At 48.3% G+C, this 71410-nt stretch overlaps 1 protein-coding gene and 1 long non-coding RNA gene across 3 annotated transcripts; both read left to right on the forward strand.

The window, feature by feature from the left end:
* Positions 1 to 8177: 8177 nt before the first annotated feature.
* Positions 8178 to 30453, forward strand: PTPDC1 (protein tyrosine phosphatase domain containing 1). Its single transcript, XM_057305684.1, is given in 10 exon segments — positions 8178 to 12716; positions 12718 to 12926; positions 13379 to 13550; positions 15815 to 15895; positions 16110 to 16228; positions 17228 to 17365; positions 20471 to 21711; positions 24818 to 25003; positions 26383 to 26493; positions 28616 to 30453. Coding segments are annotated over 10 exon segments (2484 nt in total). The 5' UTR covers positions 8178 to 12606; the 3' UTR covers positions 28733 to 30453.
* A 5919-nt stretch (positions 30454 to 36372) lies between these two features.
* LOC123002132 (uncharacterized) lies at positions 36373 to 57449 on the forward strand. Of its 2 annotated transcripts, XR_006411689.3 has the most exons (4): positions 36373 to 37907; positions 38272 to 38359; positions 41149 to 41687; positions 53313 to 57449. It is a non-coding gene; the product is annotated as an uncharacterized LOC123002132 (long non-coding RNA). The 2 variants fall into 2 exon arrangements; XR_006411688.3 differs by having other exon boundaries at positions 36373 to 38359.
* Positions 57450 to 71410: the final 13961 nt, after the last annotated feature.

Here is a 71410-nt window from a genome sequence, read left to right on the forward strand (position 1 = left end):
AAGAGGAACCTGCCTGATGCTTTTGATTTTCTGTTTTAATGCGCAGACTTTGAAAGGTCTGGAAATAACTGTTTCCCAAACTGATGTTTATTAGATGTCTCAGATCTTTGAAAATTTGTAGTTTAACTCTAAGCATATACTAACTCTCAGGTAATTAGACCATTAAAGAAAACTTTCCATTTTTCCAAGGTTAAAAGAATTACTTTTTCATAAAAAGCATGTATTCATGTTGTTTGGCAAAAATACAATATTTAAGCCGTACAAATGTAGATGATTTACAAATAAAGAGAGCTTTTACTATTTTTAAAATGACTTTTATAGTCACATTTGGATATATATGATATTCTTTGAAGATGGGCCATCTTTAATTTTGTGGATTAACTATTATGTTGTAGCAGTACTGTCAGCCTGCAACAAAGGGTTGGCTTTTATCCGTCTATTATCTATTATTAAATTGAGATTTATGTGTTGCATTGGAGAAGCTTTTCTTAATGTGGCAGAAAAGTTACAGGAAAAATCTTACAGGTTGGTCTACATGAGACAGTAGTGCTGCTAGGCAGAATATACCATAAACACATACGAGACGTGATAGACTGTTTTTAGAAAGTGTGATTTTTTTATTAAGTTAAAAAAATTTTTTTAATCTATTTGAGAGAGAGAGCATGAGCTGTGTGAGGGGGGTGAAGAGGGAGAGGGAGAAGCAGGCTCCCCACTGAGCAAGGAGCCCAATGTGGGACTCGATCCCAGAACCCCAGGATCGTGACCTGAGCTGAAGGCAGATGCTTCACCGACTGAGCCATCCAGGCACCCTATTAAGTTTTAAATTTTAATTCCAGTGTAGTTAACACACAGTTTTATATGAGTTTCAAGTGTGCAGCACTTCTGTACACACCGGTGCTCATCACGACAGGTGCACTCCATACTCCCCATTACTTGTTTCCCCATCCCTCCCCATCTCTCCTCTGGTACCATCAGTGTGTTCTTTGTAGTTAAGAGTCTATTTCTTGGTTTCTCTCTCTTTCTTTTCCTTTCCTTTTTGCTTCTTAATTTCCACACAGATTTCATTCTTTAAAGGCCGAATAATATTCCATTGTGTGTGTGTGTGTGTGTGTGTGTGTGTTCATAAATGAACATCCCATAGGCAAACTCTCAAAAACTAATTTTTTCCCCCAACAGACTACCATGCCTGCGGGAATCTTGCCTGAAAATGAAGAACCGTATTCCGCTTTGGTGAATAACAGTACGTATGCTGCAAACATGAAAGGTAAGAGTGCTTTGATATGCTTGCTGCCTCTTTGTACAAAGTGGCATCTAATAAAATGGTGTGAGTAGACATGACAGAAGGCTCGAGGCCTCATACTGGGATCCCGAGTGCAGCTGCTATTTATGGCTTTGTTTATTTCTGCCTCCGTTTTGACCTGTTAAAATTCCTTTTCAAAATCCTGAATAACAGGTCTTTTGAGAAGGAATGTTGAAAACAATGTCTCCTGCATTATCCTCTCAGACTGAAATTATCTGTTCCTCTCATCAAACGCCTCCTTGTGAGTCACGCTTTCCTTTCTTTCCTCTCTCCTTCCTCGCAAGTGTCACTTAGACGCATGTTCAGAAGCATGGTACCCCTGCGTCTCCCAGTCTGTCTCTCTCCTCTGTTCCATCCCACGGTTTTGATCTTTTCCACAGCAGCCCCAGGAAGGAAGGGTGCTGTGACTGGGGCTTTTGCTGCCACACTTGCCCCTACTCCTTTGTGCTGCCACAGGTGCTAAGCTGGGGGCAAACCCTGACTCCCTGCCACGTTGGCACCACTGGTCCTACTGCTCCCGCCAGCGGTGAGCCAGATGTTGAGTCATTTTTCTTGGCAATGTCCTTTGTGTGATTTTCCTATTGCCTCCTTTAGGTTTGCCCTGTTCACTTTAGTGTTCCTGTACAGGGGACTTTGAAGGACTGTCCCCCGAAGTGGGATCAGATGACGTAAGGAAGAGTAAAAGAGTAAGGGTGTGAAGGGAATAACTGGCTCTCGGTGGATTGTGCTCTTTTAGGAGTCCAACCACGCCACCAGGGGGAGCTGTCTTTCACCGGGAAAAGGAGTATCTCCCTCCTGAGACCTGGCCCGAATTCCAGGTCCTTGCAGATCCTCCTTCATCGGTCTGTGCTGTGCCCACTCTGGAGGCTCCAGGACTGCTACTGACCACCATCTGTGGGCGGCGTCTGTGTGCCAGTCTTACTGTGCGTTAGTTTCCCTGGTTTGGGAAGGAAGTGCTGTCTAAAACCAATGCAGTAACGGTGCCTACTTGCTGCTTCCTTTGTACGGTGATGTGTTTTCTCCTCAGGGACTCTCCAGCTAGCAAGCATGAAAGTCACAGAACCTTTTCCCCTCTCCCTTCTTCCGTTGAAGTGTCACCTCTTAGCTGGGGTTTCCCACCAGGGACTCTCTAGGCTTCTGAGGCAGGCAAGTCTTCGGTGTACAGGAGAGCGCCGGATGCGGAAGACAGCATCCTGCACCCCCCACCGCATCCAGTCACGTCCCCAGACTGCAGTGACGCCCAGAAAGCCTGACACGGTTCCAGTGGGAGGGCTGTACTGCCTCTGTGTGATCTTCTAGCTGAGCTGTTGCACCTTTCCGAAGGCCGTCTTTGTCATGGACATTTTCCCCATTGTATAAATGTAGCAAATTTTTAATTAGGAAAAATCTGGAAAAATAAGAAACTTTACGTCAAACTTTCTTAGTGAGTCTCATGTATAAACGTAGTCAGCTATACTTTATTGGGTTAACGCTGGGATGGGAAGCATTTTTTTTTATTATTGGCTAATGAATCGTGAGAAAACTTAATTAGGGAGTACATAAATAAAGTATTTAAATTATTTGTAAAGGAAAGTAGAAAACTCAGCAAGAGCTATCTTTGGAGTGAGACAAACCTAGATTTAAATCTTGGTTCTACTTTTTGAAAAAAAAATTGGGGGAAGGTGGAATTTCAAACATTCATAAAAGTGTGTAGAATACTATATATGTGGAGGTACGGATCTCTGTGGAGGTACCACCCCAACGTATAGGTGCCATCCCTGTGGAGGTGCCACCCCCCACAGAGGTCCCCTTCCCCATCAGGTGCCGTCTCCCAGCTTTAACAGTTTCAGCTCACTCACTTCCTCCCCTCCTTTCCCCTGCTTCCTTGTTACTTCATTTCATTCCTTAACCATATCACCATTACCATAACTAAAAAAACTTAACAATTGCTGAACATCATCGGTATCTAAACATTGCTCAAATTTCTGTCTCACAGACGTACATGTTTTCGTTTGCAATCGGGCCCCACAGAAGGCAGTTTTTTAGAACTGGTTGTTATGTATCTTACATCTCTTTGGCATGTAGATTTCTCCCTCTTTTTCCTCCAATATATTTGTTAAAGAAACCAGGTTTTTTGCCCTATAGAGTTTGCCACAGTCTGTATTTTGCTGATTATATTCACATGTTGTTTTCTATAAATTGAACTGACAGAGGGTCATAGGGTCTGATCAAGTTGTTTTTTGTTTTTTTTTTTACTTACAGTCATATTTGATGGATGGTGCTGTATTCTTCCATCAGAATGCCCGTGATGTCTGGTTGTCTCTCTTGTAACATTAGCTCTTCTGTTTTGAAATAATTTCAAACTCACAGGAAAGCATAAAAAAAAGTTCCCATATCCTATTCACCCAGGGACCCCCATTCAAGTTTTGTCAGCTGTCCCAATAATATCCTTTAGTAGCAAGAGGGCACTTGTCATGTTTTCTCAGTTCCTTTCAGTGACCAGGAACTGCTGATTCTCTTCACCTTTACGAAAGTTCCAGGCCAGTTATGTTGCAGCACGTGCTCACTTGGGGTTTGTCTGCTGTGACATCGTAGTCACATTAAGGCCATGCATTTTTGGCAGAAACATCCCAGAAGTGATTTTATTCTTTCCTCACTGCATCCCATCAGGAGACCTAGAAGGCCCCTGGAAGTGTTAAGTTTGATCACATCAGGACAGTGGCGTCTGCCGAGATGTGTGCATTATAAATCGTGCTTTCTCCCTCACAGCTCCTGTTTTGTGGAGACGTCTTTGGAGAGTCTTCGTCCAGCTCTTGGTCAGCACCTTGCGGCTCCACCTGAATTAACCATCCTGATGGTAGATAGTGAAGTGGAGGGCTCCTAATCCCATCATTGCTTCTGTGTTTCTCAGCCGGCACTTTCCTGTAAAGAGGAACTTTCTCCTCCCATTTATGTGTCCGGTTGTTTCTCCATTGCACTGTGGATTCCTGTTCTGTTCAGGGGATGTATCAGTCACTGTCATTTGTTTTCATGCTCAGCCATCCCACACTTGGCCAGCAAGAGCCCCTCCCGGCGGGGCCATCCCTGCATGCCTGCTTCCTCACACCCAGCGAGGTCTTCTTCCTCTTTTTTTTTTTTTTTTTAAGATTTTACTTATTTAGTTGACAGAGATAGAGACAGCCAGTGAGAGAGGGAACACAAGCAGGGGGAGTGGGAGAGGAAGAAGCAGGCTCATAGCAGAGGAGCCTGATGTGGGGCTCGATCCCACCAGCAAGGTCTTCTATCTCCCCTGTCCTTTCCCTGTCCCAGCCCTGAAGTCACCCAGGTCTGCAAGGAGCTCTGATCCTTTCAGTGGGGAGCAGTGTCCAGAAACCAAAATGTGCTCTCTACTGCGAGGACATTGCAGTTGCCATGCTCCCTGGGAGACAGAGCTAGGAAGTATATGTTACTAAGTGTGCACAGATACCTACCTGCTTTTACGTGTTTCTATATGGTGAAAACTCTGAGTTTATGTTGGTATTTCCCATTCTCATCCATCACTGCACCATCATTCTAGCTTTTCCCAGTATTACGTTTATAATTCCCCTTCTTCAAGAATGAGAACCCTCGCTCTCATTATCTCCAATATGTTTCCTTATTTCCTCAGGCCTCCTTTTCATGACCAGTCTCCCAGCCCTGCCGTCGCTCACCCCAAGCTCGTCCACACGGAGTCTATACCCTGCCAGGCTGAGTGCCATACTCTGCTGCAATTGACCCTTGAGCACATGGGGGTGGGGGCACAGATGAAAATCCACAAATAACTTCTGACTCCCCAAGAACTGAACTACTAACAGTTGCCTGCTGACTGGGAACCTTACTGATAACCATTGATTAACACAGATTTTCTGTGTTACATACTGTATTTTTGCAATAAAGTAAGGTAGAGAAGAAATGTTAAGGAAATCACAGGGAAGAGAAAATACATCTACAATATTGTACTGTATTTACCCAAAGACATCTGCGTACAGGTGGACACGTGCAGTTCACACCCGTATTGTTCAAGGGTCACCTGCTACATGACCCTCACTTAGGCCTGCCTCATGGCTGTTTTTAGTTTGATTATGTATATATTTTTAATTAAGATATTGAGATAATTGTACAGTCACATGCAATTGTCAGTCATGATACAGAAAGACCCTTCACTCAGTTTCCACTGCCAGTAACATCTTGCAGCTCTGGAGTGCAGTATCACAGCCAGGGTGTCAGCATTGTTACACTCAAGATACAGGACAACATTAGGGACGCCTGGGGGGCACAGTCAGTTAAGTGTCTGATTCTTGGTTTCGGCTCAAGTCATGATCTCAGGGTTGTGGGATTGAGCCCTGCATTGGACTTTGTGCTGGCCCTGGAGCCTGCTTAAGATTCTTTCTCCCTCTTCCCCTGCCCCTCCCCCTGCTCATGCGTGCACTCTCCCTCTCGCTTTCTCTCTTAAAAAAAAAAAAAAAAAAAAAGATACAGGACAGCACTGTCACTACCAGGATCCCTCCTGGTGCCCACTTGTACCCGTGAGTCTGGCCCCTGACAAGTACTGTGACATCAAAAGTGCAAGCGACGAAGGAAAGAGATAAATCAGACTTCATCAAACTTTGAAACCTCTGTGCGCCACAAGATGCCGTCAGCAGAAAGAAAAGTCAGTCTGCAGAATGGGGGGGACTATTTGCAAATCACATATCCATCTAATTAGGGACTAGTCTCCAGAAATGAAGAGAATCCAAAATTCAATGAGCAAACACAAACAGTCTGATCCAGAAATGACTTGAGTAGACGTTTCTCTGAAAGGATACAGAGATGTCCAATACACACGGTTATTTTAACCGTTAGAGAGATGCAGACCAAAACCATAGTGAGATACCACTGCGTATGCATTCAGATGGCTGTTACCAAACAAACAAACCAGAAATAACAAGTGTCCGTGATTAGATGGAGAGACGAGAGCCCTGGTATGTTGCTGCTGCTGGAAATGGTGCAGCCACTGTGGAAAACAGTACGGCAGTTTCTCAAAAAATTTTAAAAAGACTTACCCGGGGAACACCTGGGTGGCTCAGTCCGTTAAGTGTCTGCCTTCAGCTCAGGTCATGATCTCAGGGCCCTGGGATTGAGTCCGGCATTGGACTCCTTGCTCAGCAGGGAGCCTGCTTCTCCCTCTCCTTCTGCTGTTCCGCCTACTTGTGCTCTCTCTCTCCCTCCACCCTCACTGACAAATAAATAAATAAAATCTTATAAAATAAAGTAAATGGAATAGACTAGAAAAGAATTACTACATGATCCAGTGGTTCCACTTCTGGGTGTGCATCGTAGGACAGAAAGCAGGGACTCACGCTGGTGTTTGTGCACCCACATTCATAGCGGCATTCACAATAGCCCAAAGTGGGAACCAACCTACAAAGGTGGCACACAGGTGCAGTGGGATATGAATCAGGCTGAGAAAGCCTGACACCTGCTACGGCGTAGATGGACCTCGAAGACACCACGCTGAGTGAAATCAGCCAGACACAAAAGGACAAATGCTACACGAGTCGCATCTATGAGGGATCCAGAATGGTCAAATTCATAGGGACAGAAAGTAGAGGGGTGGGTGCCAGGCACTGGGTGGGGGGAGACATGGGGAGTTAGTGTTAAATGGGAGCAGAGTTTGGGTTTGAGAAGATGAAGAAGTTCTGGAGATGGACGGTGGGGATGGTTGAACAATGCAAATGTACTTAATGCCAGTGTAAGTACCGTACACTTAAAAATGGCTAAAATGGCCTATTTTATGTCATATATATTTTAGCACAATTAACAAGGAAAAAGGAAGGTGCTTTCTCTTCCTCTTCTTTTCCTTTCCCTTCCTGAACAAGTCATTCCCAAGCCACTGGCAGGGCCACGAAAAGTAGGCACGCATACCAGAGGGTGAGCGAGGCTGCAGTGCTGAAGACCAGGCAGGGTGAGGGGCGGCAGCAGTCATGATGCCTGTGTGGGATGACGTGTGTGAGGTGTTCGAGTGTGCGGGTGTTAGAGCACTCGGGGCCAGAGCCTCGGATGTGGTTAGGAGGGTTCTTGCATGGCCAGTGGCCCGACGTGGAGTAGCCGAACACAGGCAGGGCATCCACACAGGTCGTGGCAACAGCAGCCCGGCTGGGGTATTAGAGCCCACATTGGGGGGAATCCACATAGAGAGGGGCAACAGCAGTGAAGGGAGATCGGTCACATAGAGGGGCCCAGTTAAAGATGGTGGTAGCAGGGTTCTCACTGCTGCAGAAAGGTGGAGGGACCATGTGTGTTGGATTGGAATTGGTATATAGGGTGAACTCTTGGTTTTCAGTTTATATATATACGCGTGCATATAGAGAGACGTGGACGTGTGGAATGTGTGTATGTGTGTCTGCGGCACGCGTGTTCTTCAGCTCTGTCTGCTGAGAGGGCCTGCTGGCGGCAGCATGCTGATAGCCACGAGCACACCCAGCACCTAGACTTCCTTCCTCAGTGCCATTCTTCAGCCACAAACACGCGGGCTCTTGGGTCTCATCATGAGGAAACAGATACATTCTGCAAAATAACGGGCCTGTACTCTTCAGAAGTCAAGGGAAGACTGAGGAGCTTGCTCTGGACACACGGGGCAGCCACTACAACGTGCGGTTCTGACGTGGTGTGGCGTGATTTGCCATAAGGAGCAAACCTCCCTGAGGTCATCAGGGAAGCTTGAGCAAGTTCTGAGGGACAGAAGCAACTAGTCATGTATCAGTTGTAATCTTCTGATTTGGGGGAATCTAGAGGATGTCTTTGTTTATGGAAAATATACACTAAATTATTTGAAGTAATAGGGCAGCAAGTCTGCAGCTTATTCTGACAGTTCAAGAAAAAATACTCTTTTTCTGTAGGTTTCAGATTGCTTCAAAATAAAAGAGAAAGTCTTCTCCAAAAAATTTTTAAAATTAAACCAAATATTTCAACTATGTTGCATGCTACTGAGCAGTCCACCAAGACAAAAACTATCCAGAGGCCATTGGACACTTTAGAGCAGTTTTCAGTGGGTAATGGGGGCAGAGACCAGAGCGGCATGGGTTGGCGCTGAGATAGGTGAGATGCAAATGGCCACTGCCATCAACTGTTTAGAGGTTTTGCTGTGAAGGAGCAGGGGACTGTGGTGTGAGGGGTGTGGAAACAATGGTGTATGCAGGAATGCTTGGACAGTTTAGAAGCTATAGCCCGAAAAGGGGAAGTTTTGGAGAAGTTCTGTCTTCAGATATTTGAAGATCTTGCAAAGTCAAAGAGATGCTTTGTTTTAGTTTTTGGAGGAAAGTAGAGCCAGCGTTTACGGAGCAGGGGGTTCTGACTAACGCATTGAGCCGTCCAGCAGCTGAGTGGTTGGTGGCCTTGCATGAAGTGAACTCCTATCACAAACAGTGGCAAGCAGAAACTGCTCCTGGAAGTGACTCCTCTGGTGACTTAGGGCTGAGGCCAGGTGGACCTCCAGGTCCCACTGCGCTCTTCGGCCCATTGTCACTTGAGTTTGTTTAAATAGCAAGTTCTCAGCCCTTTCTGAAATCTTGAGTCTAAGCGGAAAGGACCAGTTCTTGGGGTTCCATGTCTGCTCTAACCACTGCGTGTGGGGATTAAAGAGGAAAAGACCGTGCTGTCGCGTGCCTCTCAGCGGGTTTCTTTGTTGCTTACTGCGCTTACCACAAGGGTAGACAGTCTTGCATTTGCAGTGACCAGGGAATCCCTTGGTTCCTTAAACATTATTTTGAATTGGGGAAGGTCTGATTGCCCACCTGCAATCAGGCCAGTGGCCACGAAGGTGTTACGGCATGGAGACCGGAGCACAGCGCCCTGGTTCTCTGTGCTTCGAGGGGCCCTTTGTGTGTCGGTGATGACAGCAGCTTGGGGCGTATTAGATTGGTCACAGGGATTATCCTTTGTATTGTTTTCCTGCTTTTTCTTGGATCCTGGTTTCTTGTTAGAGATGGTATATTTGGAAGTGAGAAGGGTACGAACAGTAGCAAGATACCGCACCCATGAGTTTATGTTCATGGGATGTAGAAAACTGACATTTGTCTTCTTATGTATTTAGAAGAATATGTTGTCAGAGTAGTGAAAAACAGATGAATTATTAGCAGGTAAGTTGGAAAACAGCAGTAGTGTGGATTCTTGTGGCCTGCAAATAAATTATAGCTGTGGAGGGACAAGGAACTTATGATAATGACGTTCTTTCCGTGGCCGCCAGAAAAAACACTCTTTACCTTTTAAGTGTCCTTGAAAGCGTGGCGCTTCACAAAATTACTGTGACTCTGAAACACTCCATTTTGTATATCACAATATTACATGAAATAGGAATTAAACTAGTATTATGGCTCCTGTTTATCTAAAGAGAAGGCCTCTATTTTTTTCCTGCTGGTAATTTATATATTAAGATTTTACTTCTAAGACTCTGAATAACTATCATTAGCAATCTGTAACTCATCCCAACTAAAATTTTTTAAAAGATTTTTAGGTTGTTATAAAAATATACTTTCTTAATGAATACAGAAAGAGAGATCAGTTTGGTATAACTATAACATCTTCTATTCCAAGAATTTGAAAATAATCTCTCTACAGTTGTTTCATGATTGTTTTCCTGCAACATTCTGTGAACAAAAACATGGTTTTCGAAGACCACAAATTAAGGAGATGTGAGATTTCTGAGGTCAGAGAGGTTGAAACAAAGCTTCTCAGGGATGGCTTTTCTCAATCTTTATTTTAATGCTGTATTTCTGTCTGGCCTCAGAAAAAACCTGTGTTGAGTTTTTAAAAATATTACCTCTTTCAGTATCTTTGTACGTAGTTGTTGAAACATGTAAAGACTCACCTATATGAAAATATGAGCTTTGAAAATTCTGCTTACCAGCCACCTCATCCCTAGGAGTTTGCCGAAGGAGAAATGTGGATATAAAAATGTTTAATGTCTTGTTTTTAAATAAGATCATGGATCGTGCCCTAACTGTCCAACAGCGAGGGAATGAGGACATAAGTTATGGTGCACCCACTTATGCGTGAGGACCCTCATGCGTCCATTAAAGGAGAACTGTGAGACCCGGAGCAAACGGGAAGGTGTGGCCGTCTGCTTAGAAAAGCAGGAAGGTGTGTTCACAGAAAGTCCACATGTCTATGGACAGGGGCAGGAAGAGAGGCCAGTGTAGACTTAGGGGTGGGATTGAAGGTATATTTCCCTATTGGAAAGCGACTTGGCATAAATAAAAACTGGCTTTCAAAGATGGATTTGGCCACGATTTGGGCATTTTGCCAATGAGTAGTCTGGAGCCCAAGACCGTGGGTGACAGTCCTGCCATGTCTGGAGGAAGGAGACGTCCAGCCCACCTGTCATGCCCACACCCACAGGTGGACAGAGCTCCTCTTGAGCAGCAGGTGTGCCTCCCGCACCCTCGGGAGTCAAGGGTGAGCACTCAAGGGAGGGTGCAGCTGCCTTTCAGACTCCTGTTTGCCTTCGGCTCCACTTCCCTGAAGACCACCCTCAGGGTCCCTGAGCGTCCAGTGACAAGAGTCCATACAGTGGTTACATGTTTATTGGAGGTCCACCCAGTTCTTAAGATTTCACAGCAGAAATTGTTCTTGAGATGACACATAGCCAGCCCTTCTTCAGCATCGTCCAGACAAGGCTGACCGTCATCAAATTCGTTTTCATTCTTGGAGCCATTGAAAGCAATGCCACTTGGGCCCTGGTCCATGGATGTCCTTAGAGCTGCAGGCGTGGGGCATCTCCCACTCGCTGGTAGAGACTTTCCAGCCGCTCCTCATGTGCTTCTCATCTCCAGGGGAGCTCGCCTGCTGGGTTTCTCCACGGGCTGCGTGAACTGGCTTCAGCATCTCACTAGCACCGTGGCTGCCATCTGTCCACTCCTGCACTGTCTCGCACCTCGATTAAGTCCATTCACGCCATCACTGTCCCAGCAGGCCTCTGGTCCCTGGCTCCCAGCCCATGAGCCCCCCGTACAGAGACTTGCTCAGAACCCCTGCCCCACATAGCAGATGCAGACCCCCGAGTTTGAGTACTCAGGGCTGTCGGCTGCCAGGCTCCAGCTCGCCCTCGGTGTGGCATCTTCTCCTCCTCCTCCTGTAAAGCTCTGTGGAAGCTGTGCTTTCTGGATTGGTTACATTAAAAAAATTATTTTCTGTCACTGTATGCAAACAAGGACATGGCACGGCTCTCACGTAGGACTTTGGGCATCAAATTGAGCTTCTCTGTCTCTGTCTTATTTGACAGAGTCTGTTCAGTTGGGGCGTTGGGGTTGCATTTTAGAAGGCAAGTGCTTACAGCATTACTGATAATTAAAATAAAACAGAACAAACAAAAAAGAGCCGTATCTGTGGCAGGAAGTTGTTTCTGTCTGCACATGGCTGAAGCACCATTTGGAGAGACAGAGAGAGACACCGAGACACAGAGAGACGGGGTGGGGTAAGCCTGACATTCACAAGGGAGGAGGCGGACATTAGTGTTAGATTTTCTGTGTTCTTTGTGTCCTTTATCCTCAAGTTGCAGCCACCTCCTCATCCAGCTCCTGAGAAGAATGTGATACTTAGTGAATTTTTTCCACATGCCTCCACTAAGACATTCCTGAAGCTTTGTTCCCCCCACAGTCAGTGACAAAAGGCGCAGACTTGCATCTTTGAGCATTTGAGAGGCATAGCCACTTAACTACCTGATAAAGGCATGGCCGGGATCTGTGTTTTCACATTCCGAAAGTAAAAGTATGGAGGTCTGTGTCTTCTGATCACATCAACCCTACAGACGTCTTTATGTGTTCTGTCCAAGTATTTTTTAAAAATAGTTCTATCAGGAAAATTATAGGGGACTTTCTGGTTTTGAAGAACTGAATGGCGTTTTAATAATGTTACGAGGCATGCTATACATTCTACTTCATTAGAGGTAACTTCTTGTCCGCCCTGTTCCAGAGAGGAGTAGAAAGAGAAGTTTTTTCAGACTGTTCAGAGAATAGATATGAAAGGAATAACAGAATTTAAACCTTTCAACATGTGTATAAAAGGCAGTGTCTGTGTCATAAACACATTTTTCTAAATTCATTACAATGTGTTAGATGTAGTTCTTTGAGCTGGCAGATCTTTCAACTGTGTATGAGAAACAAAATAGAGTAGTTGCAATTTAGTATAATCTATTTAAAATACATGTTCTTCCCTCTATTTGAACAATCTGTCCAAAATGCAATCCATTCATGTGGGATTTCGCCTGTACAGCTCTGAGTGGGAATCAGTAGTTTCTTTGTTCGTCACTATGGAAACAAGTCAGCCTATCCCGAATGGCTGTCAGATCTCGCAGAGTGATGCTGGTGGCTCAGTGTAACTTCACCGCGGAGCAGGCTGGCGCTGCCATCCCCTCACCCGCAGCTCTTTCCTGCTGGGAGCCCAGCCATGCAGGACTTGCCCCGGCGGTGCTCGGCCCTGCCCTTCCTCAGCTCCTTCTTCCAGGGCCGCCGGCACTCATCCTCGGACCCCATCCTGCAGCAAGGCCGGCGCGGCTCGGCCACCCAGACCCTCTCCTCATCCTCTCTCCAGGTGATGGTGGCAGTGGCCTCCGTCAGCTCTGCTGAAAGAAACCCAACTTGCCTCCAGAGAAAAAGTAAAGCTCTTTTCCTTCTTAAAGATTGCCAAAGCTTTGAGTTTAAGTTCAGACTGTTGACAATTAATTCTACATTGTACTTTTTACTGTCTGTTATGCTAAGAGCTTCAGTGGACATGTAATAGGAGATAAAGTGATTGAAGGTTTTGTGCTTTTGCATTAAAAATGTAATTTTTGGAAAAAATTCATTACCTTGTAAAAGATCTGCTTTTATAGTTTCTTCCTCTTCATTACCAATATGACATGTGGATATTATTGTGTGTGAAAGCCTTTTCTATATTAAGAGATCAAGCACTCAGATGAAAAGGAAACAGTTTTATTTCTGACAAAATGAAGGGAATGTAGCACCAGCTTGTCATCTACAACCCTGAGATAACACGGAAGCTGTTTCTCATGTTACTATTCCATTTGGAGAGTGGAACTTTGAATCCCCCCTTCCTTGTATGTTCTAGGAAATTCAGGACGTCCAACACCAAAGTATACAAAAGTCGGAGAGCGCTTACGGCACGTGATTCCTGGACACATGGCCTGCTCCATGGCGTGTGGTGGCAAAGCTTGCAAGTATGAAAACCCAGCCCGCTGGAGCGAGCAGGAGCAAGCCATTAAGGGGGTCTACTCATCGTGGTGAGTGAGTCTGCAGCAGTCAGTGGCTGTGGAGGAGGGATCGTGGGGGTGTGAAGTCAGAGGACCCCACCCCCACCCTGGCCTGGCAGCTCGTTGAGCTGTGTGACCTGGCTGGCTCACGCAGGTACTCTGAACCTCATCTATAAGGAAATAATAAAACCAACCCACAGGGGTTTTTTAATTAAGTGAAACGATGTATGTAAAGTATCTTAAAGAAATGGTAACGAGATAGATCTTAAATATCAGAAGTTGCTAGAAATAATGTGTTCAGGTATAAATTTGAGAAGGCAGGAGGTACATACATGGTTTGTCCGTTACACGGGTACATGTTAGCCTCATTTTTTCTGTTCCCCTCTTCTGTATGAAAGGGCACACTTCCACACAGATACACCACCCGTGTGCCTCAGTAGAGAGCGGTGCACATTATTGGCTCAGCAGACAGTGTAAGACGCGTGCGTGGTTTATGGTATGCAGATGTGACTCATTCTGCAGTGAATCCTTCTGCTTCTTGTTATTAACGGTAAACTGTCAAGTGTACCTCTTTTGACGTAGTAATATCTCTGACGAATTCTGATAATCAAGCCAAATCACGTTTCTTTGTTTTGTTTTTTAAAGATTTTTAATTTTTTTTATTAGAGAGCACAAGCTAGGGGGGAGTAGCAGAGAGAGAAGGAGAAGCAGACTCCCCGCTGAGCAGGGAGCCCAATGTGGGGCTCAATGTAGGGCTGGATCCCAGGACCCCGAGATCATGACCTGAGCTGAAGGCAGATACTTAACCGACTGAGCCACCCAGGCACCCTGCCAAATCACCTTTGAAACCCACTAAGAGGAATTCACAGTTTAAAGAACTCTAGTGGTGAATCATTTCCTGCAGCAAGAATCCATTTCCAAATTAGACTTTTGTCGACCAGCCTACCTAACTTGCAGCCTGGGCTTTTTCATACTTGCTGGCACATGTGTAGTGATAGAGTCGGGGTCCATTGTTACTGCCGTTCCCCACAGATCATATTCTAGTCTAAAGAGTGTTGTGTGAAAGCAAACAGTAGGCCTGAGGTGTGGTCGGACCATTAAGTTCCAATAATGCAGCCTGAGATCACATTAATATTTTTGGTTTATTGTTGACCAAACATCTGAGTCTTTTTTACCTGTCATGCTTTTTCATGGTACTTCTCTCTTCGTCTTTTTTTTTTTTTTTAAAGATTTTATTTATTTATTCGACAGAGATAGAGACAGGCAGCGAGAGAGGGAACACAAGCAGGGAGAGTGGGAGAGGAAGAAGCAGGCCTCCAGCGGAGGAGCCTGACGTGGGGCTCGATCCCAGATCGCCGGGATCACGCCCTGAGCCAAAGGCAGACGCTTAACCGCTGTGCCACCCAGGCGCCCCTCTCTCTTCGTCTTATACTAAGTATTACTGAATTTGGGGGCAGGGGTCCCATCAAATTTTAGGGCTTGCCCCAGCCGGGAGGCATGGTATCTTTCTGGATTGTGCTCTGCTCAGCTGATGTCTCTGTTACTCATCAGGCTCATGTGACCCATAGCTCCCGACAGACTGCCTGACGTATCTTCCACCAGACCCCTGAGGAGGGGCAGCTGTCTGTTGGGCCTCTGTCCATTTGTCCTCAGGCCAGGCACTGCGCTAGACGCTGTCAAATTATTATGTCATCTTCATAAAGCTCCTGAAAAGTAGGCGTGGTTAATGTCATTCTATTGATGAGGGAATTGAGGTCCAGAGAGACTAAGTGATCTACTACCCAGCTAGAAGTAGAAAAGCCAGCATTTGAAACCAGGCCCAACTGATTCCAAAGCCCATATGTTTTGCTGAATTACAATAACTCAGCATTTATTCATAACCACATGCCAGGATTTGTGCTAAACACTTTACACCCACATTGTGTTGAATTCTTGTGACAATCCTGCGAGGCAGGCATTATCTCTACTTAACATGATAGGTAACTGAGGGACAGAATTACCTTTGCTGTCCCGTGAGGTTCCTCCACCATGCCCACTAGAATCTCATGAGAGTCCTTGAAACCACACTGCCAGAGTCCACGAATACTTTACACCCTGGAATTTTTTCCAGGGATTCAGGGTTTCTTAGAGCCCTCATCATGATGCAAAATTGAAGCCAGAATCTGTATAAGAAAATTGTTCTAGAATTGTTAAAATCATAGAAAAAGTCGGGACTTGGTATCTTGTTCTCTTAGTTCTTAGAGCTGGAATGTTCCAAGTTTTGTGCATCTCACTAGCCCCTCCTCCCATCCTAGGGTCACTGAGAATATCCTGGCCATGGCTCGCCCGTCCACTGAGCTCCTCGAGAAGTACCATCTCATCGAACAGTTCCAAAGGTAAATGCCGTGTCCTTGACACACTTGCTAAGCCAATCACATTTTCTCGTCCGTTGCTTTTGACTTCAAATAGTCAAACAATAGGCAGTGGAGAGTATTTCAACTAGGAAATCAAGGTTTTGAGAGTGATTAATAATGTTTATTAAAGCCAAAAATGCTTGATTTTTTAACCACTTGCTCTCAATATGATAACTTTTTTCTTTTCTCCTGTAAGCCATGGCATAAAAACAGTCATCAACCTGCAGCGGCCTGGTGAGCATGCCAGCTGTGGGAACCCTCTGGAACAAGAAAGCGGCTTCACATACCTTCCTGAAGCTTTCATGGAGGCTGGCGGTAAGTCAGAGTTACCAGGAAAAGCACCCAGACTTTTGTCTGCTCAGCTCTTCCGTCACAGGGTGATAGAATGACTGCTTTCTGCCGGGGGGGGGGGGGGGGGGGCTCCCTACAGGGAAGATGAGCTGACTGATTCTAGATAATGCAACCATTCTTCTCTGGTGGTGCTACTGAAAGTACAGGATTTCTTTTGTCCTGTGAGAGGGATCTTGGGAGGATCCCTGTAAAAACAATGCCCGCATTAGTTACCATAACAGTCCACTGGCCCTGTCAGCTCTGCCCATCCTATAGTCCCTGTTTCTGCCTCACACTCATATAGGCCATGCAGGCTTAGTGAGCTCCCACTCGCCCGGATCACACAGTGTCCACATGGCAGCAGGACTGGAACACAGGACTCACTCATGCTTTTACTGCTGCCCAGCTCTGCCTCTGGGTAGGACGCAGGGATTCTTTATGTGACAGTCCCAGAAGCCCCAGTCTTGGGAGCCAAGGGGTTGGAGTCCACTGAACACATGCCATTCAGAACCAGGCTGGAAAGGACCAACCCTGGCCACTCTGGGGACTTGTTTTTAAGAAGCATATGTCTAGCTTTTTTTGTTTCCACTAGGTGGAAAATCTCTATGTACCCACCTTTTATCCGTCCTTTAGGGGTATTTCCATGCTTAAACAAGATGCCATGCTTTCCCTCTGTAGCTGAGTAATTTGGGCACAGGTCATGGACTTTATTGATTTGCAATCCTGTTTCACCTTAATTCTTTCGGGCTGAGTTTTAGCAGAAAATATCATATGTTATATAGAATGTGCTTTGTAAGAAATGTTAACAATGAACTTACGGGAAATATAAAAAGCCTATCATATTAGGCCTCCGCATCCAGTTTAATCTGTGTGCCTTACAGCTTTATGCTTTTCGTGAACTCACGCACTTTCTTCAGGTGGCTATGCAAGTACTTTTCCTGTATGTCAATTGTTTTTTTCTGTTTCCTTTTTTTCATTGTCCAGTTTATTTCTACAATTTTGGTTGGAAGGATTATGGTGTAGCATCGCTCACTGCCATCTTAGATATGGTGAAGGTGATGACGTTTGCCTTACAAGAAGGAAAAGTAGCTGTCCATTGTCATGCAGGGCTTGGTCGAACAGGTAAATTCTAGGAAATGGATTTATTGTCTTGTAGCATTTTTAAACATGTAAAGAATAGTATTTCGTGATTCTAGAGAATAAATAATCCTATCCTATCAAAGTTTTGGAATTAAGTGGCAGAAGCCACTGATAGAAATTTGAAATATCTTAAACAAATAGTTTCAGTGATCATTTATTTGTGAGAGTGTTTTTGAGACTTAAGCCTGAAAACTCATCATATTTAGTAAACAGATGGGTTTCCACGGCTCTCTAAATGACCACTCTGCTTTTTCTTCTTCAAAGGAATAAACCCCAACACTTTATAATAGGTAATGTCTTTTTAAAATGTCATTTTTCTTAACCAAAATAATGAAAATAGAAAGCATTGTTTTATTTGGTGTTTTCTTTTCTTTTTCTTTTTCTTTTTTTTTTAAGATTTTATTTATTTATCTGTCAGAGAAAGAGGCAGTGAGAGAGGGAACACAAGCAGGGGGAGTGGGAGAGGGAGAAGCAGGCTTCCTGCTGATGCAGGGCTCGATCCCAGAACGCTGGGATCACGCCCTGAGCCCTGAGCTGAAGGCAGACGTTTGACGACTGAGCCACCCAAGCGCCCCTATTTGATGTTTTCTAAGCACTTTACACTCACTGTTTTTTTTTAAGTCTTTAGCAACAATGTGAGTTTTGAAGAAGGTTAAGTAATTTGCTACATTGAGTAAGTGGCAGAACCAAGATTTAAATTGATGGCTGGAAGGATTTTATTTGTGAAGGGGTCTATCTGTGCCTAAAATTCTATATAAAAATCAATGATTTTACTTAAAAATGCAGCAGATTTCAGTGCAGTGCTGATACTGCAGCAAAAATAAATACCATAAGGTTAGAATATTAATTGTCTTCTGGTCCAACCAGACGCCTGAACTCTGTCCATCGTGTACGTGTGTACCTGCCTCCACATGCTTGGGAGTGTGTTCAGGGCAGGGACTCAACTCTACCTGAGAATATCCACTCTTAGGGTCAAGCTAAAATCTCACTGTTCCTGGGGATTCCACACGACAGCACTGCAGATACTTCCTACTTATACTAAAGGGCCACGTCCTGCTGAGGAAGATTCGTGGGACGCTGCGCCTACCGGGAACCACGCAGTTTGCAGAGGTCCTGATTTCCATATGTAACGTGATGAACAAACTTGGCGAATCACACAGATGTCTTCTGATTTGCCTTTTATCTTGATATTAGCTGTCAAAGTTGGATTAATGGATTAATTATCACCATTATGTTATTCATTTTAATTTAATGTTAATTAGCAAGAATAATAATGGTTATACCATTCAGGCTGTTTCCTTTAATAATAAGTATTTATAGAATAAAGTTATATCTTGGTCTGGAGAAAAGCACTGTTAGTGTAGACAAAAGTCCAGAAGTAAACTGTCAGTGTGAATAATCCCCAAAGAAAAAGTGCCCGAAAAGGAAGAATGCCAAGCTGGGAATGTGGCAACAATTGATGGCAAAGATGGCAGGATTGGGAAGTAAGTGTGCAGTCAGGGCAAGTAATGGAGTGAACTGTTCTCAGGCTCCTTCTCCTCCTTGGACCAACTTCAAGCAAATCCTGCTCTACTTCCTGCTCTGAACTTCCCTTAAAATATTCCATCCAGTCAATCCATATACTCTGTTTGGAGCTTTCTCCAACGCCCCCTCACTCCCTCACCACACCTTCTCCCTCATCCCTTCACCATACTCTCTCCCTCATCCCCTCATCCTCCTCACCCCCACTCACTCCCTCATCCCCCTCACCATTCTCTCCCTCATCCCCTCACCACACTCTCCCTCATCCCCTCACCACTCTCTCCCTCATCCCCTCACCACACTCTCTCCCTCATCCCCTCACCACACTCACTCCCTCGTCCACCTCACCACACTCTCTCCCTCATCCCCTCACCACATTCTCTCCCTCATCCCTTCATCCCCTCTTACTCCCTCATCCCCCTCACCACTCTCTCCCTCATCCCCTCACCACACTCTTTCCCTCATCCCCTCACCACACTCACTCCCTCGTCCACCTCACCACTCTCTCCCTCATCCCCTCACCACACTCTCTCCCTCATCCCCTCACCACACTCTCTCCCTCATCCCCTCACCACACTCTCCCTCATCCCCTCACCACTCTCTCCCTCATCCCCTCACCACACTCTCTCCCTCATCCCCTCACCACACTCACTCCTTCATCCCCCTCACCACTCTCTCCCTCATCCCCTCACCACACTCTCTCCCTCATCCCCTCACCACACTCACTCCCTCGTCCACCTCACCACACTCTCTCCCTCATCCCCTCACCACACTCACTCCCTCGTCCACCTCACCACTCTCTCCCTCATTCCCTCACCACACTCTCTCCCTCATCCCCTCACCACATTCTCTCCCTCATCCCTTCATCCCCTCTTACTCCCTCATCCCCCTCACCACTCTCTCCCTCATCCCCTCACCACACTCTCTCCCTCATCCCCTCACCACACTCACTCCCTCGTCCACCTCACCACTCTCTCCCTCATCCCCTCACCACACTCACTCCCTCATCCCCTCACCACACTCACTCCCTCATCCCCCTCACCACTCTCTCCCTCATCCCCTCACCACACTCTCTCCCTCATCCCCTCACCACACTCACTCCCTCGTCCACCTCACCACACTCTCTCCCTCATCCCCTCACCACACTCACTCCCTTGTCCACCTCACCACTCTCTCCCTCATTCCCTCACCACACTCTCTCCCTCATCCCCTCACCACATTCTCTCCCTCATCCCTTCATCCCCTCTTACTCCCTCATCCCCCTCACCACTCTCTCCCTCATCCCCTCACCACACTCTCTCCCTCATCCCCTCGGCCCCTCTTACTCCCTCATCCCCCTCACCCACCTTTACTCCCTTTCAGGGTACAGAGATGACTGTGGATTCTCAGTTAGGGGGAGAAGTGACATATAGACAAGTGAATAAACACTTGTACAAGAAGTCAGTCAGTTATAATTGTCTTTAAAATGATCTTTTATAGGTTTCCTAACACATAGTCAAAATTTAAATCTTAAAGAGTAATAATAAGTTATAAACTTTTTCATACCCATCTTCTCTTCACCTCTAGGCGTTTTAATAGCATGTTACTTAGTTTTTGCAACAAGAATGACTGCTGACCAAGCAATTATATTTGTTCGGGCAAAGCGACCCAATTCCATACAAACTCGAGGACAATTACTCTGTGTAAGGGAATTTACTCAGTTTCTGATTCCTCTTCGCAATATATTCTCTTGCTGTGACCCTAAAGCACACGCGGTTACTTTAGCACAGTATCTCATTCGCCAGCGGCATCTGCTTCATGGTTATGAGGCCCGACTTCTGAAACACGTACCCAAAATTATCCATCTCGTTTGCAAATTGCTACTGGACTTAGCCGAGAACAGGCCAGTGGTGACAGAAGAGGTGGCAGAAGGGCCCAGCCTGTCTGCCGAAATTGAGAAGACGGTTTCTGAGATGATCACCCTGCAGCTGGATAAAGAGTTACTGAGGCAGGGCAGCGATGCATCCGATTCCTTCCCCCCCACTGCAGTGGCCGCAGATTTTGAGAATCAGGACGTGATTCTTTCCAGCGAGCAAGGGATTGACCCTCTTTGGAAGAGGCGGAATGTTGAGTGCCTTCAGCCCCTGACTCATCTGAAAAGGCGATTGAGCTACAGCGACTCAGATTTAAAGAGGGCTGAGTCGCTTCTGGAGCAGGGGGGATCTCCATGGACAGGGCCTGCCCAGGCCTTGTGTGGCCATAACCCTGGGCAGCAGAAGCCCATAAGCCACTGCTACAGCCCCCAGTCTCCACAGCTTGATCCAAGTAAGGAAACGCTCGTCCGAAATACATTCTCTTTCTGGAATCAGGCTAAATTTGGAGGCCTGGAAGGACTCAAAGATGAGGGGTCGCAGGTTTTCCATAGGGAGACTATTACAAAGGAAGTACAGCGGAGCAGAACCTTCTCTTCGGGTGTTTCGGGTTCATACAACCTTAAGGAACCAGTTACACTGAATCTTGCAGATATCCCGACGGAACCAGAGTGTTCTCCCCAGCAAGCGCCCCGCTGTCAGTACAAAACCCCTGCTGGTTGCTGCTCCGACACCCTCCGTGGCCCCGTGGACTGTGGCTTCAGCCCCAAAGCACCCTTCTCGGTTGGACGCAACCACGCCCAGGACAGCAAAGATCTGTCTGCAGTTGCTCCACACACTGCTTTGCAGTCTGAATTGAGTGTTGAAGCCAGGAGAATACTGGCAGCCAGAGCCCTGGCAAGTTTAAATGAGTTTGCCGAAAAGGAGGAGGTGAAAAGGAAGGTAGAAATGTGGCAGGTACTTGTATTTCATTTAATTAAGTGTGGGGAGGAAATACTTATGTCAGAGCAAAAACATAATACATTTTCCCAAATTTAAGGGTTACGGGAATTTGACGACCTGTTTGTGTAATAATTAACTTTTGAACTTGAGGTTTCTCAATCTCTGTGTGAAAGAAAGCGCTCAGTGCTCAGCACTTAGCAGGGTCCCTGGAGCAGGGCACTGATGCTAATACATGTGGCGGCTTCCTGCCGTCCCTCTGCATTTGTGGGACAGACCGCAGCAGACAGTTTTAGGAACTGACTCGAGCATCTCTAACCTGAGTCTGGTGGGGAGCCACACTTGGAGAATCACTGACCAGAGACGTAAGAGAAATCAGAGAAAATTCTTTTCCAAAGTCATCAATGCAAGTGTTGAGTGAGGTCAGGAGGACACATGATGGATGCTGTCTGCTCAGCATCCCTCCTGCAGACTTCCCAGTGCACCCCCATGAGGCCACAGTTAGATTCCACAAAGCAAATGAGAGCAAGCCACAGAGTACCTTTGTGTCGTTAGGTCTTTTTTTTTTTCCTTGAAGATTTTATTTATGTAGAGAGAGTGAGAGGGGTGTGGGGGTAGGGGCAGAGGGACAGAGAGGGTCCCAAGCTCAGCATCAAGCCTGACGTGGGCTCCATCTCATGATCCTGAGATCATAACCTGAGCCCAAATTGAGTGAGATGCTTAACTGACTGAGCCACCCAGGTGCCCATGTACCATTAGTTTTATCCGAAGTTGTGCCTTTGGGGTCCATTTCTTGGCTTTTACTTAAATTAGAATGTGTAGTTTTAAATTTTAACCCCTTTTTGTGGTGTATTTTCATTAGAAACACAGTCTTAAATCAGTTGTGCCCAGTGCCCTGAATGAGCAGCTGGTGTAGACAAAAGGCAGGCCTTACCACCTAGTTACCAGAAACTAGTAAACTGGCCATATGTGGGGCTGACCTGGGGAGGCCTGGCTCAGTGAAATCTAGACTTGTTAGCCTATAATCTCCCACGAATTATTTGTGTAGCCGCTCCTCTGTATTCTACATTAATTAAGCAAGGCATGTACACTTTCCAGGAGGGTCAGAACCTTCCAGATGCAGACGTGGGAAAATGAGGCACAGAGCCTTGCACCCACTTACAGCTGTGGGACTGCAGAGCACGTGCACATTGTTTGTCAGAACTGCAGGTGTTTGCTGAGCAAATAGTTACATATATTGATTTCTTACAACATGGAGTATTTTTTCTTACTCCAGACTGAACAAGCCTTTGGCTCGGTGTGGCTCAGTCTGCAGGCCCTTCCCTTGCAACACCGTAGCCGCGGGAGCTAGTGGTTGGACCCCTCATAGGTCAGCCCGGCATGGGCCGGACTGTTGGAGCACTTTGCATACAAAAGCATCTTCCAGAGGTGAACAGGACCCTTTTGTGGGGATAGTCTTGCCCTTTGTTTCAGTTTCTGGATTTTAATATGGGCCTTTCAGCAATAAAACAACTTAGTCCAGTGAACTGTGATTTGGACAGCACAGTGCTGCCTGTGCCTGTGCTGGGCCCTCTCTGCTGTGTCACCTGCTCTCACAGGGACCTGTAGGGCAGAGGATACCCTAAGATTCTTCCTTATTCTTCACGGTCCTTATGAATTAAGTATCACGGTTAGGGAAGCCGAGGGTCACAGGGGTCAAGACACATGCTCAAGGTCCTGTGGCCCGAATGTGGCAGGGCCGGGATGCAGCTCATGAGGTTAATACTTTGCTAAGCCCCCTGAGGGATCTCAGAAAACACGACAGTGTAACGGCATTTTACTGGTAGGGCCTTTGAGTTGTGCCGTTCTGTCCAGCTTCTGGTTACTGCAGAGCAGATCTGTGTGTGTGAACTGTGGGGAACGGGGCCTCCACACAACTCAACACAGTGGCTTCTTTATGAGGTAATCAAGCGGAACCAGAGGAACCCAGAGCCAGAGGACCCTGGCAGCGGGGCAGGAGCATCACGTCTGGGGTCGAACAAAACCCAGAGAACGCCGTCTGCCCTGCTCTGCTTTGGGCTCCTGGGCAAGTACCCTCTTCCCTGGGCCTGCACATCTGCCATCGGGGCCTCGCTGCGGGGTGCTATAGGAATCGTGCTACAGGCTGCCCTATTCTGTCTTGTGAAAATACCAGATGTGTGAATGAATGAATGAATGAATGTGCAATTATTATGCTTAGTCCTGTAGCACACATATACTTTATTTACTAATGCATAATTCTGAGCCCTGGCAGAAATTAAAATTCTTCCTGTTTTTCCCTTGCTCTCTGCGAGGTAAACTTATCTCCAGCATAAACTTAACTTGCCCTCCAGCAAGGGCAAGACTTGCTCGTCCCCTGCCCTGCCCAGTCTCAGGATGTGGGGCTGGCTCTGTGTCCAGGCCTGCACGGGACTCTGAAAAGGAGCGTGAGACAGGTGTGTCTGCCACAGTTGCGGCCTCTTCACTTTTCTGGGGCCACTTTGAAGTTTCAGGCAGCTTTTCCTCGTCCCAGGGTAATTTGCAAATGTTGTATGTATGCTTTTTCATCTACCATTCTACTTCATCACAGTAAGTATTTCTGTTTTGTTCCAAGGAACCTAAAAAGGAAGGCTCCCTCTTCCTGAACAGTGCGTGTGGTTTCAGAGCGGGGTGGAGAGCTTAGCGTTTGGGCCAGCCGAGCGCCTCTCTGAGGGAGCTTTAGCATGCACGTGGGGCAGGGTCCACTTCACAGAGGTAAACTGAGGCTTGGAGAGACTCAGCATCTCAGACCAGTGTGCCACCTGGAGGTGGGGGCACTGGGAGGGGTCCCCATCCACCCAGAGCCCAAGACTGTCACTCATGGACAGCCTGAGGGCCATCAAACCTCAAAATGTGCTGCCTCCCTGTCCCTCCTCCTCTCCCTCCTCCTCACCCCTTGCCCTCCCCTTTCTCCCTCCCCCTCCCTCTCTCCCCCTCTCTTCTTTTCTCTCTCCCACTCCATTCCCCCATCCTTCCTGCCCTTCCCCCTTCCTCCCCTCCTCTCCCTCCTCCTCCCACTCCCCCCTCCCCTTTTCCTCTACTCCCCTCTCCTTCCTCTCCATTTTCCTCTTTCTTCCCTTCTTTTTAGAAAGAACTAAATTCCCGAGATGGAGCTTGGGAAAGAATATGTGGCGAAAGAGACCCTTTCGTCTTGTGCAGTCTAATGTGGTCTTGGGTGGAGCAACTGAAGGAGCCTGTGATCACCAGAGAGGACGTGGACACATTGGTTGGCAGCCGCACAGATGCCGCGGAAGCACTATTTTTATTAGAGAAGGTAAAGAGGCTGTTGGGCGGTTGATGCAGTTAACCAAGGCCCTTAGCACAGGCTTCATGCACAAAAATCCATTATGAAGAAGGGGACTTGTGCAGAACCCCGTATCTGGGTCTAATTTAGGTTTTCCTGAGGTAAGAAGACATGCACGCCCAGCATCACATTAGAAGATCCAAAGCCAGACGAGGAGAACAGCCACAGTCCCAGCAACACCACTCGGAACGTTCGTGAGTCCTTTCTGTCAAGCTTAGTGCATTCAGCGTGGTCACGGACAACCGTATAATTCATTTTTTAGACACACACAGACACGGACACACACACTCGCACACATGTGCACATGCCTTTAAAGATGAGGACGCCCTGGATCTGGAGTCTGGATCCAGAGTCCGTTTCAGAGTCTGCCTTCTCAGCCCCTGTGTGAGGGGATGAGAGAGGAGGTCACCCCTGGGGCAGCGGCCAGGCCCTTGCCAGGTCATAATTTCCGTTTTCCCCTTCATCCATCTCCATGGCCCAGACAGGATGAGGCCCCGTCTCTCAGGAAAGGCAGGCAGCGTGTGTCAGAGCAGGACTTGAACTCCAGTGGCACTGGCACAGAGCTCACGCCTGTCTGTCACGTGGCGCCCGCGGCGCCTTCATCATCCTTCGCTCCAACTCCCACATGTAGGGTGTTTACGTTATTTCAAGTTTTCACTTTGGTAGCCATCCCTGTAATGATCTCTTGTGCATGCAGGTTTCTCTGCATTTCCGATTAGGCCCTCAGAGTAGATTTCTGGAAGCGCAGTCAGTGGCTCTCAGGGATAAGTGTACTGGATGCGCGTCCGCTCCAGAGGTGAAGTGTCTCCTTTGCTTCTCTGAAGTGAACAGCCTCTGGGAGTCAAGTCAGACGCGTTCCTCCGGAACCTTCCCCTTTAAGTTCCAGTGGGCGCACTGTTGGAGGGCTGTGGTTGTCTCTCCCCCCCCCCCCCCGCAGTTCCCACCACAGGCAGGGCGTGCAGTACTGACACTGGGTGCCCGCCACTAGTCCATGTACCACCGCAGCATGTCAGCATCCGCTAGCTGAACTGAAACAGTTGTGTCTAGAAACGAGTGGATCCTCTCATTAGTTCACTGCAAGAAAGACATTTGATTTGAAATTACACTTACATTCATATTCAGTTACACTTTATGTAATAACTAAGCAGCTTTGATTTTATTTCCTGAAAGCTTTTCAAATTGTCTTAACACCTAACAGGAAACATTGGTAGAGCCCTTGGTAGAGAGTTTGGTATTTGAGGTTACGAGTACTTGGTTGCACACCAGCTCCTGGCTCTGCAGTTGCTCTGAGTTTATGTCTTGAGGCATTTTTCAAACCACTCGTTTGCTTTTGATTTCTGCAAAAACAGGGCCAGCACCAGACCATTCTCTGTGTGTTGGACTGCATAGTGAGCCTGCAGGGGATCCCGGCGGACGTGGAGGAAGCCATCCTCTCCCGCGCCATTAAAGCCTTCACCAAGGTGGGTCACATGCTGCCCTCAGCATAATTGCAAATCAGAATTCAGAGGTCCCACACCTGCTCTAAAATAAAACTTTCAGTATATTTTTCCTTAATGGAAACATGTTTGACCTTTCTCAAATGTGGTTATAGACTTTGGCCAAAAAATACTAGTTTCTCAAAAGTGATATTAGAAAAAGCTGAAATGTGGTATTTTTGTAGGAGAACATTGGAACAAAGAGCTTTTATACAGAAACAATTAGATGTTGAGAAAATTCTTTTATATCATGTGCCAAGTAGGAGTCAGAGAATCTTTTCTGGTTGAGCCCATTCTACTTTGGGCCTAAGCAAGTAACTGACCACTGAGAACCCAGCATCCAGCATCGATGACCCAGTACCCTGCCCTAGTTGGCAAATCGAAGCAGAAAGTAGTAAAAAAGCTTCCTTTCTATGCACATCCTTTTGGCTTGCAGCAAGAACCAGGGCCGTGCCAGGAGAAAAGGCTCCCCTCACCCCTTCAGTTTGGTTCTTCTCACAGGGGATGCGACACTGTCCTGAAGCGCAAGAGCCCAGCTTCTCAGCGACGGCATCTGCAGTAGATGTTAGCGATGATGCCAGTTACTGTTTGTGCGGTTCGCCGCGGCTTCCCTGTGCTCTCCAAAGTGCGCCCTTGCAGGTGTCTGGGTTACTCTCAGGAGCTTTGCAGCCTCTGGGTCTCTTCTCAGCAGTTTCCAGAACCAGTGGCTCAGACCCATGTCGCATCGTCCTTTGCACCTTACATTTATGTCTTAGACCGCGAGGCCACTGCCCTTGGGGAGGGTTGCAGTTGGGTGCTTAGCAAAGTGAACAATTCAAACCGTTATTAATGTCAATGAGAAGTTTTTGCAGATAGGATAAACAATATAATGAAATTTCTGAATGAAAAAATCCTTAGTGTTGGTTTCTCTGAATGTGGTAGGAATTCTTTATAATTTTTGGCCTTTTAGGGGGATCCTGATGAAAAGTTAAACATAGCAGTTGTTCCAAACCCAGCTTTGAAAAGGTTGGGAGACATTTGTGGCTGTCTCCCCTGGTGCACAGTCTCGTGAGCAGAGGCCCCGACTGCTCTCGCTCTGGGCCAGCTCTTCAAGGAAGCTGGGCAGCGGCTGCTTTCAGGGTCACGAAGGTCCTGTTTGCCTTTGGCCAGAGCTTTCCCGGCTTGCTGCAGCCCCTCAGCAAACACTGGGAAACCTGCGCTCGCTCGGAGAGGTCAGCTAGGATGCAAAGCCCCTGCTTGTGCAGCCCCCACCTGGGCCGCTCCACATTGCCCCCACCTCATCAGGGGATTGGGGGCTTAGAGTGCGAGGGCGACCGTGTGATTGTGACGCATGTGCTGCCTGGAGTCGTGGAGTTGTTTGTCTCTGACCACAAACATGTTAGCCAGGCGGGGACCCTCCACAGCCCTGCCCATGGAGTCACATGTTTCTGTGGGAGGGGGAGTGGGCGGAGGTGTGGGAATTGGTTTGGCTCTCTGTCCTATCATCACTCGACCCTGCAGCCCTCTGAACTTGGGCAAACAGCCCAAATACATGGACACAGTACGTCCCCACCGTGGGGCAAGGAAACTAACTTCCATGAAAGTTTTCTCTGTGCAAACAAACACGTGAGCTTCTCAAGTTCACTGCTCCCAGAAATGCTAAGGCGGTGGGTATTGTGGTGCACACGTTACAGAGGTTACGTGTGAGCTGAGGCCAAGTAGCGGGCTGGCGGAAAGCTGGGCTCCCGGGCGGGTTGCCACAGGGCAGCCCTTACAGCTGGCGAGCACTGTTTTGATAGACACCTTCCCTGTGCCAGGGCGGTTAGTCTCCAGATTCAGAATCCCGTCCTCATGGCTGCCCTGCGTCATGACACCCTTCAAGTACACACGTCCAGGCAGGGGGTTTCAGTTTTTGAGTTTTTATTCATAAGTTTGGTATTGATATGATTGGCGGTTCTAATATAGTCTTTCAATTTAAATTAATGTGTGAACTGTGTTGTGTATGGTGTTCATTGTATATAATTGTGTTTGTAAGTCAGGGTTTTTCTCCTCCTTTCTTTTCTCCCCAAATCGGCTGATTAAAATTCTGCTGCTATGTCCTGAGTCTATATCTATTCTTTGTCAGCAGGTTAATTTTGACTCTGAAAATGGACCAGTAGTTTACGACACCCTGAAGAAAATATTTAAGCACACGCTGGAAGAAAACAGGAAAATGACAAAAGACGGCCCTCAGCCTGGCGTTTAGTGACACTTCCTGGTGGCGGACACCTCAGACCTGAGACCCAGATGGCGTTTCTGCTCACAGATGAACAGGTTGGAGCGTGGAGCCACTTCGTCCCATAGCACTTTATCTCAGATGCTCTTGGTTTGTGCTAAGAAAACTCATTTCTCTTGGGAGCAATTATTTATTTTAAAATATTCTCAAGCTACATTTTTGCGTTGAAAAATTGCCATAATGTTGGTGCCACTTTCTTGTATTTATTTAACTGAATTAACATTGTTGTATTAATATGTTAAGTATGTGGTGTTTACATCTTTATTCTTTTTGACATTTTGGAAAAGTTGCAACTCTTCTTTCCAAAAGAATTATTTTGTCAGTGGAGCCCTTGCTGGAGTTTTTACCAAATATGAAATTTTAGTAGTAAAACTTCATTGTGGATCCATCCCCCTGATCCATGACCTAAGGAAGTCACAAAGTGTCTTAAGCTGTTTTGTATTTGTTAATAAGAAGGCTATTGATACATTTTTTAAGGATTTTTTTTAATTTGCAAATTTTTTGTTTTTTTCTTTTTATAAACACGTGAAAGGATTTCAAAGTATGTTATTTCTCAGAGCGATTTAGTTTTGTGTTGAAGGTTGACTATGAGGTGGTTGGGATTTTTTACCACAGGAAGTAGACTTGCTCTTGGTCAGGCTTCCAGACTCCCGGGCTGACCTCTGCTGTCACAGGAGGCAGGAGCGCTTCTCAGCACATCCAGCCTGATGCCCACGAAACAGCATCTTCACAGAGAAAGCAGGGGCCGTGGTGGGCAGTGTGGGCAGCTGCTCAGAAGCAGGACTCCACAGGGAGGACCATCAGGTGGGGCCAGGCTCCGTGCAACAGTGTGACCACCAGCCCGCACCTCCCACATCTGCCCTTCCGTGGACCCTGTCGTCTCAAGGCCCTGTCTTCAGCCACTTGTCACTCTGAGAACTGAGATTCTTAAACTGAATGTGACGCACATAGACCACAGTCACCCTACGGGCTCGAGATAAGAAATAAGTGAACTAGTTACTGCCTAACTAGTTCTCTGTGGACCAAACTGTCATTCAGCAGTTGAAGCCGTGAGGAATGTGTGCAGTACCAGAGGCCAGGCCACACAGAGGGTAATCATTTTTCCCAATAAATGTGATATTCATCTAACCAATTTCACACTATGGCTATGACCTAATTATGGAGACGGAATTTCGGGGGAAGTGAGACTAAGCACGGATGAGACTCCCCGATTGCTGCATTTCTGAATCAGACGCTGGCGCATCAGAAACATCGTCATCCTTGTCGGTTCTACGAACTCCGGCGGCAAACGCTGAACACCATTACCTCCCACACTGTTTAAATTTTCTTAGGAAACCAGAACAAATGAATTTTAACAAACTGGGTTGCCCGTTCCTGAAATTTCTCATTTTTAAGTGCCTGACCTGGGAAAGAAGGGGAGAAAAGATTACATTTTATCCAAAGGTACATTATAAAAATATGTTTTTTACCCAAAAAGATGTTTACCATCATTTCTGTCAGTCTCACATGGGCAGGTGCCAGCAATGGTCACTGGACAAGTGACCATTGGCCTGTGTGTCTGAGATGGTTCTGCACAGCCCTGATGTGACCATGGCAGTGTGCCAGACTGAGGAAGAGAGCTGGTGGGAGAGATAAATTGGGCTGTCTGCAGGCTTTGTATGTATTTGAATAAAAGTTACAAGAACAACCCATAATCCTCATACATCTTTAGCTTGGAGCTCCTGATGATACGGGTGTGGTTGGTGACGGGACAGTCCTGATGGGAAACTGGGTCATGGGCTGGGCATCAGCCAGGCTCTGGTCGGTCCCGACTCTGTTGGTCCAGGAGGAGCAGGTGGGGGTGGGAAGGGAGAGGAGAGCTCTAGGAGGAGTGGGTGAAGGGAGTCTTAAGGCCGGGGGGGTTCCTGCCTTCCTACATTTGAGTGGATGAAGAGTTCTCTGCAGCCCAAAGGATAGTTCTCCTGACTGGAAGAACTTACAGGGTTGCGGGATTCAACTCAATGGAAGTGTGAAGAGCACACACGCTCGGAACTGACAGCAGTGACCATGCCCGTGCATTGTCTGGGTTCTTACCAGACCCGGGGAGAAGTATTGTTCGTACTTGCCTGTTGAAGGAGTCCCTGTCTGACCAACTCCAGACCATGCCCTCCTCCCTCCCCAAGCCGCCTGCCTGTGGCGCTCCCGACAGAGTGCCCGGCAGGGACCGCGGGCCCTGTCAGCATCAGGCTCCACGGCAGCACCACAGAGCATCGCGTTGTTTGTCACTCCATGAAAGTACCCGTCATCTCTGTCCTCTGGAGCCGGTTGGGCTGCTGTGTTCCTGTCGTCTGATCTCAGCATATCTCCCTTAGGAAGTGCAGGATTTCCGGCCACTTACCAGTTTTCTTTCTATCGGACAGCTCGCTGATGCCCTCTGCACTGAAGCGCTGCTGGTTTTGAGATGGCTTTATCTTTGCAGAACTCAGAAACACTCTGTGATATGCTTAGTCGTGTCTTCAGCCAGCTCCCTGGTCTTATCTCAGGAAGAGCATGTGCTTTCATAATGCCGGGGTCCGTGAGAAACCACGTATCATACCTCAGTAAAGTTTCTCTGTTTTCTGTTAAATGGAGGATACCTGCTCGTGTGCTTGCATGCTGTGTCAGCCAGTTCTCCAGAGCTCTGAAGAAATCTCCGGAGACAGTGTGCCGCAGACAAAGCGCATACCCCGAGCTCCCAATATCTGAAGGCCCACAAGTAATTTGGGGGATTGGTTAAATCTGATAGTTTACTCAAGACATCTTTGTTGTTGTTCCAAATGCACAAGGATCGATAGATTTTCAGTGCAAGTAAATCAAGAGTGATATTCCCTTTGGTGATTTTATGAATATGGCTCAAGAGTATCACCTTATCTAAAGGAGCCTATATGGGGCGCCGGGGTGGCTCAGTCGGTGAAGCGTCTGCCTCCGGCTCAAGTCATGACCCCAGAGTCCCAGGATCGAGGCCCATGTCAGGCTCCCTGCTCAGCGGGGAGTCCGCTTTTCCCTCTCCTCTGCCCCCTGGCTCCATTTCTCTCTCTTTCTCTCCCTCACTCTCCCTCTCTCTCAAATAAATAAATTTAAAGAAATATAAAGGAGCCGACTTAATGCTAGATGGTTGAAATTGTTTACAGATAACGTAGCAGGAGAAAAATTCAACAAATCCTGTGATGCCGTTGTGCATTACGGCCTAGTTATGCTTTGGGCATGAGCTGGCCTGTGACTAGCCCAGCACTGACAGTAAAACTGACTTGTGAGTGATCACGACGGAGGCCTTGAGCAGCGTGGCTTGGGGAAACCTTTGCTGTCAGCCATCGTTTAAGACATCCAGTCATGGAAGACAATGTCCAAACCAGACTTAACGATCATAAGGCCTCGTGACTGGAAATAAAAGTTTCGTGCGCCCATGTAAGTTTATATCGCAACAGAAGGCTGTTCTGTCCTTGCCTCCTGGCTTTCTTTTTTTTTTTTTTTTAAAGATTTTATTTATTTATTCGACAGAGATAGAGACAGCCAGCGAGAGAGGGAACACAAGCAGGGGGAGTGGGAGAGGAAGAAGCAGTCTCCCAGCAGAGGAGCCTGATGTGGGGCTCGATCCCAGAACGCCGGGATCACGCCCTGAGCCGAAGGCAGACGCTTAACCGCTGTGCCACCCAGGCGCCCCAGTGGCTTTCTTGATTAAAATGAAAAGATGTTTTACTCCTAAGATTGCCTGTTTTGGGGAGAAGTTATATTTTTGGAGTAATTTTCTACTTACATGGCCATTTGATTACAGCCTGAAAATACTCCTTGGCTTTGAGTTAGTAAGTTGCTTTCTCATTTTCTTTCTTCTCTTAAAAATAAAATTAAATTAAAAATACTCAGACATTGAATTAGACTGAACCATGTGGAATAACCTGCAGGTCAAAAATGATCAAATGTGGCCATTTCCTGTGGTTCAACCTAATATTAAATTTAATGCTCCTGAGACCAATAGGTGATTTTTTCCTGAATTATTTTAACAAAGTTATATTAGATGATCAATTATTTTCTTTTTTTTAAATGTTTTTTTATTATATTATGTTAGTCACCATACAGTACATCCCTGGTTTCTCATGTAAAGTTCGATGATTCATTAGTTGTGTATAACACCCAGTGCACCATGCAATACGTGCCCTCCTTACTACCCATCACCAGCCTATCCCATTCCCCCACCCCCCTCCCCTCTGAAGTCCTCAGTTTGTTTCTCAGAGTCCATAGTCTCTCATGTTTCATTCCCCCTTTTGATTACCCCCCCTTTCTTTATCCCTTTCTTCCCCTACCGATCATCCTAGTTCTTATGTTCCATAGATGAGAGAAACCATATGATAATTGTCTTTCTCTGCTTGACTTATTTCACTTAGCATTATCTCCTCCAGTGCCGTCCATGTTGCAGCAAATGTTGAGAACTCGTTCTTTCTGATTGCTGAGTAATATTCCATTGTATATATGGACCACAACTTCTTAATCCAGTCATCTGTTGAAGGGCATCTCGGCTCCTTCCACGATTTAGCTATTGTGGACAATGCTGCTATGAACATTGGGGTGCATATGGCCCTTCTCTTCACTACGTCTGTATCTTTGGGGTAAACACCCAGTAGTGCAATGGCTGGATCATAGGGTAGCTCAATTTTTAACTTTTTAAGAGACCTCCACACTGTTTTCCAGAGTGGCTGTACCAACTTGCATTCCCACCAACAATGTAGGAGGGATCCCGTTTCTCCACATCCTCTCCAACAGTTGTTGTTTCTTGCCTTGTGAATTTTTGCCATTCTAACTGGCATAAGGTGGTATCTCAGTGTGGTTTTGATTTGAATTTCCCTGATGGCTAATGACTTTGAACATGTTATCATGTGTCTGTTAGCCATTTGTATGTAGATGATCAATCATTTTCTAAGAATATTTTCTATGCTCCTAGTGGACTTCAAAACAAGTGGAAGAGATCGGTGTGAAACTCCTTCTCTTTCATCAAGCAAGGCCGTGCCTCCTCTGTGCATGGTGCTCTGCTGCTGCCGGGGCACATGGGGTCATTTTTTGAGTTGTTCTTCCTCCATCAGGTGCCAAGTTTAGCACATGCTTGGAACTAATGCTGGAAGCCTAATTCTCAACGTTGTCACTCACTTAATTGTGAACATCCTTCAAAATTCAGCTCTAATTCCTTGGAACAGAGTGTGTTAAATGTAGTCAAATTCACCTTTCTGACTATACAGCCCAAGCAGATGGAAGGGTATTACAGGCTGGATTACGTCCTGAAATTCATGTTGAAGTTCTAACCCCTTGTCCCCTAGAATGTGACTGTATTTGGAGATGTTGTCATTACAGATGTAATTAGTGAAGACGGGGTCACTAGGGTAGCCCTAATCCAGCATGACCAGTGTCCCTGTGAAGATGAGTAGATGAGGACGCGGACACGCACAGAGCCACGACCATGTGAGGACATGGGGAAGACAGTGTCTACCCACTAGCAGAGAGGCCTTGGGGGAAACTGGCCTGCCCATGCCTGGACCTTGGACTTCCCACCTCCAGGACTATGAGAACGTAAATTTCTATCGTGTCAGCCCGGGCCGTGGTGTTTGTTATGGCAGCCCAGGCTGACCGCTGCACTCCTCAGTGCTTCCACTGTACCTTGTGTTTCTCTACCGCATTTCCTCCAATAGCACATGGCTTGGATTTGCTTGTTTCTCAACTTTGTAGAAATTGAAGAGTGCAGGGTGTATTGTCCTGTGACTTGCTCACATTGCCCAACGTTTTCCTCACATTTATCCATGTTGGTGTGTGGTGCTGCGGTTCCCGTGTGTTCACTGCACTGTGGCAGCCCATTGAGTGGATGCCCCACAATTTATCCCTTTGACTCGTGATGGACACTTGGATGGTTATATTTGTAGATAAATGTAAACATGTGGGTACACACATAGTTTTTCTAGGCTGTGGAGCTGCAAGTAGAATTTACGGGCTTTAGGGCATGCACATGTCCAGTTTCTTCTCAAATGACAAGGTATTTCTAAAATGATTGCCTCCATTTATCCTCCCAGCAGTGGTGAATGAGCATTCCCATTGCTCAGTGGCCTTGCCAACACCTAGTGCTGGCTGCCTTCTTGGTTTCTGCCAGATTCAGCTGGTGTGAGAGTGTCCCAGTGAGTTATCTGTACGTGTTCTGGGCCATTTGTGTTTCCTCTCCTGTCACATGCTTGTGCACACGTGTGTCTGTCTCTCACAACACTTAACGTGTGATGCTCCGTTTGTTGGTTTTCTTTCTTCTCCTCCGTGATCCTGCCACTCAGTGTAACACCTGGCACACAGAAGGGATCAACGAATGTGGATAAAAGAAGGAAGAGGGTAGAGGACAACAGGAGAGCGCTGTCCCCCTAAGATCAGGAACAACTCAGGGAGGGCCGCCCCCATCCCTGTTCACATTGTGCTGGAGCTTCTGGCTGGTGTAATCAGACAGGAAAAAGAAATACGAGGCATTCAGAGGAGAAAGTAAAACTTTTTATTTTCAGACATGACCATCCATGTTAAAATCTGATGGAATCTACAGAAGAAATTATGACAGCTATTATGTGACTTTAGTGAAGTGGGAGGACATGAGGTCAGTTCATGGAAACCAACTGAATTTCTGTACACTGGCAGCAAAGAGCCTGAAGTTGAACAATGGCAGTTACCAGAGCGTCAAACCGTAAGGGATAAATCTGACAGAAAACGTGAGCCACCTGTTCCATCTATCTCCAAGGGCCACCACAACAAATTATCACAAACTGGGGGGCTTACAGCCACAGAAACTTGTTCTGCCTCTCCCAGTTCTAGAGGCCAGAAGTCTGAAATTAAGGTATCAGCAGGCCCACGCTGCTTCCCGAGGCTCCAGGGGAAGATCCTTCCTGCCTTTTCCAGCTTCTGCCGGCCACAGGCATCCCATGGGGTTTCTTGGCTTCTGGCCATATTTGGCCCATCTCTGCCTCCATCTTCACACTGCCTTCTCCTCTCTCTCTCTCTCTGTCCTCTATGGAACTCTCATAAGGACACTTGTCATTGGTTTTAGGCCCATCTGGATAATCTAGGATGATCTCATCTTGAGACTTTCAAGTACAACTGCGAAGACCTTTTTTCCAAATAAACTCATGTTCTCAGGCTCTGGGGACTAGGACACAGACAACGGGGCAGGGGGAGGGTGAGTGGCACGATCCAACTGACTACATCTCCACACTGAAAACTACAAATTATTTCCAAGAGAAACTTAGACAGACCTAAAAAGATGGAGAGAGACCCCTGCTCATGAGTCTGAGGAGTCAAGATTGTTAATATGTCCATTCCTTTTAGATTGATCCAGATCCCACACAATCCTAATCAAAGTCCAAGCAAGCTTTTCTTGCAGAAATTGACAAACTGATTTAAAAAAACAAAACAAATGGACAAAGGAAAAAAAGACAAACCAAGAAACAGACTCTTCACTACAGAGAGCACACTGTTGGTCCCCAGAGCAGAGGTGAGTGGGAGGGTGGGTGAGACAGGTGATGGGGACTCAGGAGGGCACTTGTCGTGATGACCACCAGTTAACGTAAGGAAGTGTTGAATCACTATATTGTACACCTGCAACTAATATAACACTGTACCACAAGGAGACATCACTGCACACCTTGTAAAATGCTGAAAATGCGGAAGCCGGGGTGCACTAGGTGTTGGTAGAATATGGAGCAATGGGAGCTCACACTGCAAGTGGGGATCTGACCTGGCACACACTTTGGAAAGCAGTGTGGCAGTAGCTTCAGAAGTGTGTGATCCAGCCATCCCATTCTTAGTCATTTAGCACAGGGAAAAAATGTATAATCCCAACAAAGGCTTGTACGGGAGTGTCTGCAGCAGCTCTGTGTGGAATAGCCAAAAACTGGAAACAGCACAAATGTCTGTGAACAGGAAAATGGAAAACCACATCGTGGTGGAGCCACACGTGGGATGCCACGCAGCAATAAAGAGGAGTGAACTCTCAGTGATTCATATGACAGCAGGAGTGACTCAGCCTCACGGTGCCGAGTGGAAGAAGCCAGACAAAGGAGTACGCGCCTTGTGACCCCCTGTACATAAAACTAGGGAATGCAGAGCAATGTGTCGTGACCAAACACAGGTCTGGCCCTCCAGGGCCAGGGGTGGCCCGGGGTATGTGCCCGTTCACGGCAGTGACTGTGGTGTTGGATTCGTGGCTGAAGTTCATGGTTTCATGTCAGAAGGTATCAAGTTGCACACGTTAAATACCATGTGCCAATTTTTCTGTTCTAGAAAATAGACTATGTTTGTGAAAGAGGAAACAGTGTCTTGGAAGGAGGAACGTTGGAGTGGTCACGTGGGTTTTCTCTGGGAGGGGACACATGGGCCATCGTGTTCAAGGGGCGCTGGGGCTCTAACTGTACTTGAATTTCTGTAATAGGAGTTTGCCCACAGCGTAACCGTGCTGTGTTTTTAAAGTGAAAAACAAGTGGCTTGCTCACCGCTGCTCTTTGCTGCTTGTTGGGCTGAGTCTCCAGAGAGCCTCTGCATTGCAGTATTTGTGCAGTGGGAGCTCTGTTTCTACAATCTAAACTATCTTTACATGAAGTGAAATGCATTTCTGATTTCAAATGTTTGTTTCCTGAGGATTTCTGAAGGACCGATTTGGGAAAATCTGCTTTTTAACAGATGTCCCACATTCCCTGCTCCGTTGGTAAAAGCGAAAGACTGCTTTCCTAGACTCTGACTCATGCGTGGACGCCCTGGTCGCCGCCCATTCGGAGCACAGGCTCTCCTGCCAGATGTTTGTCTTCCTGCTCTCTCTGTTTAAAGGGTTCAGAGGACATTTAGCTGCTTTAGCCACATGATTACTTTTTTCAGCAATTAAGAACTTTGACAACTGGCATTCACAAACTAATGTGAAGGCACAGAAACCTCAATTTAATTACTGAGCTTTAGAAGCTCCTGTGGAGAGTGTTCAGCCTGCCACCTCCCCGCAAGGGCGCTGCTGGTGCCCGGAAGTCGTCCCCCGGGAATTCTGACAGAGCCTCCTGGCCGCCACCCAGGGACTGTGAGTCATGAAGAAACCCCGTGTGCAAAAGAAACCCTTGGCAAACAAGAAATGGCTCTTGAGAAGGTCTGTGTCTGCGCGGGAGGAGGAAGTTGAATTAAACACGGGACCATGTTCGTTCTCCAACCCTCCCCCCATCTCCAGTGTCCCTCACGCGGGCCTTCCTGCAGCCCCTTCCAGCCCCGGCCCCGGCAACACAGACGGACGTGAGGCCGGTCCCCCTAAGAATGCAGGTGGCCCTGGGAGGCAGGACCGGCTGTATCTGGGGAGCTGCGGGCCCTCAGAGCCAAATTGCTCTGGGAAGAGGGAGGACACGGGCTCGGCCTACGGAAAGTCGGAAAATGGAGGGATGGGAATTCTGGACAAAGCAGCAGTGTGTGGAGGTGCTTCCGGCCCGTTGTTCTGAGACCAAATCCTTCTTTGTCCCTAGACTGTAGGAGAGGGCTAGGGTCACTCTGCTGCCAAATTGCGAAGAGGTCCCCCCTACCCCATCCAGTGCTTTAAATCCACAAATACAGGTAAGCACAAACAGCCCATTTCTTGACTTTCTTTCCTCAGTGCGGACTCCAGGCCCCCCTCCCCCCGTTTCCCCCAGGCTGGGCCCCCGACTGTGCCTAAGGTGCTGGAGAGGCCTGGGCCCTCTGCGCCCCCTCCCTGCTGCCGCAGGGGGCTCCGCAAGCCTGGAAGAGGCACATGTCTCTCCTTAAAGTACAGGAAAGTGTCCTGGAGGCCCACCCCTCCCCAGCAGGCAAGGTGCTGCCATCCAGTCAGGCCAGGCCATGTCCCCTCCCCACGGAACCCAGACGGAGGGGGGGTGTGCTGTGGAGCAGGGCTCCTGGTAGGCGGGGCCTCTCTTCTCCTCTGGGATCCTCCCTTGACCCTGAGCTGAGGCTGGCTGAGGAGGTGGCTCTTGGCACTCCCGGGAGAGGGACGAGGAGCGGCAGGAACTAGGGCCTGCCTTGCTGAGGCTGTTCTGGGCTTGGAGCGCTGACCGGGTGACCGGAGGACATGGAGCACCACGGTGTGTCCCTCCCCAGCTCCCAGGGCCAAGCTGGTCTGGAGGAGCCGCTCCTCAGCCACCACAGCTCAGCTGCCTCCCTCAGGAAGCCCGCCTCCCCCAACCCGGAGTGCTTATTTTACAGTCAGGTATATTGAGATCATGTAGTCAAACGCGCGACCTTTTGCGGTCCAAGTTTTGCAAACACGCACTCATGTACCCACCACCACGGTGCAGAAGTTCCCCTGCTGTCCCCGCACGGCCCGCCCTTGTGTCCTCTGGTTTTGCCTTCTCAGCCGTCACACCGCCACAGGCTCTGGGCCCCCACCGGATGTTCCCACGCTCTCGTGTGTGTCCACGGTTGCTCCTGTCCATGGCTCAGGAGCTCCTGCCGAGTGGACTGGCCACGGCCTGTGGGTCCATTCTCCCAGGAACGCTCGGGCTGGTGCTAGTTTTGGCAATTGTGAGTAGGATGCGATGCCCTCCCCAAGCCCCAGCAGGCTCTCCTGGGAGCTCAGCCTTGATTTCCATTGGTGAAAGCTGAGGCCTTGGCTCCCTGTCTCGTGGCCCCTGCCTCGCTCCTCATCCATGCCCACCATCTGTTTCTGCTCGGGCTCCTGGGCCATGTGGTCTGCTCTTCCTCCCCTGGTCCCCAGCCTCACACACCTCCGCCTCCCCTTCCAAGCCCCAGGGTCTATCGGGGCCCAAGGCCCCTACACCTCGGAGCCCCTCCTGCTCTTCTTCCAGTGACATCTGTCCTCCTGGGCCCCTCCCAGAGCCCCCGCACCCCTGCACAGCCTTCCAGGCTCCAGACCAAGTGACCTCCCTGGGCCCGTTCTCCTAGGACAGCACTCACATCCATGATGGGGCCCAGGGGTCTGCGTGTTGGTGTCCCCACCAGACTGCCGGCTCTTGGAAGGCAGGGCAGCTTCTGATTGAAATCCGACTCCCAGACCAGCAGGCACCTGGCCCTGCGGTGGCGCCCAAGGGGGACACAGACAGAGAAGTCTGTGCCACAGAAAGGGGCCGGCGTACAGAAGGGGCAGAGGGAAACCGCACGCACAAGCCAGAACGCTGCAGGGGCGGGAGGGAGGACAGAGAGGCAGAAGGGTGTTGGCCTTTCTCAGGTTGGCGCCTGGGCCTGTCCCCAGAGTACACACTCTTGCTGCTGGCACCCCGTTCCTGAGCCCACAGGTTGGCCTCCACGCCCCGTCCACACTGGAAGCAGCATGGATCCCCGCTGCCCTCTCTCCTTGGTGCTCTGCCTCCCCTGACCCTCACCCTGCTGCACCCACCGCCTCCTGCCCCCGTGTTGCCACCTGAGTGAGCTCGGTCCTGGAAGCTGTCCTGCCCGGTCCACACACTGTTTAGTGGGGATAGAGTTTCAGTTTGGGAAGATGGAAAAGTCCTGGAGATGTATGGTGGGGATGGCTGCACTCAGTGTTAATGAGCTGCGTACTTACAAATGGCTGAAACGGTAAATTTTAGGGGCGTCTGGGTGGCTTAGTCTGTTAAGTATCTGACTCTTGGTTTTGGATCAAGTCATGATCTCAGGGTTGTGGGATCGAGTCCCGCATTGGGCTCCATTCTGGATGCAGAGTCTGCTTGAGATTCTCTTTCCCTCTGCCCCTCCCCCACCTCAAATAAATAAGTATTTTTTATTTTTTTAATTTAAATTCAATTAATTAACATATAATGTACTATTGGTTTCAGAGGTAGAGGTTAGTGATGCATCAGTTTCATATAACACCCAGTGCTCCTGGCATCACGTGTCCTCCTTAGTGCCCATCACCCAGTTACCCCATCCCCCACCCCCTCCCCTCCAGCAACTCTCAGTTTGTTTCCTGTGATTAAGAGTCTCTTATGGTTTGTCTCTCTCTCTGGTTTCATCTTGCTTTATGTTTCCCTCCCTTCCCTTATGATCCTCTGTTTTGTTTCTTAAATTCCACATATGAGTAGAAACCATATGATAATTGTCTTTCTCTGACTGACTTATTTCGCTTGGCATAATCCCCTCCAGTTCCATCCACATCGTTGCAAATGGCAAGACTTCAGCTTTCTGATGGCTGAGTAATACTCCACTGTATATACGGGCCACATCTTTATCCATTTAAATACATAAATCTTTAAGACCGGAAGGCACAGGAGCGTCACGGTGAGTGAAGAGCCCACAGAGTGGCAACACCGCGACCCCCACGTGGCCATCACGTGTCTCCAGCATATTGGGTGCTCACTCTGTGTGTGTCGAATGGAGGTTAAGGGTATACAGTGGGTCTTCATGGCTTTCCCCCGCTGTCCGTGGTCTCACAGGCACATCCAGGAGTGTAAGGAGCCGTGCATCTCACTGGGAATGTCCCTGTCTGCAGCACCTCACTTGTGAGCAACGCAGCCTGTCAGAGGCGAAGGGAGAGCCGCGGAGCACCGCGCACCATCAGCTCCTCCGTTTTCATGAACAGCAGCCCTGGACAGGTCGCCGCACCTCTCCACACCTCTGCATCCTGGCTCAGGTGAAAGCAGGCCTGTGCTTCCTGGGGTGTGGAGACAGCCAAGAGGGGCGGTGGCAGCCGCCTGGCCCGGCCTCATGCTGTCAGCACCCCTCTCAGAGGCTGCCTGGTCTTCCGAGACACCCGCAGGCCAGGTGGGCCCATGCACCTGCCCCCTTTCTGCAGGGGGCGGAGGTGAGGGAGAGCTCAGTGGCGCCCAGAGGCCGTTCTGTGCAGGAGCGCAGACCTGTGCGAGACCCCAGTCCTGGAGCTGAAGCAAGCCGGCCGTGCGCACGAGGTGGGCTGCTCTCCAGCAGCGTGTCTTCTGCATCAGAGAGGTCAGCAAATTCAGTAAAGAGCTGGAAAGTAAGTATGTTAGACTTTGCAGGCCACATATGGTCTCTGTTACATATCGTGTGTTCCTGTGTTTGTTTCTTACCATGTCTTAAAAATGTAAAACCCATTTGCATCTGGTGAGCCGTACAAGAAGCTGCGGGTGGGCCGTCGTTTGCCCCCCACACGTGCTGCCGCCCCGGGCGTCTGAGGAACGGCTCGCTTCTTGTCCCTGGAGGAAAGCCTGGCGTGTGCGTGGCGCTGTGTCTCCCGTGGCTGTGTCCGGTGCCTGATCTAGAAGCCGGGTGGGTCAGGCCCTGGGTGCGGTGCTGTCCTGCCTCGTGTGTGTAGAGCTGTTCACGGCCCTGTGCTGCTCCCGCCCGGCCCCCACAGGCAGGTGCCAGCAGGCACTCTGCCGTCCCAGGTGTCACAGCTGTGGGGCCCTCTACTGGGGTGGCAGGTCTCTTTCCAGTCGGCACGTCTCAGAATCCGCCCCATGAAAGGACTGGGGATGTCTGACAAAGTGGAGACTGGCCGGCCAGAACACCCCCCTCCCCGCCCCGCTGAAGGGCTGTCCAGGGAAGGTGGGAGCAGGCTCAGAAGACACGGGGGACCCAGGCCGGGCGCCGCAGGGGACATGCCCTGGGGCTTTGCACTGGGGGCAGGGAGTGTTCATTAGCACCTGTGCCGTGGCCCAGAGATGCATGGTGCCAGGCCCACAGTGGACACGGAACATTCAGAGGAGAGGAGAGTCCACAGAGTAGGGCAGCCGCAGGTAGGGAGGGCATCCGGAGAAGAGAGGGCGGCAGATGCTGGCGTCCAGGGGAGGGGCCCATGCCGGAGGCTTCAGTGGAGGACGTGGGATGTGCTCCTGGGAAGGCAGGTGAGGACCTGCTGGAGGGGGTCTTACAGGTCATGCAAAGGGCTCTGTGTTTTGTCCTGTGGGCAGTGGGGAGCCAGCAGTGCGGACCTGGAAACCGTAATCCACACCATACCTCCGGTGGGACCTGATCTCCGTCTCTCCCCTGAGCTGGAGCGAAGGAACCACGACTGGAGCTTATCCAGGTCCCTTGGGTATTTGTGGAGGGAAGGAAGGAAGAAACGCAGACGGAACGGATCGCAGGAAGACAGGGCCCACGGAACAGAGGGCAGCCTATTGCAGATGGGGGCCCGGCCCCCAAACAGTCATCAGTTGGACATGGGGGTGGGTGACGGGGCTGCCAGATGCTTGGGTTTATTTATGCTTTTCATTTTTCAACTTGGAATTTTCACTTATTTTGTATTTGTTTTAAAGTCTTCTCCAAGTAGCACCTTAGAAAAGGTGCTGAAGGGTCAACCTTAGAAAAGATGGAGAGTGAAAGCCATGGCCTCTGCTGCATCTCCCCCCGGCCCAGGCCCACCAGAGGCAGCCCCTTGGAACTTGTTCTAGAGAGTTCTTCCTGCAGTGGCCTCAGCGCTAAATAATGTGCTCATTCCGCCATGTCCCCTTACTGCCAGCTGTGGACATGGCTGCTGTTGGCTTCCTCCACGGGCTGAGCCCCGTCCAGGTGGCTGCACACCATCTCTGGTCCCCCCAGTGTGCTTCTAAGTCACACACTTAACAGTAGGGACGAGGGAATTCCCTGTAAAACAAGGCTCCTCTGACGTCTGTCCGCCAGACCCAGGAAAATTGAGGGTGCGGAAGGTGACTGGCGCCTCTGCTGAGCCTGGGTTTGGGGGGTGTTCCCCAGAGGAAAGTGCTCGCGGGGCAGGTGTAGCCCAGACGGACAGGACATAGCGCGTGTGTTATTCATAACTGGTTTCTTCCACTCCACGTAATTTCTTGGAGACTCGTCCGTGCTGTGTGTCCCAGCCGTTCATTTTCTTACTGCTGTGTTCCCTGCGCACACACGCACGCACACCTGCTGTCCATTGTAGGGTATCCGTTGTAGGACCCTCCTGACGCGTACTTCGCGCAGCTGGGACGTGGCTTGGAGCTTTCCCTTCAGGCTCTGGGGAGCCCACCACACGTTTCCTCCACAGAGACACACACGCAGTTATTTGCTCACACTGAGCCCCAAGCGGCACAGGTGGAAAAGACAGCTTTAGGTCGATGGTCTGGCTGGAGACCTGAGGGAGGCGCTGGCATGGTGGCTGTGTGGCATGTGTGTCCCCCTCAGCGTTCAGAGCCCCGAGGGGGGCCAGGGGTGTCTGTCCCGTTCACCCTCACATCCCCAGCATAGCGTGCCCTGAGTAAAGGTTTTCTGAACAGACGGATCTGAGGTGGGTGGATTGTGACGGCGGCACCTGGTCTTGTCTGTTGTGCTTTAAAACGTAGGTTTTATTACGACTCAGGTGTGGCGGGCGGCCATCAGATCAGAGGGTAGCTCGCTACCCACCGTTCCCGAGGGGTGGACCTGACATGGAGGGCCACACGGGGAGGCACTGGGGTCAGCTGGCGAGTTACCTTGATTTCCATGGGAAGGAACAGGTGAGGCAGAGTGCAGCAGGTTTGGGATTAGCAGGTGAATGACCCCAGCGGGCTCTGGGCACAGGGGCCCCCAAGGATGTCTGCACCTGGTGCCGGGTGACCAGGGCAGGCACAGTGATCGGGCGGAAAGAACTGACAGAGGCCACGGTGTGGCTCCACGCGGGCTGGTTTGCATGTGAAGGCAGCTGAGTCCTTCACCATCTCCTGGCGTGGCCCTTCCTTCCAGGGTCTGCAGGGCCCCAGACGCCAGAGCGTCGAAAGCAGCAAATGAGAGATGCAGTTAATACACTTGGGTCCTCAGTGCCTAGTTCAGGCGCCCTGTCCTCAAGGCTGCTACCCTGGTCTTCGCGGTCACCCCAGGAGACCAGGTTCCTCCCTGTCTGTGCTCCCCTGTGCGTCATCGTCATCTGGGAGCGTGCCCGGGGGGCACAGGCTACCCAGGAGAGGACTGGCAGGCGGGGCCCCCTCCCCGTGGTGACATCACAGTTGGCGATGGGCACTTGCCACAGGCTCGTGCCTCTGTGTTTTAGCTCATCTCTCTGAGGGGAAGAGGAAGAAAACGGTTGCAGGGGGACATCCTGGCTGAAAACGCACTGGACAAGTCTGAGGAGGCCCCAGAGACAGTGCACACCACGGAGCACCGCCAGCTAGCTCAGATGTGCGAAGAGCGCGGGGAGCCCACGAATCTGTACCCGCTTCCAACTTCAGTTTACTCTTGCCAAGCTGCCCAGTCTGCCAGATTGCTCAGCAGCCTTACAGTTGAAATCAGGTGTCTGCTCAGGAGAATAGCAGAGGATCCCTTCCGAAAATGTTCCCACACCAGCACTGATGCTCTTCACTCCTCACGCTGGAGCCCGAGGATGGGGCGTATGCGGCATTGAGCCACGCAGTCCACAGCAGGATTCAGGGGACCACGAGAGAGGGGCTCACGCAGTTACACTGAAGTAGCAGCATCTCCAGATTTAGGATGTGGCTAGCCCTCATCGTCCCAGTGACAGAGGGTGGGGTACGGGGGGGCCAGCGAAGCTGCCAGTCCTCCTGCTGGTTCCTGCTCTCTGGAGAGCTGAGCGTGTTGTTCATACCGGACGCACACGAACCCTCACTGTACCCTGTACCACACTCAAAACGTCGTGCAGTTACATGCACGTGTCTGTAGCAAGACTGATGCAAAACCCTGTGTCCTCTGCACCTCATACCCCAGTCAAGGGACCTTCGAAGGTAATTTGATGCAGGTAGTTTTCCCCTTTGGTACAAACTTCAGGATGATCCCGTGTCAGATAAAACTCAGGTATGAATTGGACACAACCCCAGTCGGCTTTAGTTCTAGCCCATCTGATTCCCTCAACGACCCTGGAGGGCCGCGATGCTCCTGGCTTTGCAGAGTACGGAGCACTGCCCACCAGCTTTAGGCCGCTTTGTTTACTGCAGGGCATGAACTAAGCTGGTGATTTCTTTGGAGGAGGTCAAGATGATTCCCTGGTCTTCATAATTTGGCTCCGGCTTGAAGCTCTATGACCAATCCTGGGAGCACAGACATGGCCTCAAGAGATGGTCTCATGGCGCCAGGGGCTTCCAGCTCTTCAGAGCAGAGTCCTGGGGGGTCCATCCTGATGGAGCAGAGTGTCCCTGTGACTCCCTGCTTCAGGTGACGTCCTGGGCCACCAGGCCGCTCCAGCCTCTGCTGTGTTCCTTCAGCTGTCCCTCCTCCTGCGAGGACATGGTGGCAGTGCTGGGCAGGCAGGCCATGCCAGTAAGAAGGCTCGAGAGAGGAGTGTACTGTTAAGTGTTGCTGTTTGGACTCTGCCTTTGAAAATCAGTTTTGTCTGCCACAAATTCTCAGTGGTTCTGCATCATGGTCGGTGGTTATCTCCCCTGCCGAGACGTGCGTGCTTATCCCAAGCCCCACACTAGTGGAGGGAACGTGAAGGGTCCTCCTTCTTTCCACCCACGTGGTGCTCACTGTGAGCCTGCAGTGGGCTTGACATTGTGGAGGCCCTTACGATATCATCCGTAGCTACCACGTGTATAATGTCAGCCAAGTGGCGGGCACCTCACCAAGTGCGCTATGTATGCCGCAGCCGGTCCTCCTCGCAAGCCCCAGGAGGCCATGGCGTGGCAGAGTGGAAGGGACTTCGCTCTTCTTCTTCTAATCCCAGTGCTGCCCCTTCCTGGTGGCGTGTCTGTGGGCCCATTCCCCAGCGTCTTGGAACCTTCCCAGCTTCCTCGCACAATTACCATCTAACGTGGTCGTTGTGAGGATTCCATGGAGTACCCAGTGTGGTGTGCTCTTGCTACATGACCAGTCGAGCATCCCTGTACTATCATCACCCACGTGCTCCACCTGCCGGGGCGTCCTGTGCAGGTGACCCTTGATACCTACTTAAGAACACATTCCGCAGATGTCACTGGCCCGGGGCATGGCGGGTCCTGAGGGCATAGAGCTGGGACATGGAGGGAAACAGAGTCAATCAGATGTGCCTCAGTGATGGAGAACCAATATATGGATGCGCAAGCTCTTTGGGGACCACAAGTCTAACCAATAAATAAAATACAATCTTATAAAAAACGACAACAAAGTGCTGAAAACCAGTGATGAAGAGAAAAATCCTAAAAGTGACCAGAGGGGGAAAAAGATGTTCCACACAGAACAAAAATAAGGATGACATCGGATTTCTCATGGAAACAATCTATGCAAGAAGACAGTGAAGCAAAATTTTAGAAGTATGCATTTAAAAAATAAAAGCAATCTAGAATTCTATATCCACTGAAAATATCTTTCAAAAGTAAAGGCAAAATAAAAACTTTTTCAGACATACAAAACTTGAAAGAATGCCTCACCAGCAGACCCACACTTGAAGAGACGTTAAAGGGAGTCCCTTTGAGCAGAAGGAAAATCTGGATCTATACGGAGAAACAAAGCCAACAAGAACTTTCCAAGATTTTTCTTGTATTATATAAATCTCTCTAAAAGATAATCGCTTTAAAAACAATATATTTTTGCATTTACAAAATGTAAAAGTGAAATGCAGGATGAGAAGAGCACGAAGGCCAGGAGGGGCAAGGTGGGAGGGCACCGTGTGTGAGGGGCTGCAGCATCTCGGAGGCAGACCGGGGTCAGCGCAAGATGCGATCCGCCCTAACGCAACCACCGAAGTGGCAAAGACAGAGTTACAGGGAATAAGCCAGCCCTGGAGATAAAACGAGATCACGAAAAACACTCGACCCTAAAGAAGGTAGAAAAAAAGGAACAAAAACCAGAAACAAATAGCAAGATGATAAAACTCAAATGTAGCCACATCAGTAATCACATGCAATGAAAGTGAGCTAAATCCTCCAATTACAAAGGTGATTGTCAGAACGGATTAAAAAATCAAGACCCCACTGTCTGCTGCCTGTGATACATACACTTCAAAGAGGAAGACACACAAACAGGTAGGAAGTGAGAAATGGGGAGAAACAAGTCGTGCTAACAGGAGTCGAAGAAGCTACAGGGGCTTTACCAACGTCACAAAAAGCCGATCTCAGACCAGATAATATTATCAGAGGTAAAGAAGGTCACTTCATTTTTTTAAAGACTTTATTTATTGGGGGGGGGGGGAGCAAGGCAGAGGGAGAGAGAATCTCAAGCAGACTCCACGCTGAGTGCACACCCCAGTTCAGGGCTCGATCTCATGACCCTGAGATCATGACCTGAGCTGAAGTCAGAAGTGGGACACTCAACCCACTGCGCTACTCCGGTGCCCTGCAGGTCACTTCGTTTTGGAGAGAACGTAGCGGTCCTACATGTCTGCGCATCTAGTAAGGAGGCTCCGAGATACACAAAGCAGAAGCTGATAGAAGGCCCAGGAGAAATAGAGAAATCCATAACTTTAGAAACCAGTCTCCCCACCGCTGGCAGAGCAAGTAGGCAGGAATCCAGCCGAGAACCTGTAGGCGCCGACGGCAGCACTGGGCGGACAACACTCCGCCGCTCTGCGCAGCAGCCGCAGAGCACGGCGCTCGCCACGACAGACCGTGGAGCGAGTCAGACTGTGCAGAGGGATTGAAATCACACAAAGTCCTTCTCTGACCACAGTGCAGTTAAGTTAGAGTTCAACAACAGAGATCTCTGGGATGCCTCCAAGTATTTGAAAACGAAATAACCCACAGATCAAGGAAGAAACCGAAGTGGAAACTACTAGCTGTGCTGAACGGGATGGAAATGAAAACACAACCTTCACTCTTGAACACATCCCACTCGGCCACACATTACAGCAGTGTGGTGCTGTCGTTTCTTCCCTGATATTGTATTCACTGTAATTGCACTCATATTTATAGGTAATCTGTGAATTTCCCTCTTTTGAGATCATCTTTTCAGGGTTGTGTCCTAACATCCTACTTGTTTGATGATAAAAGACACTTCAAAGTCCTCTGTTCCACGCTCTGGAAAACGTTGAAGATTTGGTAGAATTCTTCTTTGGGAGCAATGGGGCCAGGTGATTTTGAGTGGGATAGTTTCTCAATAACTTTATTTTGTTGTACAGAAACTATTCTGCTCAAGCTTTCTCTCTCTAATGGGGTCAATAATGTTAAGCTATTGTTTCTTAGGAAATTATCTGTGATATCTGGATTTTACATATAATTAAAAGTAATCTATTAAAAAATATTCATTTGATTCAATGGTTATTTCTCCCTTCTCATTTCTTATTTCATATGTTTTTATCTTCTCTCTCTTTTTCTTGATTAATTTATTCAGTGCTTTGTTTATTTTGGTGTTATTTTAATAAATCAAGATTTTATTTTGTTAATTATAGTATTTTTTTCTATAGTATTTCTTTTTAAGGTTTTATTTATTTATTTGACAGAGAGAGAGAGAGAGAGAGAGAAGCAGCACAAGCAGGGGGAGCGGCAGAGGGAGAGGGAGAAGCAGGCTCCCTGCTAAGCAAGGATCCTGACACGGGGCTTGATCCCAGGACCCTGAGATCATGACCTGAGCCAGAGGCAGACCCTTAATGATTAAACCACCCAGGTGCCCTTCAAACTCAACAATAAAAAAAAACAATCGAAATAGGCGAAGTGTTTGTACAGACTCTTCACCAAAGAAGGTATACAGAGAGCAAACAGCACATGAAAGGCTTCTCAGTGCTGCTGGTCACAACGAGATCCCGCTCACACCGTTGGAAATGCAAGGCCACACCAAGTGCTGGCGAGGACGCGGAGGAAGTGGGGCTGTCATACATGGTCGCGGGGAACAGAAAATGGTACAAACACTTCGGAAAACAGTTTGGCCGTTTCTTAAAAAGTTAAACATATGATCCAGTCATTCCACTCCTGGGTCTCAGTATCCAAGAGGAAAGAAAACATCTATGCCTACAAAGACGTGCACGCGATCGTTCACCGCAGTTTTATTTATAATAGACAAAAACTGGAAACAACCCAAACATCGGGACGAGTGCATAAACAAACGGGTACACAACCACCTGGAAACGCATCTGAAAGTTGCTGTGTGAAAGAAGGCAGACAAAAAAGGGCGCAATTCCGTTGTATATAGAACCCGAGGAACTGCCGCGTGGCCTGCGGTCGGGGGTAGGGATTGCTGGGGCACGGGGGTGCAAGGGAGGAGATTGCAAAGGGGCGCTGGATAGATGCGCTTGCCACCCTGGCTTCCCCTCACCCAACAAGCTTCGAAACCTGTCAAATTGTATACTTTTCGCATGTCAGTTACACTCACTAAAGCTGTTGTAAAACTCAGGATGTTTTGAAGAGATGGGATTTTCGCCCCCGCCCCCCACCCTCTGGCCTTGTCAGTCGAGGAAGCATCCACCCCCTCTGTGTTCACTTGGGTGTTTGTATCTGTCGAATCTGTCGGGCGCTCGTTGGGTGCTCGACGGCGGGTGTCCGGCAGTGAGCGACACAGGGTCCTGCTCAGTGATTTCATGGCCCTGCTGGATAGACCGGTGAGTATGTGTCGTTAGTGTCTCAGTTCTGTGAAAGGAGCAGGGACGCGTGAAGCTGACGTTCAGTGGCGGACAAACGCGGGTAGTTTTGAAAGCTGGCCCCACAGTCCCCACTGAGCGGGAGGGCTCCGCTCCAGGGCACTTGCCATCTCACCCCCAGCTCACCCCACGGCCAGAGGAGCCAGTCGTATTTTAAATGAGATCCAGGGCTGGGGAAATAAACAAGTCCGCTCTCTTGTGAGTTTCTCCATGGGAGCCGCTGTCGCATTACAAAATAATTTTACAGCATCACCTATTTCTTATCATAAAAGCAGAAAGTCAAATGACTCACCCAGTGTTGGAATCTGTGTTACATTTTTTTTGTTGTATTTGTGGTTCTCTTCTCTATACAAAGCCTGAAATACTTAGGAAATACATCATTTTATATTTATTTATCACAAAATAGATAATTTTACAAGTGTAAAAAAAGTCCACAATTTGTAGTATTTAATATTTCTTGTATAGCACAGAACTGTACGTTTTCTTGGAAGCTAAAGAACAACCAAACTAATACTAAAAACTCAAAAGAAAGAGAAAGAGATATTTAACATCTTGCAAGACCCAGGTGCGTGAAGGGTACGCATGAGCTCACTGGCCTGCTCTCCATCCACTTTGCTCTCTCTTGCCTGTGGCAGCCACCACCCCCGGAAAACCCTCGTTTCCATGGCCCTCATCCGTTGTGGACTGGCGGGAGTGGCCGTGGCCTTTCCTGGCCGTCCCCACTTGTGCAGCTCCCTGGGCCCCCGGTCAGCTTGCTGCGCTCTGTGACAGCCCTGGCGGTGCTCGGGCCTCCCCGAGGGTCCCACCATCCTCACCTCTGGCCTGGATGCTGCAGTGGCGCCCACGTGAGCTCCTCGTGCCCACACAGCCCCACTAATAGCACTTTAGCTCATGCCATTCCCTCGTTCAAAATCCCCACTTGGTGGTGGTGGTGGGGGTCCACATACTGTGAATAAACCCAAGGCCTGGCCCGCTGCCTCTCTACCCGCCGTGCCCCCACTCTGTGCCCGGCTGTGTCTCAGCCTCAGTGCCTGGCTGCTCCTCAGACGTCCTTTGTGCTTGTGGCGCGTCTGCCTGGGCAAACTCCCCTTCAGGTCAGACCAGTGCGTGACCATCATTCGGTCTTGCCCTCCGAAGACAGTTCTCCGAGACGCCTTCCCAGACCACCCCAAGTCAACAGCCGCCTGCCCCACCCCGCTCCACGTCCCTTCATCTTTCTGCAGCGTGTCAGTCAGCGCTGCGAGGCTCTGCTGTGTGGCGGTCATGGCTGTGTTGGCTGCCCATGGGAAGATTGCTCTAGTGGGTCAAATAAGACGCCCCAACACGCTCCAGGCGGGCTACAGGGGGCACTGACGGGCAGCAGACGGATTAACTTCGCAGTCGGCAGGCAGCGTCGGGACGCATTTGTATTGTGCTGTGGGGACCGGTGTGGGACTGCAGGGACACCCCTGGCTGCTGGGGTGGAGGAGGTGTGGGGAAGGCGAGCCCCGTCTGCCAAGGGCCTACTGTGTGCTGGGTGTGGCTGTACGCCCTGCAGAGTCCCCTCTCACTCCATTCTCTGCAGGACCCGGGTCCCTTTTCCGCAAGCAGGAATCTCAGATGCAGGGCTCTCCAGCCATCCGAGCCAAGATGCCACCAGGGTCTGCAGGGTCTCACTGAGCCTCCCGTGACGCAAGGCAAGTCACAGAGCTGACGGGAGCTGAGGTTGACGAGCGGTGACAGGCTGGTGGGCCAAGACAGGGCGGGGCTGTGGCCAAGGACAGTCCCAGGCAGGAGATCTTGACTTTTTCTAGAAAGATCACAACAGGCGGGTCTGAGACTTCATCCCCTCAAAATTATAGGAGTAACCCTTCTATTTGGCCTTTCGCTCAACAAGGATCCGCATTTGATTGTAATGAAAGCTCATGAGCGGTGGTTTTTAAAAACTAAGGGTTCTGTTTTCCTACTGAGATGTCCAGCTCGGTGCCCTCGATGCTCTGCCCTCTTCTTCGGCCATGCCAGAGATGCCCTTGTCACACACGGTCACAGGGTGCTGCCCCGTGTGGGCACCGGCCGGAGGAAGGGGAAGGGCAGGGGTCAAGATTTGTCCCAGACGCGTCTGCGCACTTTGAAGCCACTTTCCCAGAGGCCCCACCCAACCACTCCTGCTTCTGCTTCTGTTGCGCGCCTGGTCACCCCTAACTGCGAGGGAAGCAGGAAACGAACATAGTATTTTTAGTTGCCCGCACATTGCTGGCAGGGCCCAGGGTTCTTTGGGAAGGAAAGGTGAAAAATGGGTGCTGGGCTGGCGACCACGGGTGGCAGCCACACCCGAGGAGTCCCTGGCCCATGGAGGACAAGAGGCCGAGACAATGCCGTGAAGCATGCCCACGCCTGCCCTCGGGAGGTCTTTCCTAAGGAAGTGCTCCCACCGCCTCGGCAGGCCACGCGGAATCTGCTGTGGGAGCTCCGCACCAGGGCCACCGACACGCGGGCCATGATCCGTGCCACGGAGACGGCCTGCTCGGTGGATCGAGTGCCCGAGAGCCCCTTGGAAGAGGCAGCCAGAGAGCGAGCTCTCCTCCAAGTGGGAGAAGTTACAGCTGGTTGCCCGGGAACCTGACGCAGCCCTGCAGCTGGGCCAGCAGATGAAGACGCTCCTGCAACACTCGAACGCGGTGCGGTTTCTCCACGAGCGTCGGAGGCTCAAGGTGGACGGGCAGACACGCAGGGGTGGTGTGTCCCCACAGGGCCCCGCCACGGACACTGTGTCCATCGGGCATTATTTCCAAGAGCCCGTCAAAGGAAGAGACATGGCTGCCTCTGTCACCCCTGAGACCAGCCCCGTGCTGGCCAGCTCCTGGCGGACGAGCCGTGGTGCGGAGGGCCCCCGATCCCAGCAAGTGTTTGAGGATACCTTGTGCAAGGCAGGTCAGGCATGGTGCCAGAACCAGAGGAAGAGACAAAGCTTCCCGGGAGCCCATATCCCTTTCGTCCCCGTTCTGCCTGCGCAGGGAAGTGGGGCTGGGTCCGGGGAATCAACCGGACAACGCAGCACTTTGGCCTCAAAATGCCGGCAACAATCATTTTGGCTGCAACTTGAAAGTTGCTAGACTTTACTTCTTAAAAAGAAAAAAAAAGATTCTTTTAACATTGTGGTTTCTCTCTTGATTTGGGGGTCTTACATGGCTAATGACTATCCGAAACTTTTCCTTTTCTTTCTTTTTTTTTAAGCGGAAATCTGCTGTACCAGCTTGTCTGAAGCTCACATTGGAGGCTCTGAATCGTGGGGGCCGCTGGCTTGGCCGTGGGGTGAGTGCTGCACGAGGGAGCTCTTGGCACAGCTGAACAGAACGGCTTTGTGCTCTGATGACTTTCATGGCTCGGTTGGGCCTCTGATACTAGAAATCACAATAGCAGTGATTCTCGGCAAGTGAAGCCTTCGGCTGGCTCTCGCCCGTGGCCTTTAGACGTCCGTCATGATAACCACAATTTGTCAAATGCTTAGTATAACTACGAGCCACTCCTGCTGGTGAGTTAATTCCAATTCCATTCTCAAAGTCACTGAAAGAGATGAGATTTATTATCTGCACTTTATAGGAAGAACCGCAGGGTCCAAGAACTGAGATAACTAGCCCAAGAAGACACAGTCCTCGGAGGGAGGGGACTTAATGCGAATCCCAGTCCAACGGGTGGAGGCCTGGCTGGTTCCAGCCCATCCCAGAGTCCTTGAAGGCAGTACTGATCTAGAAAATGTCTCCTTAAAGGACACTGCTGCCGTTCTTCAGGAGGGAAGGGGCTCTTCTTAATGCCAGCCCACCTGGGTTTAGTTAAACATTTGCCACAAAATTCAGTAAGTGCTTATGGAATCCTCGGTAGCCCCAGTTATGCTTCACATAATGACATATGCCACCTCGGAAGGTTAGCAGCAGAGTCCGCATCGCAGAGCTGAAGAAATTGGGGGAGGTGGGGAGGGAGATCTGAGATTTGTCTGAAACCACAGCTGGCCGTGTGGGTTCCAAAGGTCTTTCTCAACCCCCCCTCCCCTGTTTCTGATACCTCCTGGTCAGGGACATCTGAAAACACATGGGGGCAAAGTGGGGTGGCCTTGGGGATGACAGGACCCGGAGACTCAGACCCGTCTCTTTCCTTTCTGTTTTCAACACTTGTTTTGTGTATTTTCTGCAGAATGACTTCTTCTCCCCTCATTACAGATTGGGGTGTGAGGCTGTGGGTGGGGTGGGTGAGGTCTCTCCTCCCTGTCCCTGTTCGATCCATTCCCAGGAAAGATTCTGCTTGGCCTACACCCAAGTCGGGCCGGAGCCATGCCCCAAAGAGGAGGTGGTGGGGACACAAACTCAGCTGAGCACGGAGCCAGGCTCATAATAAAAATGAAACAGGCGGGGGGCCAGGGGGGTGGGATACTGTGACAAATAGCAGAGCCCACGCTGCGCATAAAGAAAAGATTGTCCTGTTGGAATGTAGGCTGAGTGTAGCCAGAGATCCCGGTTTTTTTTTTTTTTTTTTTTTGAGAAAAGCAAGAAATCCAGATTTTTTATGTTAAATGTCTTGATTCTTTTGAAAGCTGTCAGCTAATTAAAAATAGATTTAAAACATTGCGTGGGCGGAACAAAGCCCTTCTGTGAACCAGATGGGACCTCCCGGCCATCACCAGTTTGCAGCCTCTGGTGGAAGTGGACTATATAATAACTGCGCCTCCCCCAGGGACACTGGGGGGCATTTGCCAAGCATAGGCTCTCCCCCATCCGACTGTGACTTCCCAGGCCAGCACGTTTCCAGCGGGTGTGCAGGGGAACAGGAGGCCCCTGGAGCCACAGGCAGGCAGAGTGTGGGCCCTCGGGAGGTACTGCTCAGACATCTTCTTCCGGATCGACACACACCGGAGCTCTGCGGCGACCTGGACCCAAGGCGGGGACCCAGGAGTAAGGGCGAGAAGACCGAGCTTTGAAGAGCAGGGAGGCCCAGAGACAAGCTGATCATCTGCACCCAGCTGAGTGCTGGGCCAGGGGAGAGGAGCCCGAGATGCCCCCAATCTCACCTGGGCACGGACGGCGTCACAGGGAGCTCCCAGGACTGTGTTTGCTTTACTCCAAGTTTCGGCTGCCAGAAAACCAGGGTGGAGGGTGTGTTCTGTCCTGCGGCTGCCTGCAGAGAGCTGTGGACTAGCAGTGAGATGGGGACAGCGAGGCCGCAAGGACATTGGGCCTTTGGGGTCCCATGGGAGTTCGCAGGTCTTCTCAGAACTCCGTGTCTCCTGCTCACTCTGCCTTTCCACATTGTCCCCTGCTCGTGGCCCTCACGACCTGGACTCCACTGTGACCTCTCCACCATTGGTGTTCTTCGAGCTCAAGCACTGTGAACTGCGCTTGTTGTTTTTTGATTCCACACGAAGAGATTGAGCACCTACTGTATGCCTGAGGTCCTGTTCTAGGAGATGGGGACACAGCCGTGAAAATGCAGACAAGCAGGCCAGGTTCAGAGTGCTCAAAGATGGCCTAGTGTGATCAAGTGGGGAGCTCAGGCTGCATGGTCAGGAAAGGGCTCTCTGAGCAGGCCAGGCTTAAGGGCCATCCAAAGGACAAGGACCTGCCAGACAAAGAGGGGATGAGCATTCCAGGGAGCCTGAGCCGTGGTAGGAGCACGGGGAGTGGAGAGGGAGGCTGAGGCCCGGCCGCGGCACAAGCTCCGACTTGAACCCAAGGGTTACTGCAGGCCGGTCTGCGTTGCCGGCAGCTCTTTGTAGTTGTGCCCAGTCATACGTGTTCCTCCTGCTTCTCCCCCTCTTCTGTTTGTCACCCAGCCATCCCACAGCACTTCCCTGCTGTGATCTGAGTGAATGCTGTGTCTGTGCCCGAGGGGGCCCCCCGGGACACGGATGCCGGGACTTTGACCTACGTTTGCTCTATTCCAAAAGCTGCAAGGTGGTCTACAAGATGTGCTCTCCTCCTTCCCTAGACCCACCTGCAGAACGAGACGCAGGTTGGGCATGCCCGCCTGCTCAGGCTAGCTTGCTGTGAAGTGTTCCCACACCTGAGGGGCTCAAACCAGATGGAAGTCATGTCTCTGCCACAGTCCAAGCTTTTGTGGAGGATGCCCTATGATGCCACCAGAGGATAGGGGTTCACTCTAGGTGGCTCTCCACCACACTCCATTCCACCCAGCGCACTGGGAATCAGTGGGGAGAGAAGAGGCAAGCCTTTCCCCTGGAGGGCAGAACCCAGAGACCTCACCCATCCTTGCGCCCACATCTCAGCAGCCAGAACATAGTCACATGGCTGCATCCCAGGACACTACTTCTGCTGTTACCTAAAAACCAGGCTCCTGTTTATTGCAGAAAAATGGGTATTGGGGAAAAACTGACCATGTCTGGATAACTTTTCTATTTTTTTCCTGATTATGAAAACAGCACATACTCAGTGGTAAGGATCCAGAAATAGATGGGGCACCTGTAACCAGGTACAGTCGGTTAAGTGTCTGACTCTTGGTCTTGGCTCAGGTAGTGATCTCAGGGTCGTGAGAGTGAGTGGTGTGTGGACCCCCGGTGTCAGGCTCCTTGCTCAGCAGGGAGTCTGCATACGTTTCTCTCTCCCTTTCCCTTTGCCCCTCTCACCCAGTTCTCTCTCTCTCTCACACATAAATAAATTTAAAAAAATCCAGAAATAGGTAAAGACAATAAAGATCACCAGTAATTCCAGAGCTAACTGATGTTTAAGACTTATGGGGTCATGTTATACACATAATTTTGTAACCTTACTTCTTGCTTAACAATATAAGCTTTGTAACTTCCGTGTATCTGTAGAGACTGACATTACCAACCATCATAGTTTTTCATGGCATGTTTAAGTGAGGACTATGAACTTGATTTCTATTTATTTGACTACTAATGAGGGCCAGCATCTTTTCACATTTATGGGTCATTTTTATTTCTTTTGTGAATTGCCAGTTCATGTCCTTTGTCCCTATTTTGATGGAGTGTCCATTTTTTCCCTATTGATTTGAGAAAAAAATCCCCGTTACATATTAAGGACATGTTAGCACTTCTACAGTGCTTATATGCAGCAAGCACTGAGTACTGGTAATGCAGACTCACCTAAACCTGAGCTAGGTATGACTAGAATCCCCATTTTAGCCTTCCTAGGCACAGAATGGAGCAGTGTGCCCAGCGCTGCGACGTGGTGTAGTCGGGGGAGGCAGAAATGGGATTTACACGCAGCGTCTGGTTCGGGTTCCTGCTCTTAACCGCTAGGCATTTTAATTAATGTTTTGTCAGTTATAGATTTTACAAAATTGTTCCAATTTGTCATTGGCCTTTTAACAGTAAGTTCTTCTTTTTTAAATTGGTTTTTCACGTATACGGTCGTATCCATTAATCTTTTCCATCGTGGACTTTGGAGTTGCTTGGTCGGCCTGGACTGGAAAGTAAGGGGTAATGTATTTCATACGCACTTTTCCAAAGTTCCCGAGAACTTTCAGGTGAGTAAAGAAAATGTCAGAAAGGCTCATAGTGCTACGGGGCTCCCAGCGCAAGTCCCTGACAGCACATGGACCCTGGCCTGGGCCGCGCGTTTCAAGTCCATGGCACCTGCTAGCCGGGTGCGCCACGCATCCAGCCAGCTCAGTGGGCTCGCGCTCCGGCCTGAGCACCTCTTCCTCCCAGGAGTCCTCCCGGAATGCGGCCCCGCTCTCAGGCAAGCTCAAGCGTGCCCTCCTCTAGGTTCCCACGAAACAAACTCTCTCTCGCCTCTGGCACGTGTGGGGGGCAGCACCGCGGGAGCTGGGAGGTGTGAACGAACGCACCGGGCAGACGCGACCTGCTCACTCGCAGACGGTGCGCACCGCGTTACCGAGCGGGAAGGAGCCGCGCGGGCCCGGGGGCGGTCCCCCGGGGCGCACCCACCCGCACGGGCACCTGCTCCGCGCGCCCCGGGACCTGCCCCGGGAAAGTCACAGAGCGCGCGGCGCAGCGCGTACTTGAAAGTGGGAAGATTAAGGCTCGCTTCGAGAAGCATCCGAAGACAAGAATCTTCGAAAGCTGGGACAGCCCGCAGACGCGACTGCCTCAGCCACAGACGGGTAAACTGAGGCACAGCGGGGACCCCGGCCTCCGCGGGGCGTACGACCGCCCAGCGCGCCCTCGGCGCCACGTGACGGCGCCAGTCCATCACGCGCGGGGGGCGGGGCGCCGCCGCCACTCTTCAGCTCGTCCAATAGGAAGCGGGGCGCGGGCAGGGTAGGCGGGCCCGCCCGTCCCTCCGCAGGCCGCCCAGCGCGGGGCGGGCCCAGCCGCCGCCATCCAGTGGGGTCCCGGCGAGCCCGGCTCGGCCGAGGCGAAAGGGCGAGGCGCACGTCAGTCAAGCGGCCCGGCCAATGCCCTCGTGCACTGCGTTCGCGCCCGCCCCCGCCCCGGCCTCCCGGCGCCCGCGTTGCCTTCCCTCAGGCCGCCGCTGCCGGCCCGCCCGCGCCTTCATCCGGGTCTTCGCGCGCGGCTCTCGGGCGGTGGCGGGCGGCGGGTGCGAGGGCTGGACCGTCCCCACGGAGGGCGGCGGCGGGCGGAGGCCTCCTCTGCGAGCTCGAGGTGGGTATGAAGACGGACGGCGAGCGCAGGCCCGTCGCCATTTTCCTTCTCTCCGAACCCTAGTGGCGGTGGGAGAGGGGAGCGCTGCGGGCCGGCCGGCAGGGGTCCGGAGCCGGGGCAGACGGGTGGTGAGCTGGGGCCGCGGGCGGCGGCGGAGGCGGAGGCGGGGGGGGGATGGGCGCCGCGTGGCGCGGTCGGCTGGCCCCAACCCCCCTCCGCTTCCCGCCCAGCGCCTCACGGACCGGGGGGAGGGGTCATTCTTCACATTCTTCACCCCGCCCCTCCCCCCGCCTCAATCAAACTTGGGCGGGGGAAGTCCCGCCCCCGGGCCGCACCCATTGGCCGGCGCCGCCTCCCGCTGTGGCGTGACTGGCTGTGGGGACAGCCAGGTCCCCCTGACGTCATTTCCGCTATCAGGTTTGTGGGCCGGGGAGACCTTGGCCTTGGGGGCTGGGATGCAGGAGGGAAGGTAGGAAGTGCGGGGGGAGGGCCGGCGCGGGCGGGCGCGGGCGGGCCCTGGGCTGGCTCCCTGCCCCTAATCCGCCCGGCCGAGCGCAGCCTCCGTCCCAGAGCAGCTGTGCTGCGGGCTCCGCCGCGGCGGCCGTCCTTGGCGGGGGAGCGGGGCGGGCGGCGGGAGGAAGTGGGATCCCGGGGGACAGACTCGTGCGCGGCGACCCGAGCCCCAGCCGGCGGCCGCAGCCCCGGAGCCGGGCCGCTCGCCCCGCACGCGGGCTGACCAGGGCCCGTCCCGGGCGAGCCCGGAGTGAGGAATGCGTAACCTTTCTGTCCTTGGCCCGCGACGGCCTTGGGTGTCCAACTTTTACAGTAGGGCCTGGCCCCCTGTCTGTGTGTCGGAGCGGAGGGTATGCTCGGTGCTCCAGCCCTTCTTCGGTGGCGAACTTGTCCCAGCGGGAGGGTCGGCCCGCGCAAGAGGGCGTCCAGGCCGCGGGTGTGACATGCCCACAGCAAATTAGGAGACCGGACGAGCGTGCTTTCTGGGCGCTCGGTTCTTAAAGTTAGCAGCTCACTGAGCAGCCCCTGCTCTTGTCTCGCCTGGCCTGAAAGCCATGCAATAGTATATGAAGATTTAGGGTCAGATCTTAGATTGTATGTAGTTTCGTCCGTATCCAGGTTTTTTCTTGCTGGCTGGCAGTTAGGTTCATTTACAGTGTATTCAGGGAGTGTGTGTAGTTAAGGAAGGAAAAAACTTGTGGTTACTTTGGGTTTTGTGAGGGTGTTTGGTTTATTATACACGGTCGTGAAGCTTGTGGGCTTTTTCAGAGTAGACAAATGTCTTCATCTAAATTGAATTATGATTAAATAGTATTTTTAAATGTGTCGCTTGGGTACAAGCAATTACAGTTGACATGGGGGAAAAATTTAACCCTTTTGGGTAGTTATTTTGCAGGGATAGTTTTTCTTCATGTTGGAACGGCTGTGGTTCCCTCCCTCTTCACTAAGTTCAAACTTAAATTTGAGAGACTCAGGAATTATGCAGGTGTGAGGGAAACAAAACACCTGTTCATAAATAAAGAGGAAATTTGTAAATGAGTTCAGACTTCTAGAGTGAAGAGATCAGTATTCTACAAGTTGGTCTCAAATGTTTTCTCCTTAAGGGCATTTTGTTCCCGTTAGCATGAACTAGAATTTCTTGGTTTAGAGTACAGCACATTAAATATTGTGCCTTTTCTTTCAAGAGCGAATACAGTAATAGCTTTACTAATAGTGGGATTACTCTGTATTAAGAGCTCTACGCCATTTTCTCAAACTGTAGGTCTTGACTCATTGGGTCATGAAATCACTTTAGTGGGTGATGGTTAGAATTTTTAAAAAACTAGAATAGAAAATATTAGTGTGTTACATGAAATTTGATCTAGTTATATGCACATATATTTCTGCAAAATATCTTTTTCTGAGGGTGTCAAAAAAGTTTGAGAAACAGTACTTCCAAAGGGTAGTTTTGTTGTTTATACTACTGGTTTTCTGCAAGGAAAACGAAAAGTCCTGTTAATTTATCACTTAGAATTTTTAGTATTCTGAGAAGCTTTTATTTAGACAGTAAGGGATCCCAGAATATTAATTCCAGTGATTTTTTTTTTTTCATGTCTAGAGGAGTGTAGAAGAATTTGGATCTCCAGTAATGAGTTGTCGACATTGCCTCACGCGACCTCAGGACTGGAGTCAAGGAGGCCTGGTCACTCGTGCCCTTTGCCTGTGTGGGTGTTCTAAGCATTGCACAATCGCTTAAGAGTGGACTTCATTAAATAACCAGATAAAATGAAAGCCACTACTTTTTTTGGTGCCAAGTCTTTGAAATTAGACCGTATTTTATATTTTACAGTTACAGTGCATCTCTCTTTGGGCTAGTTGAATTCCAGTGCTCAGTAGTGACAAGTTGCTAATGGCTACTGAGTGGATAATGCAATTCTAGTGGATTGTCTAGCTGCTTTTTAAACATTAGCTTTCTCTAGCTGTTTGCAGTTTCATATAATCAGCAGAAATGTTCCCTGTCTCTATAGCCTCATTTCAAAACATAAGACAGTTGCATCAGGTGATTTCTTAGGCTCTTTCTAGGTCTAAGATTTAAGTATTCTGAGGTAGCTGACAAACTATATTTTTGTTAAGTGTTACTTTTGCTTTTCTAGGAATATTATAAGAGATTTTAGATGAGCTGTTTTAAAGTGACAGATATTGGGGCGCCTGGGTGGCACAGCGGTTATGCGTCTGCCTTCGGCTCAGGGCGTGATCCCGGCGTTATGGGATCGAGCCCCACATCAGGCTCTTCTGCTATGGGCCTGCTTCTTCCTCTCCCACTCCCCCTGCTTGTGTTCCCTCTCTCGCTGGCTGTCTCTGTCGAATAAATAAATAAAATCTTTAAAAAAAAAAAGTGACAGATATTCAGGATGAATATGATTTGGGAGCATTTTGTTCTGTTAAACCATGTTTTGCTTTGTGTCAGTGTTCATTATCAGGAAGTTACACCAGCTTTCTGTTCACTTGGGAGGCATGTTTTTATTTGGTCAATTACATGATAGCTTAATGTATAGGAGGGAGCATTTTTCTTAGAATTCACTTTTGTACAATGTAGACTATGAGTTGTGTACCTAAAATATAGGTAATTGTAAACTGGAATATAGATTTAAAAACCAGAACCTACCTTTCCTTGGCTTTGGGGGATGTGTAGATAATACAGCAATTTTTCAACCTGGGAACATATCAGTATAATGAAAGACAGGAAGACAGATTTTAAAGGATTGAGAAATAATGGTATATATATGAGGACTGTTAAGCAGAACGAGTCACCCAAGTGGAACACTGCCTCACCCTTAGTATTTCCATGCATTGTAGTATTTGTAGCAGAATTTTCTGTTACACAGGGGTAGCATAAAATACACTTGTGCTGGCAGGGAGGTTGGCCCCAAATTAACATGCAGCATTGGAAAATTTACAAAGGAATACCAGAAATTGAGTTGGCATTAGTTACCTTTTTAAAAATTTTCAGAATTGAGGTATTTCATCTAATTAAGAGCATCTCAGCTGCCCGGGTCGCTTAGTCAGTTAAGCATCCGACTCTTGATCTCAGCTCAGGTCTTGATCTCTGGGTCGTGAGTTCAAGCCCTATGTTGGGCTCCACACTGGCTGTGGAGCCTAGTTTTAAAAAAATAACATCTGTGTATCTGCTGTATGTTTTAAGTGAGTGAAAGGAAATTGTCCTTTTGGAAAACATGACCTAGTACTTCACAATTTAAAACTTGACATAGGCCTCAGTGCAATGTTTGATAGAGTAAGAAATTGAGATCTTAACAAAAGGAGATTGAGATCTTAGATTAGAATTAGGTTAACTTTCATTAGCACAACTTATTTGTAGTTAACATTATTTTGTCAATTTCACATGTCAGCTTATGTTGATGGAGTTGATCCATTGCTGAAAATACTGCATATGCTCTGTCAGAGGAATGAAAATGTTTTACTATTCAGCCAGCGTCATCAGATAAACGATTTCATTGATACTCAGCTGAATGTTTGAGACTGAAGGAAGTCTTCATGAAGTAGCCGGTACTTCTGTTTGGTTATCAGCAAGTGAGACAATGATAGGACTGAAGGACATGTCTCACTTTATTTGTACGGAAGTTTGGCAAAAATGAAATTTATATAACCATACATAAAAGGGCATATGGATAAAGGTTTTTAAAATTTTTCTGAGCTACTTAGATAGGAATGTAAATTAATGTTAAGTCTAGGAAACTAGACTTCTAGAAAATCAGCCCAGAACTCTTAATAAGTATGAAGTGAATACAAGGTAGAGTGTGTTTTCTCCTGGACTGAGTTTAGTACATTTTAAGAATTTAGAATCTAGTTTGTTTAAAATACTATCTTTGTAAAATTGTCAGATACAGAGGTGAAATTTGCATATTTTACTTTATTAACATGTAGCCTTCAGAAAGTATATTCAGATGTGTTTTCGAACCATGATAGTTTTTTTACTGTTTTGTCATAGGCTTTTTTTTTTTTTTTTTAAGATTTTATTTATTTATTTGACAGAGACAGCCAGCGAGAGAGGGAACACAAGCAGGGGGAGTGGGAGAGGAAGAAGCAGACTCATAGCGGGGGAGCCTGATGTGGGGCTCGATCCCAGAACGCTGGGACCATGCCCTGAGCCGAAGGTAGACGCTTAATGACTGCGCCACCCAGACGCCCCCATGTCATAGAATTTTCTTAAACTGTGATAAAAGTTACAGATTATTGCAGAAAAATTGTATAGACAATTTCTAGGGGTTACTGTAGCCCTTCTTGAAACCTGCTGTGGATGGTTGTTAAGAACCCTGACTGTTGTGATGAACCCTGGGTGTTACACTCAACTAATGTTTGCTGAACACTACATCAGAAACTAATGATGTACTGTACGTTGGCTAACTGAACATTTAAAAAAAAAGAACGAACCCTGACTTTAAGGTGTTGGCTGTATACGTAGTATGTTAAATATTTTGATATAATATTATACGCTATGATTTACTAAAATATGAGTGGATTTTAAAATGTGAGTGTTAAGGAGTGAATCTTTTAGTTATGGAACCTTATTGTAAGTACAGATATAGGCAGGCAAGCTTATTGATAATTAATAACTAGCCTCTTCACCGCACATTTTAAATTGACAAAGCAAGTTTTACATTGAGCATATGTATTTCTGATTATCAAAAGTAAATCTGGGAAAGGAAAATTACTGTCTGAGACAGTTTCTTGAATTGATTTAATTTAGTAAGAAGAATAGTTATGATTCGTTGAGTACTTCTGGGTCATTAAGGTGTTTTGCACATGTTCCCAGTTCTTAAAACAACCCCAACAGGTGTGCATGTTAGTTCCCTAATCTGAGATGAGAGAACTAAATCTCAAGGTTATATAATTTGCCCAAGAACAAAGCCATCGAGTACCAGCTCAACCCCAAGTCATTGACCCGAACTTGTTTCCTATGCTGCTATGTTGTGCTGAAATCAGTTTCTTATGATACGTTTTGTCCAAGTTCAATTGTAACTTTTAATGACTATAAGTTTTAATGAGTAAGGAGTAGTTCAAGCTGCAGATTGAGGTAGTATGTGAATAAGCATTGAGGGTGGTATAAAAGTGTGTTACTTTCTAAAAAATGTATCTGAAAGATCAAATTCAGATAGTTTAATCGAATCTTGTCTAAGAATTTTTTTAAAGATTTTATTTATTTATTTGAGACAGAGCATGAGCAGGGGGTCCGGGGAGAGGAGGAGGGACAAGCAGACTCCCCGCTGAGCAGGGAGCCCAATGTGGGGCTCAATCCCAGGACCCCAAGATCATAACCAGAGCCAAAGGCAGACTGTCAACCGACTGAGCCACTCAGAAGCCCCTTGTCTAAGAATGTTTTGGTTAACATTCTCTAATAGTTAACATAGTTAACTTAGTTAACATAATCTAATAATTGATGGTTGCAGCTACCAGTTACAGAGCATCCGCTGTGCACTCCACATTGTACTTCGTGCATTTTGTATTTTACTCCTTATCCTTCTTAGCAGCCCTGTAAAATTTGTCAGATTTTTATAAGTTAAAATAACAAATGCCCAGAGATTACCTGATGTAAATTAAATAAATATATGGTAAAGTAAAAACCTGGGATTCAGATCAGGTCTCTGAAAGACACTTTAACTATGGAAGGAAAAATCTCAACTGAAAATACGCTAGTGACGTACCCCTACTCCTTTCTTTTTCCCAATAACCAAGCATTTTATAGTTGTGATTGTGTACATGGTAGGGTTTTTTTGTTTTTTTTTTACTTATTTCTTGAGGAACATTTCCATGGGTCCTCATAATCCGTAAGTTCTAGTGTTTGTGTTTGTGTTCTGTGTTTCTGAAAGCTTGCTTAATTAAACATTGCCTCCTTTCAGGTGTTAGATTTTAGTTTCCAAAATTTGCACTTAACCAGTGCTTTCTAGAAAACCGAGGCTGATCTTAAAATCAGTTTATTCTGTATAATAAAATACAAAGTATAAGAGTAAGGGGTAGTGTTGATTTGTAAACATTAATATTTTGTACTGATATTACCTATTTATAGACATATGAATACGGTTTAGAGCTATGAAATACTTTTCTTGCTATGATTGTGGAAAGGTGGAAACCACTGCTCTAATCAATAGTAATGCTGTGTAGTAGCTGTTTCCTCTGCCCGTTGTTTATAACACCGAACTTTTGGATTATGTTTGTGTATGTTTCCCCCAAAATTGAGGAGCATTTTAATAGCCCTTCGTCTGTAAATTGCCAATACCAATGTGGTACTTACTGACATTGCTGAATCAAGAAAAATAGTACAAAGTAAGCATGCCACACTTGCTGAGACTGAAAAATGAATACATTTTAGATTCTACATTTATTTCATTTTAGATGCCTATTTTTGATGAGGCTTCAGATTTTTTTTTTTTAATTTTATTTATTTGAGACAGCACGAGAGGGGCAGAGGGAGAAGCAGACTCCCCACTGAACAGGGATCCTGATGCGGGGCTCTATCCCAGAACTCCGGGACCGGGACCCAAGCCAGAGGCAGACCCTTAACCCACTAAGCCACCGAGGCACCCTCAAACATGTTTTAAATGAGAAAATTGGTTGGAGTTGAGGGTTGGGGTAGAGGTACCAGCCGGTTTTACTATTGGCTATCATTCTTTTAAAAGAACCATGTTTGATCCAAGGAAAGATTTTGGCTTATAAAGGCTTGACTTTTTAGGGTGATAATCTGCATGTTCACACCTGGATCTTCTGGCCTTATAGAATGGAAATGAGCTCACGTATAGTATTTGGAGATCCAGTGTTATCTTCTGGAATTTGGGGCAAGTTATTACACTTAGCACGAGGTCCCACCTATGGAAATAGAGATGATGACTATTAAGTAGGATGGCACACGTGAAGGGCTTGACGTGGGGCCTCCTGTGTGTTGGCTGTGTGGGGAATCTTTCCCCTTATTCTCACAGATCATTCAGCCCAATGCACTGATGTAGCAGTGAGTGAGCAGGGTCAGGATTTGAATCTTGGTTTTTGAGGACTCCGAATGAGTATTGCTCCTGTGAAACATCTGTGTACAAGTTTGTGTGTTTAATTTTCTTGGGAATATACCTATGAGTTGGAATTGCTGGGTCATGTGGTAACTACATAACTTCCTAGTGAACTGCTGAACTTTTCCAGAGCACCTGGTGCCATTTCACATTCCCACCAGCACTATATGAGGGCTCTAATTTTAACTTCTCCATATCCTCACCAATGCTTACTTGTCTTTTTGATCATAACCATCCTAGTGAATCTGAAAGTGGCATCCCATTGTGGTTTGGGTTTAGGTGAACCTAATGTCTAATAAATGATGTTAAGGGTCTTTTTATGTACTTGGCCATTTGTGCTTGTTAAACATTGGGAAATGTCTGTTTAAATCCTTTGCCTTTCTTTAAAATAGGTTATTTGTCTTAAGTAACTTTTATATATGGTGTGAGGCAGGGGGTCTAACTTCATTCTTTCACATGTATATATCCAGTTGTCCCAGCACTGTTTTGTTGAAAAAACTATTCTTTCCCTCATTGAATTGTCTTGGCACAGTTGTTGAAAGTCAGTAACTAAAGTGATCATATTGCTTAGTGCAAAAGTATTGTACCAGGGTGTTAAATATCCTGGTCTCTACCTCTGACACCCTCACAGTACCTTTCTAGCTAAAGGAAGAATCCTGGTCCTGAGTCAAATCCAGTTAATTTTCTGTTAAAAAGACTACTTAATGTTTGTTGGCATAGAATTACGTGCATTAGGTTAATTTTAAAATTAAGTTCTTGGGGTGCTTGGGTGGCTCAGTTAGGTGTCCTGACTCTTGATCTCAGCTTGCATGGGTCTTGATCTCAGGGTCATGAGTTTGAGCCCTGTGCTGGGCTCCACACTGGTCATGGAGAATGAATGAATGAATGAGGTTCTCTTTATGTATATTTCTTAATATCCTCTTGTATATTAATGCATTTAATCATGGATTATACATGAGATATATAGCATTTCTGGGTTTTGAGGGCATTAGAGTTTGTTAGAGGTTCTTGTGTCCCTTTATAATGGATTTGTGTTTTTTTGGTTTCTCATGGAAGGACATGTGATTTTATGAATTTTCATTTCTAGCAACTGTAAAAAAAATCAGAATTTGATTATAGTCAAGTAAGAGATAACATAAGAAAGTGCTTTCTGGATCCTGTAAATATGTGGCATTATGAGCAGATTCAGATAACCAAGCATTTAATATTAGTTAGGAAATGAAAGCACTTCATAGATCAAAAATGTAGCTAGAACTTAAAATGCTGGTTTTAGAAAGTTTAATCGGTTAAACTTATGTTCAGGGGCGCCTGGGTGGCGCAGTCGTTAAGCGTCTGCCTTCGGCTCAGGGCGTGATCCTGGCATTCTGGGATTGGGCCCCACATAGGGCTCCTGCGCTGGGAGCCTGCTTCTTCCTCTCCTACTCCCCCTGCTTGTGTTCCCTCTCTCTCTGGCTGTCTCTCTCTGTCAAATAAATAAACAAAAAGAAAACAAAACAAAAAAAAAAACTTATGTTCAAGGTGAATGAATGGAATTGTTCTCTAATATTATTTTTTCTGCTTTCATCACACAGGGAAACCAGGGTTACTGAGGACAAAGCCTTCCTGTGGTGCTCAGCTGACCCTGGACCTTCTCTTCACTGTGGGATGAGGTAGTAGGTTGTATAGTTTTAGGGTCACACCCACCACTGGGAGATAACTATACAATCTACTGTCTTTCCTAACGTGATAGAAAAATCTGCATCCCAGCGGCCTCGTAGAAAGTTGATAACTAGTTATACGGTATTTTAACTTGTGTAAAAATGCTGTAATGGAGCATTTTTTTATGTTTTGCAGGTTGCTTATTCATTTAATGTTTAAAAACTTTAACAAGTAGACCAGATGGCAGTGGGGATACTTTCCGTTTCTCATTTCTGTATATAAGAATACGTGTATATTTTAATTTGATTGATGCTGATAATTTTATGTTGTATTTTTCTTTTGAAAAAGATTGTGTTCTCCATTCCAGAAGAAAAGATTGCTCTATCAGAGTGAGGTAGTAGATTGTATAGTTGTGGGGTAGTGATTTTACCCTGTTCAGGAGATAACTATACAATCTATTGCCTTCCCTGAGGAGTAGACTTGCTGCATTTTGTCTTTATCTAGGTGATATTAAAACTCAGAAGAATTAATTTTGATATTGTTTTGTACTCTGTTTATAACAGTTGCTAATTTTCTCTGTTGAAGGATAGTGTGCCTACAGTAGATCTAGTGATCTGATATTTTTTACATTTCACATAATGGTATGTTATAGAAATTTGAAATTAAACAAAAATCTCAGAGTGGAGAAAGTAGCCCCTCTGGAATTAAGAATAGGTTCATCACTCTGCATCCCATTGCCCATGTCCAGGGCGAGGTCCTGGGTGGCAGCGGTAAATACCGACTGGAAAGGCACTGTCTGAGCTGAACTAGAGTCAGGCTGCTTATTACTCCCAGTTTGGGGTTTTGGATGGCCTTCTGCAACGTTGTAAGTAAGCGCTATTTCATTGGTATGTTGATTTGGACAGCTTCACCTCCAGCCTGGGAAATGAGAGATGGGCTCTGGGTCCTATCCTAGCTCCTGGTAAGTCACAAAAGACCTCATCTTTGCCCCCCAAACCTGAAGGGGACCTTCATTCACAAAGGGGAATCCCCTGAAGCTGTCAGATGGGGAAGTCCGTATTTGGTTGTTTTAAAGGAAAATGTGAGGATCGTGCTAGAAAGGGCTACTTGAGTTTTAACACCCCTGAAGGCCCGTGTTTCAGCCTTCTTCAGTGTCCAAACCATATCGTACCTTGGGCCTTTATAATCAAGCGACACTAAAAGCTCGCTTTTTAAAGCACTTGTTGTTTATTTTGTTTTGGGAGAAGAGGAAGAGGCAACGTATGGAGTTGAAGGAAAGGTCACCTCTTCCCAAATGTTTCCTCTATCTGTCCCGAGTCTTACTGTCTAAGATAATTCCAGTGCATTGCCATTGGCAGCAGGAACTTTGTGTGAGAGAAAACATCCAATTCTCTTGGGTGGGTCTGGCCCAAGTATCTCTCCGGGGTGAATTTATGCTTTTTATTTTATCCCTGGGGTATAGATGGACACCTGCATGGTCCAGAGTTGGTGTTTGTTACAACGTGGACATACGGGGACAGGGAGACCTTTTGTGTTCATTGCCTTTTTGGTGTGCCAGAGAGAAGTGGGAATGCTCAAAAAATTCTCTTTGGCTTAATGGTTTGAAGCTGAGAAGTTGGATAATTCTCTTCACTGTGTGACTAGTGGAGTCATGGGGTTTTGTGATTTTCTGACACATGCTGCCCCTGGTGTGGACATCCTGGCCGCTCTGCAGTTAGTTAAAGGTCTGGAGAAACATCAATCTGTATCTTGCATTAATTACACAAGGACCCACTTCATATCCTTACTAGCCAAGCCTAGTAAGTAAATCAAGTTGTGGAGAACTGCTCCATTCTGTGGAAGCACTTAGGTCAGAAACTCAAATCCCGGGGCCCAGGAGGGGGAGCTGGCCAGAACTGGGAACACTTGGTGTCCAGAGGGAGCTTGGTCAGTTAATGTGCTCCAGTGGAAGATGGCAAGTAGCATTTACACATACAGTGTCACCTCGTTTTCCAGTGGTTCAAGAGAGGCTGGAGATCTTGTGAAATCAGATATTTAAATTTTGGTAATAATACTGTGTTTTTTAAAGTCTTTGGCTCCAACAGTATGTGGTGGGAGGTATTAGGCTTCTAAGATTTGCATCTTCTGATGTAATTGCATTTTCTTTTTAGCAAGAGATTTTAAGCAAATGCCATTTGTGAATTTTACCAAGGTCATGGCCAGTAACTTTTATTTAAAAGCCTCAGTGGAGAAATTCTAATTGATTTGAATTTGAAATAAAGCCCAAAGAATACGGCCTGATTTAACAGGTTGATTTGAAGTACAACTGCCAAGTAGAAGACCAGCATGGAAAAAAATGGGTTCCTAGGAAGAGGTAGTAGGTTGCATAGTTTTAGGGCAGGGATTTTGCCCACAAGGAGGTAACTATACGACCTGCTGCCTTTCTTAGGGCCTTATTATTCCTCGGTAACCTGTTCCTTGTCACCTTGTTTTGGTGTAAGCACAGTTCTTCCTGCAAGTTTTCCTAGAAATGGAAACATTGCAGGAATACCACGGGAAGCAGTGCTCGCCTTAGTGACTGGGAGACAGCAGCACGGCGCCAGCGTCGGTTACTACAGGTCAGCTAGTGAGAATGTAGGACTCGGAAGAATACCTAGTTGCTTGTGTGCCTCAACTTGAGGTCACTGGAAAGTTTTGGAAAACAGGTTTTTTGGTTTTGGTCAAGTTCCCGTTTCTGATCCAGGAACTGCCAGCTGTTTTCCCCTCTGTAGCCTCTGTTAATCTTGAATGAAGGCATTGAACAAGGCTATCGAAATATTTGCTATTTCCTACACTGTATTTGTAAATATTTATCTTGCAAAGGTCTGGGTCTGGACTTAAAGTTTGGGCGGCTCTTAGAGTGGTGTGCGTATTGTGGGAATCCAACATTGCATTGAGCGCCATTACGGTATGTAACCCTGTGATTGAATCTTAAATGTGTACGTGGGCGTTAAATATCTTTTCAATAAAATACTACTTTAAAACTTGCGGTTTTTAAAATCATTCTTAAGTTTCATCTCCATCCTTGCAGAACTAGAGGTATTTAAGTATTTAGACTTGTTTTAAGGTCTCTTGAAGTACTTATTTTCATTGTTTGATTCACAATAATTTGATCATACTGTTCACAGATGTATGTTAATGAAGCTAATTTGAGCCATATCCAGCCATTTCCATTTGCACAAGCGTTTGTGTGTCTCTGTGCACACAATTATAATGCTCAGGATGCCCTCCCCCACTTTCTTGGGAGTAATTTCTTTGCATCTTTCCTGGATTCCCCAGGCTGGTTCAAACCTCTCTGGAGCCTAGGCTGTGTGTGCATTAGCACCCCAGCCCTAGATTTAATGTATTCCAAACTACTTTGAACAGTAACTAAAAGGTTCCAGGGTGGACAGAACGAAGGGGCGTTCTGTGGAGTTTCACATCCTGTCCCCGTTAGAGGGTGTGCAGGGGAGGAAAGGTCAGGAGGTGGGTTCTAGGCATAGGCCACACCTCTGACTGGGGCTTTAAACTTCTCTGTA

The sequence above is a fragment of the Ursus arctos genome, unplaced genomic scaffold, assembly GCF_023065955.2.
Source record: "Ursus arctos isolate Adak ecotype North America unplaced genomic scaffold, UrsArc2.0 scaffold_33, whole genome shotgun sequence".
Lineage (NCBI taxonomy): Eukaryota > Metazoa > Chordata > Mammalia > Carnivora > Ursidae > Ursus > Ursus arctos.